The sequence below is a fragment of the Populus alba genome, chromosome 1 (assembly GCF_005239225.2).
Source record: "Populus alba chromosome 1, ASM523922v2, whole genome shotgun sequence".
Classification (NCBI taxonomy): Eukaryota; Viridiplantae; Streptophyta; class Magnoliopsida; order Malpighiales; family Salicaceae; genus Populus; species Populus alba.
Window position 1 is genome coordinate 8,854,263 of NC_133284.1, and position 72,089 is coordinate 8,926,351.

At 32.1% G+C, this 72,089-nt stretch overlaps 8 protein-coding genes and 1 non-coding gene across 11 annotated transcripts in view; 7 read left to right on the plus strand and 2 right to left on the minus strand.

Moving 5' to 3' along the window:
* Positions 1-6,179: 6,179 nt before the first annotated feature.
* On the minus strand, positions 6,180-10,581 carry LOC118033775 (uncharacterized protein At5g41620). Of its 3 annotated transcripts, none has more exons than XM_035038872.2 (3): positions 9,677-10,581; positions 8,681-8,848; positions 6,180-7,954 (listed from the first exon to the last, which is right to left on the minus strand). In XM_035038872.2, exons 1-3 carry the CDS (start codon positions 9,824-9,826, stop codon positions 6,437-6,439), a joined length of 1,836 nt encoding a protein of 611 aa, XP_034894763.1. In that variant the 5' UTR covers positions 9,827-10,581; the 3' UTR covers positions 6,180-6,436. The 3 variants fall into 3 exon arrangements, with proteins under 3 accessions (XP_034894763.1, XP_034894764.1, XP_034894766.1); XM_035038873.2 differs by having other exon boundaries at positions 8,681-8,806; positions 9,677-10,580; XM_035038875.2 differs by having other exon boundaries at positions 8,681-8,802; positions 9,677-9,806.
* Positions 10,582-21,691: 11,110 nt separating this feature from the next.
* On the plus strand, positions 21,692-25,292 carry LOC118033773 (cation/H(+) antiporter 18). Its single transcript, XM_035038868.2, has 4 exons — positions 21,692-21,741; positions 21,828-22,097; positions 22,873-23,874; positions 23,973-25,292. Exons 2-4 carry the CDS (start codon positions 21,897-21,899, stop codon positions 25,182-25,184), a joined length of 2,415 nt encoding a protein of 804 aa, XP_034894759.1. The 5' UTR covers positions 21,692-21,741; positions 21,828-21,896; the 3' UTR covers positions 25,185-25,292.
* Positions 25,293-27,153: 1,861 nt separating this feature from the next.
* Positions 27,154-27,843, plus strand: LOC118033774 (dirigent protein 5). The gene has a single exon (XM_035038871.2). It carries the CDS (start codon positions 27,226-27,228, stop codon positions 27,769-27,771), a length of 546 nt encoding a protein of 181 aa, XP_034894762.1. The 5' UTR covers positions 27,154-27,225; the 3' UTR covers positions 27,772-27,843.
* Positions 27,844-39,474: 11,631 nt separating this feature from the next.
* Positions 39,475-40,253, plus strand: LOC118033772 (disease resistance response protein 206). Its single transcript, XM_035038867.2, has one exon. The coding sequence runs from the start codon at positions 39,595-39,597 to the stop codon at positions 40,144-40,146; it is 552 nt and encodes a 183-aa protein (XP_034894758.1). The 5' UTR covers positions 39,475-39,594; the 3' UTR covers positions 40,147-40,253.
* A 2,244-nt stretch (positions 40,254-42,497) lies between these two features.
* LOC118033771 (dirigent protein) lies at positions 42,498-43,283 on the plus strand. Its single transcript, XM_035038866.2, has one exon. It carries the CDS (start codon positions 42,549-42,551, stop codon positions 43,107-43,109), a length of 561 nt encoding a protein of 186 aa, XP_034894757.1. The 5' UTR covers positions 42,498-42,548; the 3' UTR covers positions 43,110-43,283.
* Positions 43,284-53,472: 10,189 nt separating this feature from the next.
* On the plus strand, positions 53,473-57,716 carry LOC118033768 (uncharacterized). The gene is made up of 3 exons (XM_035038864.2): positions 53,473-53,690; positions 54,457-54,519; positions 55,029-57,716. The coding sequence occupies exon 3, from the start codon at positions 55,319-55,321 to the stop codon at positions 57,389-57,391; it is 2,073 nt and encodes a 690-aa protein (XP_034894755.1). The 5' UTR covers positions 53,473-53,690; positions 54,457-54,519; positions 55,029-55,318; the 3' UTR covers positions 57,392-57,716.
* A 4,081-nt stretch (positions 57,717-61,797) lies between these two features.
* On the minus strand, positions 61,798-65,307 carry LOC118033767 (aluminum-activated malate transporter 9). The gene is made up of 6 exons (XM_035038863.2): positions 64,750-65,307; positions 64,422-64,562; positions 64,059-64,328; positions 63,778-63,917; positions 63,536-63,682; positions 61,798-62,591 (listed from the first exon to the last, which is right to left on the minus strand). The coding sequence occupies exons 1-6, from the start codon at positions 65,045-65,047 to the stop codon at positions 61,962-61,964; spliced, it is 1,626 nt and encodes a 541-aa protein (XP_034894754.1). The 5' UTR covers positions 65,048-65,307; the 3' UTR covers positions 61,798-61,961.
* Positions 65,308-69,018: 3,711 nt separating this feature from the next.
* Positions 69,019-69,090, plus strand: TRNAG-UCC (transfer RNA glycine (anticodon UCC)). Its single transcript has one exon. It is a non-coding gene; the product is annotated as a tRNA-Gly (tRNA).
* Positions 69,091-72,078: 2,988 nt separating this feature from the next.
* Positions 72,079-72,089, plus strand: part of LOC118033766 (calcium-dependent protein kinase 1) — a 5,314-nt gene continuing 5,303 nt past the window's right edge. Inside the window, exon 1 of the mRNA XM_035038862.2 lies at positions 72,079-72,089. This exon is cut by the window's right edge and continues 448 nt beyond it. The gene's annotated coding sequence lies outside the window, so the exon portion shown is untranslated.

Genomic DNA, 72,089 nt, shown 5'->3' on the forward strand with positions numbered 1-72,089 from the left:
AGCAATTACGTTTAAGTTATATATGTGTTTATGTGTTTATATAAAGATGGGAGGACTTTTCCTTTTTACTTTCTTTTTTATTATTTTTGCTTAATTTGGTACATCCATAACTTAATTATGTGGGGAAATTGTTTAATAAAGCTAATTAAATATATTTATAAGATAATAAAAACATGAATACAAAATATTAAATAGAAGATTAGTATAAAGTACTTATAAAATTGTAGAATTTCAGATAAAAATAAGAAAGAAAAGTTATTATCAAAGATTGCACCTGTGTTTTTAAAGCTAAATTGTATCAATATGTATCAACGGTCTTAATGGAGCTTGCCTTTTAATTTCATACATCCAATCAAGGCCTACAAGAAAACTAGCTTAGTTTTTTCCTATAAAACAATGAAACCTAGAGCAGAAAGGAGAGCATCAGAGCAAAAAGCAGAGAGAGAGAGAGCAACGATTTCCTATTTGTTTTTATCTTTTCTACTTATTTCCAACTACTAGGAATAAAGTCCCTCCACCCTTATTTACATAGGCGGCCAGGGATGCAAAATTAATCATAATTAATTGAATTTAAAAAATCAACGAACATGGAAGACTTAATGAAACAGAATTAACTCTAAGATTTATTGGAATTAATTCAAGACAATTCATTGAGTTGTAGCAATAATGAACATGAGAAGATTCAATGGAACATAATTAATTCAAGATTAATTATAATTAATTTCTAGAAATTCATTGAATGACAAAAAAAATGAATCTAAAATGATTCAATATAACATAATTAATTCAAGATTAATAAGAATTAATTCATGACAATTCATTGAATTTGAAAACTCAATGAATACAATAAGATAGAAAAAAAAAAGATCAATGAATAAAAATTGACTTATCAATATACAAAAACATAAAGAATTGTATAGAGAAATTGAGAGTAAAGTCATATCCACTAATGAATTTTAAATCTTTAGAGTTTGATATCTAATTTGCATCACTATAACCTTTTAGTATTATTAGATATGCTATAACTCATAGTCCAAGGCATGAATTAAATATTTGACTATCTTATTTATTATTTTTTAATTATCCATACCTGGATTATTAGTAGATTTACTCAGCTTGCTAACAAAGTATTTAATATTTGGTCTTATGCAATTTATTATATAAAGCAAGCTTTTAATTATTTGAAACTATTTCAATTGGTGTATTCATTCACCATTGTTTTTAGATAGATATGTACTTATGTCCATTGATGTTTTGATAGTACAATTGTAATCTTTAATTATTATTTTTTTTTGAGATTTTTCTTAACATGATAAGATTGGAACAATATTGATTCATCATATATTCTAGCAATTTTAATTTCTAATATGACATCTACAACACTTATATCTTTCATGTAAAACTTATTAGTTAATATTCTCCTAGTAGACTTGTTCATATATTTATTGCAGTTCAAATTTAGCAAGTCATTTATATAGAGACATACAATAACACAACTTTTATCTATGTTTTTCGCATAAACACATTTATAAATCTTATTGATTTTAAACTTGTTTAACATAATCTTGTTAAACTTTTCATGTAAAGCTTAGAGATTTTATTTTCTTCCTATTTAATAACAAACCCTATTGGGTTATTCCATGTAGACCTTTCCATCAAGATCACTATTTAAGAAAGCTATTTTTATATTCACATGATATATCTCAAGCTTATTAATAGTTGTGATTATTATTAATGTTCGCATGAAAGTTATTCATAGCACATGTGAATAAGTGTAAAAATAGTTCAAACTTTTTTTGTTTTTTTAAATCATTTGACAACGAGTCTTGCTTTATATTTATCAATAATTCCATAAGCTTTTATGTTCCTATTAAAAATCCATTTATGACATAATGGTTTACTTTCAGATATATGTATACTTTTAAGTAATAAATCTAATTTCACAATTGATTGTTTTATACATAAAAAGCTTCAAACACAATACATTACCTTAGAATAGCTTAAAGGTTCATTTTCTAATAACAAAGGTAGAAAACAAGTACCAAATATTTTAGTTATTTTTCACTTTTACTCCTTTTGAGCTCAATTTCATTATCTTCTATTTGATGATGAGTATTTGAGTTTGCTTTATGCATCCTTTGAAGAAAATTGATTTCTTATTCTTCTTTAAAAGAAAACACATATTTATATAATGTAACATCCCTTGATTTTACTATTGTATTAGAATAAATATCTTTAATACTTGATATATAAACAAGAAATCAGTTTTCACCATTATGGTAAGAATATCCAATGAAAACAAAATCCATAATATTAGGTGTCTTGACCCTTTTAGAACAAAATTGCCACTTTTACAAGAAACTTTTATATTCTAAAGTATTTGTAAAAATATCGTTTACCTTTTCATAACTCATATATTGTCTTTTCTAACCTATAATTTTTAAAGTTCTTCCAAACTAATCAAAATGGCATTCATTATTTTTTTTTAGAGTTTGGTTCTTATATTTAACAATGTTATTTTGTTGAAATGAATAAGAAGCAATAATCTGATGGATGATACCACTTTTTTAAAATAGAATACACCAAAAGGTTCTTCATATTCTCCACCCCAATCACTTCTTGTTACCTTTATTTTTTTGTTAAATTGATTTTCAACTTTATTCTTGTAATGTTTAAATATTTAAGGAGTCTTATATTTCTCCTTAGCAAATAAATAGAACAATATATTATGTAATTATCTATAAAAATAATATAATACTTTTTATAACCTCTAGTTTGCATAAACTTTAAATCACCTATATCAAAGTAAATTAAATCTAGAGGATCACTACTTATTATAACTGATTAAAAAAAGATTGTAAATTTTGCTTCAACATAAAATTCACACTTATAACTTTTTCTAAAAAATCATAGTTGTTAATACTTCAAGATTAGTTAATTTTTATATATAATTATAATTCACTTATCATAACATGTTATGTCACCTATCACAAGCCTTAAACAGGCTAGAAGAATCTTGAAAAGATTGACTTGAGAAATTCTTCTTTTCTTAAAGTTTCCTTGTGAAAACCTATTTTTGCAATTTTTGGCTTGATTTTAAGTCTCTGAATTTCTTAGCAACAACTTTTTCCTTCATAATAAGCTTTTTTGTTTTCATTGTAGGACTTTGTCATTTGTTCAATTATATTTTCTTTAAAGGCCATTAAAAAAGACCTGGATTTTCTCTTAGACAACTTATTATCCTTTTTTGTCCTTAATATTAGAATGGTGTCTTTTAATTGCTATTTTTTATGGTTGTACTTAAGGTAATTTTTAAAGTCTTTCTAAAATGGTAGCAATTTTTCAATAATAGCAGCCCTTATTAAGATCAATTGAATTTTTGAGCTTGAATTATAATAGTCCTTGAATTGGCAATTTTAAAATCCAAAGATAAAATATACTTACATTAGCATTTCCAAAAGATATGGTAAAATTGACATTTAATTTAAAAGTATTTATAAGAAATTTCACTAATATTTTAATAATATTTGGCATAAATATTGGGATGAGAATCATATTATGCTCTTAAAAGAATATGATCGTTGTGTTCATTAATTAAATTTAAACCATTAAATTAAAATCAAATTATTAAAATTAAATGTTTCATAAAAAAATAAAAACAACTTAACTCTTTTTTTATCAATAAAATTGTGATTATATGTAACAATGACAATAGTTAAATGCCATTAAAAACCATTTTTATAATGGCATTTTTTTTCTTTTAAAAAACTGCTACTACAAGTCCTTTTCATGGGGAATATAATTGCTAGTTGAGTTATAAACTCCTGACACCAAGAATAATCTTTGTTAATGTAATGAACTCTGAAGATTGGAATCCTTCCATGGGCTTTAAGAATATAATCATTTTTATTAAATTTAAATTAAATTGTTAAAAAAAAATTAATTTTTTTATTGTTTTATTTCTCTCACCTAATCTAAATCATTAAATAATCAATTTAAATTAAATAGAAGTGTTTATATTTCCTGATAAACAAAAAATTAATCAAATATAAGTTTTTGTCGAAAAATCATTTCAATCCAATACTTTAAGTTGTTTTTATAATATAATTTATATTATTCTCTAACACATCTTCTCAAATAAAAGTCTTTTAAATTTAAAACTTGCACAGACTCACATTACATTATGTTTAATTTTTTATTAAATAAAAAAAAGATGATGAGATTCAAACTTTTAGCTGCTTAGTCCTTGAAGTATTGTTATAATATTAAAAAATAATCTCAACTCAATAATTTAAATTATTAAATAAAATTTATATTATTTTCTAATAATTTTATTAACAAATAAAAAACCTCCTTTATCATGCGCCTCAAATCATAACCATAACTCTATACTCGACCAACTCCATGTGAAAACCTTAATTTAAAACTTGGCTAAAGAATCTCGATATGCTCTTCATTATTTCAGTTATTTGAGCACGGGTTTTCAGTATTAATCATCACACGAGTTAAACAAGAAGATATTAACAAAAATGAAAATGTTATTTATAAAAAAAAGGAGGACTCCTTTTTATGATTGTTTATCTATTACAGAATCTTGGAATAAGAAAAACTGATATTAAAAAAATGAAAATCAGAAGACAAGGCACGTGCATAGTGCAGAGCTTCCTTCCTTGAACATATAGCTGGTTTGGGATTTGACATTTTTCAGAAGGGAAATTCTGCAACTCATGGTAGTGCACAGCACATTAAATTTCACCATAAAAAAGAATAAAGAGGGCAATGAGCGAGCCTGGATTAAAATTCAACCCTTTGAATTCATCAAGGACCGAGACGAACACTTCAGGTGGTCCTGAAATTACTTAGTATTTGCAATTACAGTCTCATACGGCACAAAATGACTTCACTGTAGGTCCAGCTGCCCCACACCATTTCTATTCCCCGCACACCAGTTCTTGAAACCAATTCTATGATTATAAAAATAAACAATCAAACATAAATTATGATGCCCATGATCTTAGAATGTCATCATTTTCACATTCAAATGAGTCTTTAAAGAAGAAAACGTATCTGGATCCATAGCAAGTCCTTTGATGGGTTAAAATCCTAGATATGAATTGACGAAGAAAATAGTGTTTTTTTTCTAACCCTTTGGGTTCTCTTACACAAATTTTGATGAAATAAAATGTATTGTTATGGATAGAGAGGAAAACAGTTTTCCTCAATAAACTTCTTATTTTTTGCACCTTCATTAAATGTGCAATTATTGAAAATAAAATCACTTCTCTAAATTGACTATTAGTGTTTCAACATTAATATTCTATTAAACCGTGCCACATCTTACATTCTCTCATTTGGCTCACATGACATCATCTTTCTTCATGGTTTAATAAACATACAAACATAATGAGCATAGAATAACACTAAAACTTCACATACATTGATCGCATTATATATCATCATAAAGTAATAATCTTATATTTTCACACTCAACTCACATTACATAATCATATTCAACATAGTTCTTTTCATGCACCATAATATTAATCTTTACTTAACATGACTAGTAAATAAAAAGCACATAATCATGTGTATCAGATAGAAAAAAGGAAATATCATAAAGATCTTTGTAAATGAGCTCAAAGTGTCAAGTGTCAAGTACATAATCATTATAAAGCCATGACATGGTACGAGTAATGATGTACCATAATACCCATTCTTATTCACTTGTTAAACGCGGAATTCCATATGACACCATACTTAACTTTCCCGGTGCGGGAACTTGGAATGGGAAGTTTGGCCATCAACGGTTGGCATGCTTCCCACAAGCCACAGTTGATGAGTAGGCTTGTATTTTTCAACAATCACAGATTGCCAAGGCCAATAGATTAACTATTTTTGGCATGCAGCCAATATGAGGCCATACAGTTTGAATAAATACGTTTAACGCAAGTAGATAAAGAAAATTGTTCTAAACAAGTTAGGTCAAAATCTTACCTTGTTTGAAAGATCGAATATTAGCTGAGCGTTAAGCCCTAAACCCAATCTTGGACTACGAGGTAACAGTAGATTATATTAGTCCCTGATGCTGGTTCAGAAAAATGCACCTACTGAATTGAAGATGTTGGCCGACAACAAGATAACCCTTGTGGATGGGTGGAAACTGAGATTTCAGCCTAAACTTACTCAAAATTGTAATGCTTCTTAAACAAAGAACTATCTTCCATCTAGCTATAAAACAGTGTATCACTCGTATACAGATTTGAATTGCAAATTACAATAAGATGAATATAGAACTATGTTTAGAGATAAAGCAGCAACGTTAATGATGGCCAATATTCACAAAGCACAAGTTCCTGATCCTGAAGGTTTGAGTAGCCAATTCCCTTACTTCCAACAGGAACTCGTAAACAATTCAACTGATAGTTTTCACCATAGCCTATGAAGAACCTTTGAAGATTCTTAAACGAGAGCGTGGCCCCTTTGACCGCGCTTCAAGAAGCTTCGCTTTCAAAGTATTCTCCTTCATGTTTGGAGGCGGTTTTGTAGAAGACTCAGATATGTCAAGATCCGGGGAAGTAAGTTTTGACATCCACTGTCGAACCGGACTAGCATACCTCCTTGGTGGGTAACTGCAAGAAGCCTCACCAGCATCGTTCTCAAGGTGCAGATTAACTGCTTCTGATGATGAGATATGACTTCTTATCAAGTTATCAATCACATAATTCGAGTTTGACCCATGAATTTCATCAACTTTGCTCTTTCTTTCAAGACTGCCACCTTCAGTGGCATCGCAGTTTTCAGACCTCCGGGAAATGCTCACTTCAGTAGGGTTTCCTTCACCTGTTTTTACCCCTTCCAGTTCCATCACCTCGGATTTCTTATTTCCATTACATGGCATAGCCTGAGCCTTGTGCTCTTCGAATTTAACTTGCAAGTTGGATGGATTTTGGCACCTGGACCTTTCACGAGATGCAAGCTTTTTCTTTGTTCGGGTGGATTTTTCCATTTCATCAGTATGACCAGCAACAGCTTCATCTCCATGTAAGTGAAAGTCATCATTGCCTGGTCTGTTATGCTTAAAACAGTGTGAATCACTGCCCGTTGAATCCTGTTCATCACCCACATCTTGTGGAGCACTTACAGTCTCATTCAGAGGGACGGATTCCATTGAATTCCGCCGTTCCCTTGGCAATACGTTATTGCTGCTCTTAGAATTACCCATTCGTTTAGTTTTAAGGAATGTCTCTATTTCGAAACCCAATTTGTCCGCTATTGAGTTGTTTTCAGAAAAACCATGCTGTGTTTCTTCTAGCCTCATCTGCATCCGCTCATCAAGCCATGATTCAGATATGTGGAGAATCAAACGATCACCATCAGCCCTTCCAACCCAATCCCTGTCAGATTTTTTATTCAGGGTATGCACTTCCTGTTCGTAGTCTTTTATTCCCTTGGCAAACTCGTCACAGAGGTCTTCCAACAACTTTCTAGATTTTCTCTCTCTTTCCATCTCTTTCAAAGCATTAGAAAAGGAGGATTTCACTTCAGAAAGCTCCCGGGCTAATTTCCTGTGTAGGCTCTCCGATCGTTTTCTTAACTTCCTCTCATCTTCCAGCTCATCCCTGAGAGACTGGATAGCAGCATGCAAACGTTCCTGCTCCTTACTCTTCTGAACTAGTTTATCTTCAGCAATTTGCTTCATTAAATCATCTATCTCATGCCGATCTGCTTGCTGATACCGAAGTAGTTCTTTAATCCTGATACGGGCATGGTCTAGCTCAATCTTCAATGCTTTTATCAATGACACATTAGAAACATGCTGTTCTTCAAGGCTCCATATTCGATTCAATACTTTTAGTAATTCTGTGGATGTTTTGAGACTATAATGTGACTCACCAATCCTTCCTTTGAAGTCCAACGAGCTGGAAGGAGTGACTGCAGGGTTATAAGGTGCCACCTGTATAAGAAAGACATGTCAATTTATGAGGAAGGCATAACGAGGCTAATTGTTTCTCTGGAAGGAAGCATATTGGCAAAAAAAGAAAACATATGCAGAAAAAGAATGAAAGTTGAAGAAATAGCAGGTGCTACGGTCAACCATATATACTGGTAAACCTGTTTGTAAACAATTATATGTAGAAAAAGCAACAGACTGGAATATTAGAGGATCACAATAGAAATTGAAATTTTAAAGCTCTGGTAGTGCCAGCTCCTCCATCCCCCTTCCCGGCCTCTTTCCAGGAGATCAGGGAATAAAAGACACAGCAAAAACTAAGGAATTCAAAATTTTAAGAAAATGGAACTGTGATGTTATCATTCATATAACTCACCAGATAAAAATCTATCATTGTGAATAATATCACATCAATCAAAGAGAGGGGGACAGGTTGAAACTATATATTTGCCCATATACTCTAGTTAATCGATGCAAGGAGGAACTAAAATCAGGGGGCTCAAACAAAAAACTTCATGCAAATTGAGGAATGTGGTATAATGCCCTAGCAGCTTCTGTAGGATTAACCATGGACTCATGGTTAGATAATCAGTCTTCCTTTTGCTACTCAAAACAACTTTTACTGCACTACTGAATCAAGAAAACCAAAATTTGTTTCATAACAGAATCACAGTTTATACAAGCTCTGTGTATTCTGCAGGCAGTTAGTGAAAATACATCGACGCTTACCTCCATAGAACTACCATAACTTGCTGGAGATACAGGTTGTAGAGCATGGTTACTTCTTTCAATTGATCGATGATGCTGAATCAGAGATGCAGCAATATGTCTCCTTAAACTGCCTGCACTTTCTGGCTGGTTAAGAAATGACATCAAGATTAGCAGCAGAAACGAGCACTGCATTGTTACATATTCAAGATTAGGATCAAGTTAATGCACATCAGGTGGGACAGTTGAAAACATCAATTAACTAACAAACCTGTTAGTTTGCAAAGATGGTCATTGTTGGCAAGTTTGGAGTCGCACTAAATATTGTGCACATTAAGGATTCATGAAATATTTAGAGCTCTCAAAAAGGCTTTCCAGTTTTTTTTTTTGTTTAAAGTATTGAATGACTAAAGTTGGATTAGCTAAGATGAATATCCAAATAACAAGAGTGGAATTGTTCACCAAGACATTGCCAATTCATAAATAACCACAATTGACAGTTATTCTGCAGAAAATATAACAATTGAAGAGTACAACAAACGGTCAAAAAACTATAGGAAACAAAGAGTAGCATTGCATCAAAAACAACCGAAGCAATGATAAAAAATATCTTAACAAATACATTAGATATTCTCCCCCATATAAACCAATCTGTACGAAAAAAAATCTAACTTTACATAGAAAAGATGCAAACTTTGAATAGTCAAAAGACACTAAAAATAATTATTTTCATCAATCAAAACAGGGACTAACAATCTATGCTCTTTGACAAAAAAATTCAACTAACAGAAGGAGCTCCATAAACTAAACCTTATCAACCATCCAGTAACAAGAGAACAAATAATTAATCAATACACAATTTCCCAAAACATAACCTTTCTTCCATTATAAATACAATTAAGTATAACACCAGTTGGAATCAAATATAACACCCCGAAATTCAACAACCAATCAGCATCATCAAAGAAAAGAAGAAGCTACCGCATATACAGACATATTATAAGCATATGTACATACCTGATCAGGAGAACTAGGAGAAGGGTCAGCCAAGAAATGAGAGAGGTCAAGTCCCTTTTCCTTGAAAAAATGTTGCCGCTTTTCGTGGCGGCGCAACCTAGAATCACCACCACCACCCCCACCATTAGTAAGATGCACACCCTTGTGCATTTTAGAGACTCAAGGCAAGTAATGTTGAAATTCCCAGAGAGCAGCAGCAAGCTTTCTAGCAGAAACAACAACAGTACAATTGCTATTGTTAAAAAGTAAAAGAGGGGGCTCTTCATGCTCCTCTTGATGACTATTGGTAGTGGTGTTGTCAATGATGCTAACATGCGCAGTAGGTAAAGGTTTCCAAAGTCTTACTGGAGTGCAAGAAAAAGGGCCCACTCTTTTCCCTACCAAGACACCTCTCTTCAACTTTTCCCTCAATCTTTCCTCCTTTTCTGCTGCCCCTTCTCCACTTTTCCTTTTCATTCTTTTTATTATTATTATTATTCTCTCTTGGTGGCGTCTTGGTTTTTTTAGCTCATTCTTTTAGTTTTTTTTTTTTTTTTTTTTTTTTTTTTGCGATGGGATTTTCTTTGGTGGTCAGTTTATAAGGTTGGATGGAGCGAGAATTTTGTTGTTTTTATGTTGTTGTTTCGGAGTTGCAGTGAGTTTTTTTTTGTGTGTGTGTGATCTGCATGGATAAAAAGAGGACAAAAAGGGTGGTGATCATGGAAAGAGAGAGAAGGGGGGCAAATTGTTGGATTCGCTGGGGATGAGTTTTAGATTGGGTCACCCGCCAATTTCTGACTGTTGTTCCTCCTAGGAAAGGGGTAATTTCTTTCCTTTATTTTTGGAATTGAATTTCTTTTTAAAAAAAACTTTAATAATTTTCAGTTTCAATAATCAGGGTATCATGGAGTTGGGTTTTGTGTATCGAGCGACGTTTCAAACAAGACATTATTAATACCTGGTACTGATGGATGGCTTCTGTTCATAAAGAACAGGATTAAGAATACTTACTAGGTCACCTCTCTCACTGAAATTTGTTGTCAAGATTGGTTCTCGACTGTGCTCTCTATCCAAAACATTTCATAACTTGATTTTTTTGAAATAATTTTTTATTTAATTAAATGTTAAAAAATAAATGATAACAAAATGTCAGGATATTTTTAGAATGTCAATCCAGTGACAGTATACTTCACAAAACATTGTAGATAACAACTGAGTTTTTTTTTTTTTTTTTTAATTTAGTATGTTCATTGGGATTTTTTAATATTATTGATATTAATTAAAAAATCAAATTATTTCAAATACCAAATGATTGAAACAAAAAAACCAATATGAGACTGCGAATTAACCCATGAAGCCAAGCTTTACAATTTGTGATTTTGAGGGTAATATAGCATAATAATGTGCTTTGAAGAGTGAAATATTTTTTTTATAAAAAAAAATCTGGACTCAAGTTAAGTGTTATTTCGCACTATTTTCGTAGCTTTAATAAAACTAAACTTGGGTTAATTTTTTAATTCTCAATCCATGAAACTGCAGATATAGATTCGATTAAAAAGTTTAATTTTCAATCAATTTAATATTAAAATATAAAATTGAAACAAAAAAGTTCTCAAACTAAAAAACTAACCAAAGTTTTTTTTTAAAAATGCAGTAAAAATAAATGGCATTAAATCTGAAAGAAGACAAAAATGGAGGGTGAAATTGAAAGAAAAAAAATAAAAAATATATCTCAAATAAAAAAAAAACATAAATCAAAAGAATGGAGACGGTATCTAAAAAGGTAAAAAAATAATTGAGGATGAAATTGAAAAAAATTCAATTTTAGAAATTAATTAAACTAAAGCAATAGGAATTAAAAAAAAAATAAGGGATGAAATCAAAAGAAAACAAACTTGAAGGGATGATATACAAATTTAGAGGATCAGGTATGGATTTATAGGTGGAAAAGAAAAGAAGAATAGAAAAGGAAGTTAGCGCCTCACTGAAAATCTAGCCACAACATGTGCCTAACAAAGAGAAGAAGGAGGCCAAGATTAATCGAATTACATGGCAGAACAAATTTTTTGACCACTAGAATGCAATGAAGTGATTAGTGCATGCAACACATGCAGCGGTAGCTTTTTTATTGTTTTTTTTTTTATGAAAATACCATTTTGCCTCTATAATCAAATAGTTATTAAGAAAAAAACCTTCATGAATTGACGAATAAGCCCTTGTAGCAAAGCTATTGAAAAAATAATTCTAAGGGCAAGGTAGTCACTATTCTATAGCAAAAAAAATATAAAATATCAAAAAAAGCCCTTATAACATAGCTAAGTGTGCTTTTTTTGACGATAAAGTACTTTCATAATTCCAAAAATAGAGAAAAGACCAACATATCTCCGACACAATTATATAATAAAAAATAAACCAAGCAAAAAGACCATTTTATCCTTAGGAAACAATATTACATGATTTTTTTGAATAACAAAACCATCAATTCATTGTTACAATCCATAGTAAATCAAGACATGTGTAAAGTATTTTTCCCAAATATTTTAGGTTTTTTTAATATTTTATTAATTATTTTTTGCATTCTATTTTAAAGAAAGAGATGGGCATAAGTAGAAAGATAAATTAAAATTTATTATCCACTAAAAATAACAATGATAAAAATATCTCAACATAAATTTTATATCCCGTACTTTCATTATCTATTTTTTTTTAAATAAACCTAGAAAAAAAATCGATAAGATAATAGTAGTTGCTCCGTGCTTACCATGAAGATGGTGGAATTGGAACATCACTTCCCCTAGCTTGATTGTATTTGTATCCTTTGTGTGTTGGACACTAGGACCTTTCTATGATTATGTAGTATATATATTATTTTTGATGTTGTATTTGCTTTTTTGATAGAATTCATCACTAATAACAAAAAATACATCAACAAAAATATAAATTTATTAATTTTGATCTTGTATTTTTTTATTTTAAAGAATTATACCATACAACAAATAAAACAAAAACAAAAACACCCGTAGTATTGCATATCTATGGATCCTGCTGCTCTCTAGAAAATTACTATGAAGTACCTCGAATCATGAAAAGGAACATCTAAAAAAATAAAGCAGAAGTAGGAGATGAATAAAATATTCTTCAAGTCCCATTTCCGTTGGCAGGCAATGAGTAGAAACACAGGGGGCAGTGCTGCTTTATCATACTGTTTAACCTTTTGATTTCGAACATGCTGTGATTAATGCGAATAATAGTTAAATTTGAGTAGATATTGAATAGGTAGTGGTTAGTTTTAAAAGAATGATAATTAACTCAATATCCACTGCAATAAAGAAATAATTTGGCCATCACAATAAAGTTTTTAACTAGTTTTTATTTGAGATATAAATATTAACAATTAACTTATTATTATTATCATACTTTTAAAATCCAACTCGGCTAGACAGGTCGATCTGGAAATCAAATAATCTGAGACTAAAACCATGCTAAATTAAAAAAAAAAAAAAAATTTAATATGGTGTGATTCGGTAACCCAATAAAACCTAATTGCAAATTTAGTTGTAACCTATTTATTATTATTTTTTTGTTTTTTTATAAAAATAAATGTTATTTTAATTTATAAAAAAAATAAAACTGACCTGGATGATTAAGAAAAAACCTATAACCGAAACCTGGAACCAAATCGACTGCCAAGCCAGATTTGAAAACTCTACTTACATTGTCTTCATATCCAAATACATGCAAATATTGTTGAACCAAAATCCATTTAATAAGAATGGATATCCACAAGTCTATGGAAATTGAGATTCCTGATAGATCTCCAAATTCCTCCTATCATTTGATTGGTGGTTTCCACGTGTGTTTCCTCTGTCGGATACATCAATCAACAATTAATGAATTTTAGGCATGTGAATTTCGAAGTACTTATATAATCCTGAAATATATATATATATAGGTGAAAACTAGTTTACTCGCTATTGTTATGTTGCGGTTACCTCAAAATATTTTTAAGTGTGAAATAAAAAAGTTTAAAGTAATAAAAAATTATTTGATATTATTATTAAAAAATTATTTGATATTATTATTAAATCTAACTCATTTAATTAATTTTTAAATCTTTTACTTTAACTCATTGTCCAATCCTTGTTTAAAATTAATTCACTTGAGAGTTATATTAAAAAGACTCATTTAACTTAACAGGTCCTAAAATAATCCAGATGATTAGTAAAAATATGGTTTCGCTTTAAAAAAATTTAAAATGATGTTTTTTTTTTTTATATATATATTTAAACTACAAAATATTAGATCAGTCTAGACTTCATAACTTAACCTGTCAAACCTACAACCTGAATCATGGACTCTATAAAGTTCAACAACTTTATTTTTTTTAAAAAAAATATTTTTACTTAATGATATGATAAAATAAAAATAAACACTCAAAAAAATAAGCACCAATCAAATACCGAGATATTTATTTGGGATTGAGATAACCTTATAAAAACCAAATCAAAATAAATTATAAAGACCGACTCAAAATCAATCAAATGATGAAATTAAAAAATAAAAAATAAAAAAGGATTCAATTTTTAAAAAATAAATAATTAGAAAATGAAATTAAAAAAAAAGGGGTGGACCCAGCTGATCAACTTTGAAATCTTTCAATCTGACTCCTTACCTGTCATGAGTTTAGAATGAACTCGCGTATTGATTGTCTTGAAGTAACCCTGTTGAGTTGATGGGTACAGAGACATTTTAGACAATTGGTAGAGACATTTTAGACAATTGGTAAAGAGTGTGTTTTGACTTAAGAAAAAACTCAAGATGACATCTTTTGTTTTCATATCAAGATGAAGATATGCTGGATGGACATAGACTTTACTACTTAATTCATCAAATCCATGATTCGGATTATAAACTCTATTAGTTTAACAAAAAAATTTAACTATTTTATATTTAATGAGATGATAATAAAAATAGACTTTCAAAAAATTAAACATTGACTAAATATGAAGATGTTTGTTTAAGATTGTAATAATTTAATAGAAAACAAATAAAAAATAATTATGAAAAACAATGTAAAATCAAAGAAATATTAAAAAATAAAATTGAAAAAAAAAGAAAGTCCTTCAAATTTTTGTTTGAGACTGCAATAATTTAATAGAAAGGAAACAAAAATAAATTAAAAAAATAATATAAAATGAAAGAAATATTAAAGAATAAATTTTTTAAAAATAAATAAATAAAAGGACAGATGACTCCGAACAGTGAAGGGTTTTATACCAGTTGTGTTTTTGGTAAAAGAAGATAATGAAGCTACTTATAGAGTTTCGGGCCGAAGTAGAGAGTAGTGCCCAAGTTCCGGGCCCAGCACTTTTCAAGTAAATTAAAAAACAACAGAGTTGACAGTCACAAAAACTGTCCAGGCCTAATCTGGGTTGGGCTCAGGAATGAGGCTTGATGGTTTGGGCTCTGGAATTAGCAGAAGACATTTTTTTGTTCTTTTCGAAGACCATGCTATTTTTAACCAACAAGCTTTACCGATTTCTTTTACCCCATATATTCGGGGGAGCATATTGTAAATAACTTCAAAATCAAGGGTATTTCACGCCTGTGTCTACTGGATTATACACCCCGCAGATCGTCCAGGAGTCATCATCACCTTCCTTCTTCGAAAAACAAATAGCTGTTCTCTTGCCTTTTATTTTTCCATGAATAACTTGTTTTCTTTTTCACCGCCGAAAATGGCATATCTAAAGACCAGCCACCTCAAGCTCCTAAACACCATAATTCGAGCTCGGTCTGTTATTTACCGAGCCACAGCTTTGATCAAGTTAGGATCAACTGGGCCTAGTGCAAGGAAATACACACTAAGCTCGGCGCAGTCCATTTTCAATTAGTTGGACTCGGATATTGCTGTAGTTTTTGTAGCTGTAACTTAAAAAAAATATTTTATAATAAATATTTTTGATTGAGATTGATTTAATATGTATATAACTTTGGTTAAAACTATGGTTGAAATTGAGTTCTAATAAAAAGTAGCTTAATGTGTTTGGTTAAACATGCTTTTTAAATTGAAGTTATAAAATAATTAAACAAAATATATATTAATATTGATGGTTTTTAATTTAAATAATGTAGATTTAACTACCACTATTACATCATTAAATAAATAATATTTTATATTAAATATTTTTAATTGTTTCATTAACTTATCTATAATTTTATCATGTATGAAATTCATTCGATAAGAACTATAATTTTTATGGTTTTTTTTTAGTTTGCAATAAAATCAGGTAAAATATCATCAGAAAAAAAAATTAGAATTGTGATTAAATTCTACAAATGCTATGTCATCATGTCATTTCTTTCAATTTATGCGGTGTTATTGAATAATATTAAATACTAGTTTTTGAGTAAAACACAATTAAAAAAAATTAAAATTTTTTTGGCCATACACAGTTCAATGAACAGTGAAGTCACAGTTACATGGACAGTGACCTATGAATTAATTTACATAGCACTGTTCACATAAACAGTGCCAAAAATTCACTTGGCAATGTTCAGATGATGTTGATGGTTGCTAAAGAAATATTAAAAACTCTTATTTGAGGTAAAGGAAGGAAGCAAACAACAAATTGGGTAGGCCCTTGAGTTTTATCTTTCCCTCGGCAACAACAGGTAAAAGTGAAAATAATTAATTTTTTGCTCCATCAAAACCAGTAGTACAAACTCAATTTTTAGTGGGACCTATCTTCAAAATCTGTATTTCAAATGTTAACCAGATGATTATAAATTATGGTTGGAACAAAACACATTTCCAACCACAATACTGAATGGTTTGATGGGATGTGTGCGTGTTTATGTGCGTGCGTGTATATATTGAAAAATATAAATTTTTGAATTTGAAAAGAACAAGAGTCATAAAAAAATCCATATAAGAGAAAAACACATTTGAGATTTAAGTTTTTTTATAATCAAATCTCATTGTGATTATAAAAAAAATATCATTTCAAATTAATTATATTAATTGTATTTGTGAAACAATTGTTTAGCTGTGAAGGCAAGCAAAAAATGAAAAGGAGTGACCACTTTTTCCTGTCAAAGAATACTGTGCTCCAGAAGATCAAATAGTGTAATTTTTTTAAAGTATTTTTTATTTATAAATATATTAAAATAATATATATATTTTTTATTTTTTAAAAATTATTTTTAATATCAGTACACCATAATGATTTAAAAATAAAAAAAATATTAATTTAAAATAAAAAATTTTAAATTTTTTTAAAATACAAAAACAAACAATTAATTAATTACTTAATTAACCAATTGTATGCTAAAGCACGAACAAGATCTGATTTGTTGCTTCGATGGACACAAAGTAATGCTAGGAATCTTTAAATATAAAAAGAACATCTGGAAGAGTTCTCATCCTTACAAGTGTCATGTGCAGAGCCGTACTTAGTGTTTAGACAAAAGGGTGTGAATGAGAAGCGTGGTAAAGTTGTTTGTCATCTAGTTGGATTTTCCTAGGAGAATCATGGTTAGTACGAGGGTTATTTTAACTAGCGGACAAGTATACTTTTCAATTCATTATTTTGGGTTTAAAATTTTTGTTATTTAAAAGTTTTTTTTTTAGAATATTTATTTATTTATTTTAAAATATATTAATATTCTATGTTAACATCCTTACGTTTAATTCTAATTGAGTTGACCTTCTTTAAAAATACCCCTTATTTTTTTTTATAAAATCAATTCCAACATTAACTATATATTTTAAGCGAAAGTGGCTCAACGTTTGAAGTCAAATTGACATAATTGTATATTTTAAAGTCAAACTGACATAATTGTTATGCTTGATTATTTAACTTCAATAATGCCTAAACACTTGTTAACAGTAACTACTAGTATTAAGTTAGCATTTGGTTTTACAAATATTTATTTCTAATCATATAAGTAAATAAAAATAGTTATAAAAATAAAATTATTAAATTCAATGAAGTTCATGATTTAAGTGGCGAGTTTAAAGGGTTAATTTAAATTAATCTGATTTGATTAAATGTGTCGTCGTTTCAATATTTTTTTAAAAAAATATATCATTTTAAAAATACTTTTAAAATTAAATCATATTTTTATTAGCTATTTGAGTTTTTTTTAATATGCTAAGTTAACCTAATTATGTCGGGACAGTTCCTATATATTTTAATATGAAGTTCGATCTAGGCAAGGTGTAACAGCCCGGCCCAACATGCTGAATATTGTCCGCTTTGGCCTTACCGCCCTCACGGTTTTGTTCCTGGTGATGTGAGCCCACTTCTGAACCTGACGCTCCAAAACGCGTTCAACATGTTAGCACCAGCACTACTAATAAGACCAGTAACACGTCCCTCACCCGCCGATGTGGAATCTTACACAAGGAGTATGGTAGATAAATTTTAGGTTTAATATATTGAGTTGGATTTAATAATACTTACAAATAATTTTTTTTTAATCTAGATATTATTTTCTTACATGTAAATCTTTTTTGGTTCCATTATAACATAGCTAGGGAAATTATCTAGTTAGTGCTAGCACAAAGCTGCGAAACACTATACATCAAACCTTAAAATGGCATGCTCCATTTTTTACAAGATGCCATCCTTCCCCTCAGATTCTTTAGAAAGCAAAAGTTTGTTCTTTAAAAAAAAATTAAAAAAAAATAATTTCATTTTCTAATGATATGCCGTTTCATCCCAGGAGCCCTAGTCATAATGACTGGATACTCATCTAGGTGTTAAGCGTATTGGCATTTGTCCCATGAAAAAAATTTGATCCAGTACATTAAGATATCCAGATTTGTTGGCATAAGTGAGTTTGTTGAGTCGGCAACTAGAGTATTGGATGACACGGGACCGATTATTTTTTTAAAATAAATAAAAATATTTAGATAATAATAAAGTTAATCCATGTTAATTTGATCAACACACAATTTTAAATATAAAAATTACGATAACAATATAAAAAAATAAGTGAAAAAAATAATATAACTCATGATAGTTTAATGTCAAATGATAAAAATAAATAAAAAATTAATTGAAAAAAATTAAAGAAAAAAATTCAAGTCAATATGGGTTAACCCTACTAATCTGTCAGGCATGAAATGATGTTTATATTAAAAAATTAAATTAAAAAAAAATCAAAGTTAAATTAATAAAAAATAAATTAAAAAAATTCAAGGCAATATATGCTAATTTGACTAACTTGCATATGAAATAACTTCATATAAAAGAAAGCGAGAAAATACATCAAACTCAAAGGCCAATAATTTAATAACAAATGATAAAAAAATTAAAAAATTAATTAAAAAAACTTTGAGTCAACCCGAGTTTACTAAACTAACCTGATTTTTATAAAACCAATTCCAACAATCCCCCACATTAATAAAAAAAATTATCTAACTAGTACAAAAACTCAAAAATTTTGAAAAGAGATACTGATTTAGTATATCATTATATTAGAAGAGGTCGTTTTTTGATACTTATGGGTTGAGTTTAACATTATTTATACCGAGTTTAAACCTAAAATTACAATTTATATCCCACTCGAAACCCAATAAATATAAAGTTTAGATACCAAAACCCAAACTTAATTAAGTTTTGGGTATCCATAGCACAATTATGACCCGACCCTACCATAAACTCAAACAATATAATTTTACAATCAAAATTTGAAAATAAAAATTTAGAAAATTTTGGTGGTAATTAGCCTAGTTGAAAACACTATTTGTAGATTTGTGGGGAAGAAAGATAATAAACATAAATAGAATTTTCGTAGCATTAAATCAAGATAGAGATGCTTCCATGTGTTTTATTCATTAGAAAGTGATTCCAACTAGATTAATTGAAGATACAAGAATTATTTGTCTCTCTAAATGTAAATTTTGTAAGTTATAATTACAACATCTAGAACTTACAGAAGTTGTTCAAAACAAGTTTTGCAAGCAACTTAAAATGTACCATGCCTGGAGAAGAGATTCGAGGGTTTAACTAGGACAAAACACAAGAAAGATGATATGCAAAAGTGTGAGCTGCAGAAATTAGAAATTAGAGCTTTAAATGGAATAACAAGAGCCTTAAGTGTCTATTATTCATATCACAAGCTTCTAGATAGGCTGCTGCTGCCGCTGCCGCTACCGGCTCTAGTGGGAGACAGTGTGATAAGAAAGGATCCTATGGATATGGATATGATGTGGAAATAGATCGATTTTATATCACTTTTCAATTTGAATTAGTAAAAGTAGTATCTTCTCGTATAATATGAATTCTAAACATTCATGATCTGAATGTAAATAAATCAAAATATATCCCTTGGTTTATTAGTGAATTATCTCTTAGGAATTATAAAAAATATTCCATTAAAAATAATTTTGTTATTGCTTTAACAAGTGTAGCTTAACTGATTAGGTTTTATGTTTACTTTCTAGAGATCACCAGTTTGAGTTTCACAAATTTTAAGGCTACTGGAAGATAACATAGTTGTTAACTTCAAGACTCGTGGAATTAGTTAAGGTATGCACAAACTAATCTAAACACCTATGTTAATAATAATAAAAAGAGTGATAAGAAAGGATTTTAATGTTGTTTATTGATTGAAATATATTTTTTAAATTCATACCATTAAAAATAAAAACCTAATAATATATGTATATGTAATCTATTTTACATTTTCGATTTAAATATTTTATTGCTATCATTTTTTTTTAAATTACAAATTATATAATATATGATTAAAAAATCCTATTAAAAAGGGATTGAATTGAAAAGAAATAAGGATGTAAATAATATATAATTCAAATAATACACTACTATAATTTTTTAAATAATTTAGTGACCTTGATAAGGATTCATTTCTTATAAGAAATATTTTCTTTTACTTGTTTCTGATATTAGATGTGAATAAAAGATATTCAATAAAAATATCTTAAATTAAAAATTATAAAATAAGTATTTAACTGATTTAGTTAAAAATAATATAAAAGAAATATATTATTAGAAATTCTGGTTTAAAATTTTTTATTTAAATTTTTTTTTTTATTTTCTCTCTAGAAAACAATTATGATATTTCTAATTCACATCTATCAAATATTTTAATTGTACTGGTTAGCTTATTAGAATTTATAATTGTAAGCTAAAAAGGGGATGTACTTTAATTTTTCTATTGGTGATAATTGGATAATATGGAAATACATGTACATATAATCTATCATATTATAGATTTATTCTATATAGGTCATTAGTTCGAGTCTCACAAACCTCAAAGTCATTAGAGTCTCACAAACCCGTGGAAATAGTTGAAGTACGTGCAAGCTAACCCGGACACTCACGTTAATACAAAAAACCTCAATGAGACAAATTCTTAATTAAAATTCTAAATTATTTTGAATTTATATTAAATTTTAAAATTTTAAACAATATACACATTGGCTATACAAATGAATATTAAAATATACACATTAAGTTTTTATATATCAAATATACAAGTGTTATATTTGTAGCTTAAGAAGTACATGCTTCATTTTTATTATCATATATTAATGTTTAATTTTTATTATTATGCCACTAGATAAATAAAAAAGTTTCCATGGCGCTATCCTGTTTTTAAATTTGAAAGGTTTATTCCATTAATGTTTAGATAATTGTATAAACAACATCAGATATTTCATATTTTGATATTGAAAATTTTAATTACATGATAAATACATGGATATTGGTATTGATGTAAATAATTAAAAAAAAAAATAAAAAAAAAAAAAATCCTTAAAAAGAATCCCAAACAGTTTTGTATAAAAACATTAAAATTTTATTTGTTTTTGTATTTTAAAAATGTTTTTTTTTTATTTTTTTATTTCAAATTAATATATATATATATATATATATATATTAATATTTTAATATTTTTAAATTATAGTATTAATGTTAAAAATAATTTTTTAAAAATAAAAAATATTATTTTAATATATTTTAAAATAAAAATAACTTTTAAAACTGCCTCTAAAGAGACAGACTTTTTTTTAATTATAGCCAGACTTTCAACTTCTTGCAGAATTTCAACCGGTAATCTTGCCTCTCTTGCAATACCTTCTTCTTTCTTTTCATTCCAATAGATGCATAAATAATAAATGATGGGTTTTTTTCTTTAGTGTTTTTTTGTGCAGTGAGTGGAGCAAAGATTATAAAGATTTTGTGAGAGTGTTTTTTGGTGGGGTGATATGGTTTCGTCAAATGCTACATCAGGACATGCATGTCCATCTATGAAGCCTACATCAAATGGGTTATTTCAGGGTGATAATCCTCTTGATTTTGCACTCCCTTTAGCCATTTTGCAAATATGCTTGGTGGTTGTGGTAACAAGGGGTCTTGCTTTTCTGTTACGACCATTGAGACAGCCAAGGGTGATTGCAGAGATTATTGTATGTAAATTTCTCTTCTATTTATATTTGATTGAAATCTGATACATGCTGATTTGGTTTTGCTTTTGCATTTTCTGCTATTTTGTTTGTGTATGTTAAGTGTTTTTTTAGTCGTCTTTTATCCAGGATGTGAGTTGTCTTATTTTATTTTATTTTGTGTAGTTCTTCCTTTAGAATTTACTAAAATAAGGATTATAAATTTTATTTGAGAAAGATGATGCTTTATTGAAAATGACTGTGATTCTCTAGGATTTTGTCCTTCCCATACAAAAATTATCACGTCGCCTATATTTTTGGTCCTGCTGTTTGATTCTCTCCTCTGGGATTAAATTAACGGTCAAGTAGCAATAAGTTCATCTTTTGTTAATATGGAGTCGAAAGACATCAACTGGAATGTTATTCTGTTGTTCACAGTGAGATTGGCTTTGATTCTGCAAAAGATGATGGTGTTTGTGGCTCAACATCCACCTTTTGGTCTTGATTTTGACTTTTTTATTCCTCTGATTTTACCTTGTGGATATGTTTGGATCAAGCCTAAGTTTGATAATCATGATTCTGCACATTCTTTTGCTGTACAAATTCAGCAGGTTGCTTGAAAAACATATTCATTTTCAGTTTATACTAGTAAGGGGAAATGCTCATGGAATAAAAGATTTCAAGAGGCATAGTGCAATCAATACATATAGTTCATCAAATTGAAATTCTAGCAGCTAAAAATACTGTCACTAGTAGAAGCTTTGCTAAGGTTAACCTTGAAAACTTTACCTTGTGGCAGGGAGGAATTTTACTCGGGCCATCTGCTTTGGGTCGAAGCAAGGGATATTTGCAGGCTGTATTCCCAACCAATAGTCTGACGGTGTTAGATACCCTTGCAAACATTGGCCTCATTTTCTTTTTGTTTCTTGCTGGACTAGAGTTAGATCCCAAATCTCTTGGTCGAACTGGAAAAAAGGCACTAGCAATTGCCATGGCAGGAATTAGCCTCCCTTTTGCAATGGGAATTGGCACATCATTTATTCTCCGGTTAACCATATCTAAAGATGTTAATAGCACTGCATTTCTTGTTTTCATGGGGGTGGCACTTTCTATAACTGCCTTCCCTGTCTTGGCAAGAATTCTAGCTGAGCTGAAGCTCTTAACAACTGATATTGGCAGAATGGCCATGTCAGCTGCAGCAGTAAATGATGTGGCCGCATGGATTCTTCTTGCTCTTGCCATTTCTCTGTCTGGATCTAATACGTCTCCCATTATTTCATTTTGGGTTTTCTTGTCTGGGTGTATTTTTGTCATTTGTTCAATTCTAATTGTGCCCCCAATCTTCAAATGGATGACTAAGTGGTGCCAAGAAGGTGAGCCAGTTGAAGAGATGTATGTATGTGCTACATTAGCTGCTGTTCTGGCTGCTGGGTTTGTAACCGATGCTATTGGAATTCATGCTATGTTTGGTGCTTTTGTTATTGGAATCCTGGTGCCAAAGGAAGGTCCATTTGCAGGTGCTCTTGTAGAAAAAGTTGAAGATATTGTTTCTGGACTCTTCCTTCCATTGTACTTTGTCTCAAGTGGACTAAAGACCAATGTAGCGACAATTCAAGGGCTCCAATCTTGGGGCCTACTGGTTTTGGTTATTTTCACAGCATGTTTTGGGAAGATTTTTGGCACTTTTGTGGTGTCTATTTTATGCAAAGTGCCTCTCCGTGAGTCTCTTGCCATGGCATTCCTAATGAACACCAAAGGCTTGGTGGAACTCATTGTTCTCAATATTGGTAAAGATAGAAAGGTAATTAACTATTTTTGTTATTTAAATTGGTTCTGGTTATAGCTGTGTTTTTTTCAAACGACCCAATGCAAATGTCACTTGCTTGTTTGGATTTTCAGGTTTTGAATGATGAGACATTTTCCATTATGGTTTTAATGGCTCTGTTTACAACCTTCATCACTACACCTCTTGTTACAGCTGTTTACAAGCCAGCACGAAGAGTAAAGATGGCTGACTACAAGTATAGGACAGTTGAAAGGAGAAGTTCAAATACTGAACTTAGGATTTTGGCCTGTTTCCATGGCTCGAGAAACATTTCATCAATAATAAATCTTCTTGAAGTGTCACGAGGGGTTGAGAAGGCTGAAGGGCTTTGTGTATATGCAATGCACCTCATGGAGCTTTCTGAGAGGACATCAGCCATATTAATGGTCCACAAGGCAAGGAAAAATGGGTTGCCCTTTTGGAACCGGGGCCTGCGGTCTGGTTCTAACCTTGTTGTCGTGGCATTTGATGCTTTCCAGCAATTGAGCCGTGTTTCTGTCCGGCCGATGACTGCAATCTCTTCAATGGCTGACATGCATGAGGACATTTGCACCACTGCTGAGAGGAAGAGAGCTGCAATGATCATTCTTCCATTCCATAAACACCAGAGGTTGGATGGCTCACTTGAGACAACTCGAACTGACTTCCAACTGGTTAACAGGAGAGTTCTTGGGGATGCACCTTGCTCAGTTGGAATTCTAGTTGACCGAGGGTTTGGTGGAACCACTCAGGTATCTGCAAGTAACGTTTCTTATGTTATCACAGTCCTTTTCTTTGGAGGCCGTGATGATCGTGAAGCCCTTGCTTATGGAGCTCGAATGGCTGAACACCCTGGTGTCAGTTTAAAGGTTATTCGCTTCTTAGTGAAACCTGAAGCTGGAGGAGAGATATCCAGAGAGAAACCTGAAGCTGGAGGAGAGATATCCAGAGTTGATATGGATGGTAGTTCTAGCACCAGATTGGGATCATTGGATGAAGATTTCATCTCAGAGTTGAAGCAGAAAATGTCCAAGGATGACTCTGTGAAACTTGAAGAGAAATTTGTTGGAAATGCTGCAGAAACTATTGATGCAATCCATGAGGCACGCCACAGCAATCTTTTCCTGGTGGGCCGATTGCCTGGTGGTGAAATAGCCTTAGCTTTAAGGAGTAGTAGTGACAGTCCAGAACTGGGGCCTGTAGGGGGGCTGTTGGCCTCTTCTGATATCTCAACAACAGCGTCAGTTTTGGTGGTTCAACAGTACAGTAGCCAAGTGTCTTTGGATTTAGCTTTGCAGATTGGGTAAGAGTTTTTGGGAAAAGATTCAAAATATAACTATGGGATTTTATTTGTGTCTTAGTTAATGTTTAGTCAGAACGTAATGAACTGTAATAATCATTTCCCATGTTCATCACATGGCATCACTTCATATTCTTTTAATCATGCTCGGTGTGATTAAGAGTTCTTCTTTTCGGTCATTTAGCCATCCAATTTTATACTTAATGAGAAAAATTAGCCGAAAACACAAGATCATTATCTGGCTGCGTATTTTGGAAGTTCCACCAAGTAGGACCAATCCCATCGAAGCTCCAAAAAGTAGACTAATATGCCTTTCTAAAATTGACAAAACTCTATTACTACAACATGACACTTTCGCAAGAAGATTTTCGGAGAAAATATAAAAATTAATTGATAAAAATAGAATCTTATTAACTAAACATGAACAACAAGCCTACAGATTTGATTTCACTCTCATTTCTTGACCCCGTAGGATCTAAGTAGTCCTATATAAGGACAGGAAGTATAGAGGGAACCAACAAGTGCTAGCTTGAGCTCATTCATCTAGTAGCTCTGCTATTGCATGCTCGGCTTCTTTCCTCTGCAGATCATCTCTAGAAGGTGCTAACTTAACCATCTTAGCAGGCCACTTCCATTTTGGAAAAATTGCAGTTTTTGATGATCCCATTACCCTTGACAACAATCTTTATTCTCCACCAGTTGGCAGGGCTCAAGGCATGCATATCTACGATACCAAAAGCACATTCACAGCTTGGTTAGGCTTTCCTTTCGTTCTTAACAGCTCTCTGATTGGCATGGGGCCACACCAATCACCAACTGCCCCTTTAAGAATACATTGCAATCAAAATTTTATAATAGCATCTCGCATGTAAAATGTTATTTTAAAAGATTAAATTGATAAAATAGCATTTTGAATAGTATAAATATAGTATTTTTTATCATATCTATTCCAATAAAAATAAACCATTTGAAGAGCTATTTATATTGGAGTGAAAGAAACAAGTGTTTTATTATTTTTTAATAAATTTGATGTTATTTTTTTTTTCACATGGCTATATTTAATTGATTTATTTTTTTAGTGGCTTCACATTGTTGGTTTTGATTCGTTAGAGAGATATGTAGAAATAACATTTATAGAAGTGAAAAGGCATTTTAATATTTTATTTGACTTTCCCCTTAAAGTGTGCAAAATAAATAAATAAAAACTAAAATATTAGTTTTTTGTTTTTAACTTTTCATTTAACTTTTTCATGGGAGATGCTCCAAGATGAAAGCCAAAGCTTTAACAACGACTGGTTTCTTATCTTTCTTTATCTTGATTCTTTAAAGAGATATGTAGAAATAACATTTATAGGAGTGAAAAGGTATTTTAATATTTTATTTGACTTTCTCCTTAAAATGTGCAAAATAAATAAATAAAAACTAAAATATTAGTTTTTTGTTTTTAACTTTTCATTTAACTTTTTCATGGGAGATGCTCCAAGATAAAAGCCAAAGCTTTAACAACGACTGGTTTCTTATCTTTCTCTATCTTGATTCTTTAGAGAGATATGTAGAAATAATATTTATAGGAGTGAAAAGGCATTTTAATATTTTATTTGACTTTCCCCTTAAAATATGCAAAATAAATAAATAAAAATTAAAATATTAGTTTTTTGTTTTTAACTTTTCATTTAATTTTTTTATGGGAGATGCTCCAAGATGAAAGCCAAAGCTTTAACAACGACTGGTTTGTTATCTTTCTCCATCTTGATTCTTGAGCCAAAAACAATATTATAAGAGTCATAGAAATCGTTTTCTCGCAGCATCTTTTGATCGCTTACGCTCAGTAGGACCAAACACAAGTTAGCTCCAAACACTTCACTATCTAAAATAATGCGCGCGCTTCTCTCAAGAACTAATACTACAAAATCAAAAGGACAGGAGTTGTTGAGGCCATACCATCACGCGATGCCGTAAGACAATGTCTGAAGACTGGAAACGGCTATATAAGCTGAAGATATTGGTTCGATATAGCACAAGATTTGAGGACAATCTCAACTGTGACCATGAGAGTTCTTGTAATGATTTTCTTCTTCTTCATCTCCCCCCTCTTTATATCTCTATCTGTTTCTTCAGCCAAAAATTCTTTCAAGCCAAAAGAACCATGCAAACATATCGTGCTCTATTACCACGATACTCTTTTTAATGGTACAGATGCGGCTAATGCAACATCTGCTGCAGCTACCAATGCTACAAAGCTAGGAGACTTTAAATTTGGTATGCTAGTTGTTTTTGATGATCCCATGACCAAAGACAATCACCTTCTTTCTCCTCCTGTTGCAAGAGCACAAGGGTTCTATTTCTATGACATGAAGTCCACTTACACTGCTTGGTTTGCTTACACTTTGATCTTTAACTCCACTGAACATAAAGGTACTCTTAATATAATGGGTGCCGATTTGATGATGATGGAGACAAGGGATTTTTCTGTAGTTGGAGGGACAGGAGACTTTTTCATGGCTAGAGGGATTGCCACGATTCATACTGACGCTTTCCAGGGTGACTATTATTTTCGCCTCAAGATGGACATCAAGTTATATGAGTGTTATTAGGTATCATTAGTCTTTTTTTACCCTTGTGGTCAGATATGCTAGATTTGATGAATAAAATGTGATTTTGTGTAATCTTGTAGCATACTTGGAGTCTCAATATCCAAGGAAGTTTCTGTGCACCTCAGTTCAGTTTCAATTTGTGTGTTCTCCATGCTTATGAGCCAGTACGAATTAAGTTAGGAAAGGCACAAGTATATTCCCCGTCTTGATCAGTGAAAGATACATACAGATCATTTGTGTCTCATTGTACTAGCTATGCCTTCGCTGAAAATTAAATAATACTATCAATCGAGCGTCCACACACTCTCTATTGGAACTCAATTTTAACTTCTTGGTTTTTGATTTAATTTTATAGGGTTTAAAATATAAAATTAAAAGATTAGAAATTTAGTTTAATGAAAAGTGTTATTTCTCAACTTGTATGAAAACTAGAAACTACAATATATTTTTGTCATTCTATCATTATCTTCAAGATAATCCCTATCTTCAGGATAATACTTGTCATTAAGATAATAATAGTTATCCGTTTTTAAATTTGAATATTCTTAATCAAATTCAAACTTCAAAAAAGAGAATGAGTTTGATTGAAACTTTGTTTCTCACACGCGATGAGACTCTTGCACTATAAATACAGATCTCAGGGTATATACAAAAAAGAAAGAACAATCACAAAAAAAACCCTAAAAGGAGGCTTTTAAAAGAAATCATGAGAGGAGGTCATTAAGAAAAATTGAGAGAAAAAAACAGAAAACAAAGAGAACGAGAGAGAGAAAAGGAGACAAAGAAACTGAAAAACATAAAAAAAAAAAAAACACAACACAAAGGCGACTGGAAGAAGGAACAAAGGGGAGGAAAACAAAAGCAGAAGGAATAATACAAGTTTTCCCAACAATGAGTGCCTGCATCAATTTTCACCCAAGAAGTTGGCAATAACAGTCCAGCAACAGGTAAGTCATTTTGTCCCCTCCCTTTCACTTTTAATTACCCTCTTCTTGTAGCAAGCATGCATGAGTAGCTCGTGCACGCTTGTAAAGAAAAATATACTAGCCGAGTTATTGGTTTGAACCAGTAACCATGCCAAAAAGAAAAAAAAGAAAAAAAGAGTGGGCCGGGTGTGGGCTTTAGGCCCAGCTGGTCCAAATTGTGTTTGCTAAGGACGTGTTTGGCAAAACATACCCTTATGCCTTGACCATAATTTTTATGCTAATTCTAATTTGATATTTGACCAAACGAACCCCTTTTTGATAATAGAAAATTCCAAAAATATTTGGGGAATTTCGTTGATTTATTTGTGGGCCCTTCGCACTTTGTTTTTTTTTTTCTTTGGGTTTATATTTTTTGTAGATGTGCTCAATTTGTGGACTATTATTGTTAAATACAAATATGTCGTGCCATGTTTTTTTACTTCCATCTAAAAAAAGGCAAATACTAATAAATGATAAACAAGAAAAAAATGGCATAGAAAATTTCTTCTTCAAATTAATTTTTTTGCGAAATTATTCGCAGACACCAGAGTTAAGAGTATTGTTTTTTTTTTTGGATTTGCGCGATATTTACCAACGCTAGAGTTGGAAATATTCATAGGAATTGTTCACTGACGCCAGAGTCAGGAACATGAAAGGAAGAATAAAAAAGGAAAAATAGAATAAATTCTTAGTAATTTTAGACAAAACCAGCAATGCAATTTTCCTTATGTAGGACGCTTAAGAGATGATAACATATTTTCTTTTTACATAACCAGTCTTGTATTATAGAATCTCTATTGATCAATTAGGGTTTTTAACGACTATAATATTAGGTAGCGACTCCATGAATAAGACCTTTTCCTCTCAAAGAACAAGATGCCAGATATCTGTTTTTTTTCCAATTGAGTGATAATTTTTAAACGGTTGTCGCGATGTTTGGATGTGACATATACAAACCCTTTTCTGTTAATGTATACAAGAGCAAATTTGCATTTACTCATTACAATAAACCCTGAAGCAAAGAAGAAGCAAAAATATGATCCATCTATTTCAACCTTTTGTCCCTGGTCTTTTCTTAATTTCTTTAATGTGTGAAAATACCCCATTTCTAGTTCCTTAATGGAAGGAGGAATCATTTATATGAGTTGATGCCATACCGGTATAAAAGGAAATCAAATAAGATAAGAGACTCAAGGGGAGGCAACTTATCATTTTAGTTGGGAAAAGTAATATCCTAGATATGGTTTTGTTTCCTAAGATGGACGGTGAAAAGGATGATAATCAAAAATCCTGAAAAGACCTGTTAAAATTTACAGCAAAGGCTGTCTAAATAAACAAGATGCATATCACATGAGGTCATTTTGTTAGAGTTCAACATCAGCTCAAAGTTTATAGTACATAGACAAGAATTCTGATAGTGTTAAGAGTTAGAATTTTGCAGTAATAAGTCAATGTTAGGGTCAAAGTTTTATTTTTATTAGAAGATAGTAATTTCATTAATTTCTTCATTGGATCAAGTAGTTAGATGATGTTAAAAGGGAGGCAGAAGTCTTGTATGATTTGTAAGGCTATTTAAAGTCATCTTGATTATTCAGAAAATAATCAAAATTAACTTAGAAATTAAATACGACTGTTTTTCCATAAAACTTCTAGAGATTTGTCTGCCTTGTTACTATGTTCTTGGTGTAATTGTTTGATTCTTTAAGCAACAATCAAACTAGTTTGTGTCGTCAAAATAAGACCAAACATGATGAGAGATCTTCAAATTATTGAAGGAATTGAAACAAGAACCTTAACAATCAAAATTAACCTACATGGGCAACATGCATGATGTCTTACATGCAAGGCCAATATTTCTAAGAGGCAGCTAATGCCAATGAATTCACACAACCAGTCGAATACTCTAATTAAGTCTTGCGTAAATGGAAGATTAAAAGCAAACAAAACAATGTTTTCGTTGAAGACCAGAATTGAAGAAGATGTGTTGAAGCACATTCAGGATGCCATAACACCAAAAGAAACATGGGACACCCTTGTTAACCTCTTCTAAAAAAAGAACGATACCATGTTGCAAGTTCTCTAGAACGTGTCATTGTTAACGACGCCACGAGACATAATGATTTCTCAATTCTTTGATAAGGTAAAATCAACATGTCATGATATTTCTAAATTATAATCTGAAGCATCTATTAATAAAAGAATAATCTTATATGGTTACTGCACTACAAGGGTGGTCTACTTAACCATGATCACTAGTTAAGTTTGAAAATCTACTTATTGGTTAAGAAAATATGGCTAAGCAGATGACAATAGTCTTGCTAAAAGGTAAGGAAAAGCACGATACACCAACAATGTCAAGAGTAAGCAACGTCATACTCACAAGAACAGAACCCAAAATTGGTGCAGTGATGGTGAATCTAAAAAGGATAGTGAAAAGGCAACAAGTCATCAAAGAGAGCGAGACTTTCATCAAGGGGGAGCTTCGAGAATCACGATAATAATAAAATATTTGAAGGCAAATGTCATAATTTCAGGATGAGTGGTCACATGAAGAAAAAGATCGTTAGTTCAACAAAAAATCTATAAAGAGCAATGCTGCAATTTCAAGTTCAGAAAAGCAGACTAAAGATAAATGGGATGCCAAAACATCCTTTATCATAGAAGAGGAGTAATTAGCGTTTACAAAACAATTACATATCAAATCAATTATAAAAGTGATTGGATCAATAGCTACAACACCTGACAAAGTAAAAAGAAACTCGTTAGGTAGTGATAACTGACAAATCAAGATCACAATGAGCGACATCATGATAAAGACCAAGACGGGGATCCAAATGAAAAACTAGAATTTTCTTTTATTAATCACTGGGAACAAGAGGTTCCATTACAAGTTTAAAACTCATAAGCCCTTATGATTCCATAAAAAAGAAGAATGCTTTACTGACATGGAGATTATAATAGGAGAATCTGAGCCTTTCTCATTGTTTGTGGGTTGTGAACAAGATGAAGAAAAATTTTATGGCACGGGTGATTTTTTTTTATTAACATGGGTGTTTGGGCCACCTTGTGTGCACCTCGACTAATTTCACAGGCCCTAAAATTAATGACCATGTAAGCCTCCAGTGGCTATCATATGAGCAACTACATGGCTCGAATATGAAACCACAGAGAAAGCAAACCTTTTAGTCCCAAAACTCTTACCATTGGATCTCCTCCAAGATGGTTATGGCATGGGTGATTTATTCTATAATCTGAGGTTTTCGCAACATTTATCACAAAGATGTTTTACTGGGTTATATAGTAGGAATTAACAGCGAGTTTGATCTGGGTAAAGTGGATAATCTTAATTCTCCAGTATCTATAGAGAGTTGTTTGGATCATTTTGTAAAGCCAAAACTCTTATTGAATAATAATGTTTGGGAATATGAGAATTGTTCAACTGTCCTGCAAAAGGTTGGATACAAAGCTACAGTTGAAAATTTTGTCTAAAAAAGTTATCCTTTTCGAAGAAGAATATATGTTGTTAGATACCTCCCTCTGTTTTGTAAACCCAATTCTCCATCTCTTAACAAGGAAGAGGCTGCATAAGTGTTTTTGCTCATACCATGTAGATTTGAGAGCTATTTGTTGAAAATTTAGGACAATATTAGAACATTATTATAGTTTTTATTTATTCTCTTGCATGAATTATCGTTACATATGGTTTATGAGGATTGCTTCGAAATCATTTGATCACAAAAAATGGAATTGATAAGAATCTTACTGTTATGGTAACTAGAATTTTAAATTCTAAGAGTTGAAAAAGGAATATTATAAAGCTATTGAACTAGTTATCACTCACATCTGCAATTGATTTACTACTTTTTATTGTTTAACTAGAAACAAATGCATATTTTCCTTTTTTTTCTTTGAATATATAAAGAAATTAAAAGTAAATGTTATTTTTCCTTTTCTTTTGAGTGTTTGACCGTAAAATGATGCATAATTGATTACTATAGTATTTGTTTCTATCCTTGTTTTTTATCTTTGAAAAATTATATATGGTTATAGTATTTAAACTGTTTTCTTTTTAATTTTATCTTTTCACATTATATTAGTATAATTTTAAATTTTATAATTTGATTCGATTTACATTTTCTAACATGTTCATATTGGCATTAGACATTCCATTGTTAAATTAAAGTTCAATATTACAAAATAGAACTATAGTTTGCCATCTAAAAAAAGTTGAAACAACAAAGATCAAAGGTAATATTAAAAAATAGTCCTTTTTGGTTTTTTATTGTTCATTTGGCACAAAAAAACTATATTTTAATCCCCTAAGTTTTTTTAGTTTTGGTCCTTGTTATTTTAGATCTAAAAAACAAAAAATCTTGAGGCATCTATTTTATTTTTAAAATGATTGAGAAACCTATAGAAAGCAAATTAAAAAAAAAAATAATAAAATATTGTAGGATGAAACAAAAAATAAGCTTAAAAAAGAGAAAAAAGAAGAAGCCTGAGTGAACTCCGTAAACCTAGGTTAATCTCCTAAACCCATAACCTAAAAAAAAATGGACCCCCCTCCCATTTTCTTGGGCACCATAATGGTGGCAAAATTCTAGACAGTAACCTTGTAGGTAACGAGTCGCATCTGGCTTGCAAAAAAAAAAAAAGAGTAGATGACAAGTCGTCCACTTCTAAGGTAAAAATTAAAAAAATAGGTGCACCTAAGTTTTTTGATTAAGGTTGAGCTTGTAGGTGTGGCCCATTAGCATCTGTCCTTTTTTTTTTTTTTTTTTTTTTTTATCTTTCTTATCATTTTTTATCAAGAAACTCGAGTTAACTTTTGAAACTCGTACGGGTCATTAGATCCGAAGCACTCAATCTAGAAAAATCATAAAGTTCAATTCTCAATCAATTATATATTGAAGAATGAAATTGAAAATATAATTTTAATTATATAAAAAAAGATTTTAAAAAATAGAAATTAAAAGAATAAGTATCAAATTTAAAAAAAAAAATAAAAATTTTATTTAATTAAAGGGTGAAAATGAAAAAAAAATCAATTTAGTAAAAGAAAAAAAAAAGAATGAGGATCAACATAAAAAAAATAATGTTGCAATTAAAAGGTGAAATTGAAAAAAATAATAACTTTGACAAAAGTATCAAGAAAAAAAATTAGAAACTAAAATAATAAAAACCAAATTGGAAACTATGATACCTTCAATTTGAATTGAAGGATTAAACTAAAAACCACTAAGTTTTTTACAAAAAAGAAAAAAAAATGTAAAGAATAAGGACCACATTTTGAGAATGTAATGTTTGGTAAATTAAGATTGAATGATGGAATAGAAAATAAATAAAACTTTTACAAAAAGACCAAGACAAAAAATTAGAAATAAAAAGAATATGGATTGAAATTAAAATACCAACAACAAAAAAAAAAATTATAATTCTGAAGGGAGGAGAGAGAAGAATGAAAAAAAGGTTAAATGGTCAACAAGAAGATATTATATAAATCACCCTAATATTTTTAGGAGGCGCTACATATACCACTCGAAGGGCACAGACGCCTCTCACACACCTTTAGGTGTACTAAATGCACACGTCCATTTTTTTTTTATTTATTAAACAAATATGGAATTTTTCCTAAGTTGACTTTGTAATTACAAAACAAAACCCTTAAAAGTTGAGAATGCCCCTCGTCGAAAGGTTTAGAGTTTTTAATTCTAAGGGTATTTTTGTCATTTTACTATAAATTTTAGTTGTTTATTATTTTTATATTTGTGCAAATACCAAATTATCCCTCAACTTAAATTACAATAACACAAAACTATTATGAAAATACAAAAATACCCTTTGATGTTAGGTTTAAATTTTTATTCTTCCAATGATATTTTAGTTGTTTCACTATGCAATTTAGATGGAAAAAAAAATATTTATCCCTAGTTAATTTGAAAAAAAAAAACAAATGGACCATGTAAAAAGACTTTTAATGCCCTGGAAAGCTAGGTTTGACTTTTTTAGGTGGAGGAACAAAGTGATTATTATACCATTTCAATGAACAATGCGAATGGATTTGGAGCTAGAGTAATTTTTCAAGGCCAAATAGGGTTTATTTTTAATAATTATAATACTTGAATAATAACACCAAACTAAGATATTATATAAATCACCCTAATATTTTTAGGTGAGGTTTTAGTGTCATTGAGTTAATTGTAACTTGACCATGTAGTAATATTTAAGTGTTCATTTATCTATGCGGTAATGTGGCATTTCAAAATGCATTTATGATGTAGCTAGGCTATCAAAAATTAAAGGTTCTCATATGGAAATCTGAGTTGACTTTTGTTAGCTTCAAAACAAAAAAAGAATCTTATAGAAAATGAAAAAAAAATTAACAAAATGTTGGTGGATGAAGAAAAAAAGAACTTAAAAAAGGAGGAAAAAAATTAAGAAAGCTCAGATAAACCTTATAAATCTCAATTGATCTCTCAAATTCATAACCCATTAAATTATAGACTTAGACTCAATTAAAAAGCTCAACATCCTCCTAATTATGTGTAAGAGGATAAAATAAATAAATTTAATTTAAAAACAAAATTGCTTTTTAAAAAGCTAAATATAACAAAGACCGGAGAAAAAAAAAACCTGGGGCAACCCTTGCTATTTTAAAAAGATAAATAAATTTTATAGAAAGCAAATAAAAAAAGTGTTAGATGATGAAATTAAAAAAAAAACTTAAAAAAAAAAAGAAAAAAAAAACAAGCAAGTCCGATTGAACCTAACCCGGGTTAAACTTTCAAACTCGCAACCATTAAATTCTAGACCCGAACTCAACCAAGAAGCTCAACACTTGAAGATTTAAATGTTGGAGGATAAAATCAATTCATTTAATTTAGAGAAAAAATTCTTTTAAAAAAGAAAAATTTAAAAAAACAAAAAACAATTATCATAAGGTAACTTGTGTTATTTTTAAAATGATTGAGAAAATCTATAGAAAACAAATTAAAAAAGAAAAATAAAATGTTGTAGGATGAAACCAAAAGAAAATGCTTTAAAAAAAGAAAAGAAAAAAAGGAAGTATGAGTGAACTTAGTAAACTTGGATTCTCAATCATATTTTTTTAAATATTTGGTTAATTAAAATATTATATGGATCATATTAACCTTTTAAATCTATATGCCATAAAATTTTAAATTTGGACTCAACTAAAAAGCTAAATACCTAATCAATTAAATATTGTAGGATGAAATAATAAAAAAAATTAGTCTAAGGCAACAATTATTGTTCATTCATTTTTGTTCTTTTTTAAAAAAAAACTTTATTTATTAAATTACCTTGCTGCATCAATGATACCCAAAAACTACTAAATAGCCAAATACAAAAGACAAATGTGATTTTTTTATTATTTGCAAAAAGTAACCATTATACAATGAAAATATAAAAATACTATCTAACCCTATCTTTTCTTGTAATAACTAATATGGCTCGTGAAATAAACTTTTCTATCCGTGAGATCTAGCTTGATGGAAATGATATAAAAGGACAAATAAGTAGCATTGTTCTCTTTTAATTTTATATATAATATAATATAATAAAGAGTAAGTCATGCGAAGATATCACTTACCATGACCAAACAAATTGTTCAATCAACACCAACCCCAACCAATCATCCACCAGAATTGATTAGAATATACATTATGGTTGCTAAAAGAGTCACACGTGGGGCCACAGCAAGTGCGTTTTCCTTTACAATATCCACCGGAAGATGTTATTTTTTATTCAAGAATATGCGGTCATGTCTTGGACACGAGTTGGATTGAATTGGCTGAACAGACTCTAACCATAAAAACCTTTTTTTAATGTCTAAATTATTTTTAGCAGAAACCTCACCTCCATCCCTAATGTATTTCCAAATTTATGTCAAAATAATTAAATCTGTCAATTTTGTCTCTAATTTTTAGACATTTTTAATAAAATGGTGCTGATTTTACCGAATATTTTTCTCAAAATCACTAGTTGAAAAAATCGAAAATTACCATAGTTCTTAACAAAAAAATAAATAAAAATCAAGTTTCATTTAAAATCACATTGTTGCATTGCATGAAATAACAAGACATATTATGAAACCCGTTTATTTTTGTGTTTTAAAAGCATTTTTAAAAAAATTAATTTTTTTTACTTCAAATTAATATTTAATTAGTTTTTTTTTATCATTTTTATACGGTGATATCAAAAATATTTTTAAAAAATAAAAAAAATTATTTTGATATTTTTTTAAATAAAAAACACTTTAAAAAATAATCACAACTGTATTTTCAAACATATTTTTAATGGGTATGGAATGGAAGGAAGTCACTTGGGAAATATATGATACTTTAGGGGATGTAAGTGAAGATATTTTAATGCAGGCCCCAGATTAAGAATCGGTGGATAAGTAATGTTTCCCTTCTTCTTTCTTTTTTTATCAGCTAATGTTTATTGTCTAATGACTAAATAAGTAAAAGCAGGTCGTGATGATGACATTTTTTTTTCCAAGGGCCTGCCCCTTTGGGAATCGATGCGACATCAAGTATTGTGACAATTCTCAACTAGTATGATGTCTTTTATTGTTTTATTATTATTATTATGTAAGGTAGTTTTTAATTTTTTTTTAACATATTAAAATATAGTTTTTATAAATTTATTATTCTTTTCATATAAATATATATATTTTAAAATATTTAAAAATAATTTCGAATACACTCACACGGGATCACTCCAAGTCAAGAGTACGGCTTAGGAAAATCCAACACTTCCGCTCCAACCACGGCAGCCAGCCTAGACCTATGCTTCTTCTTCTTCTTCTTCTTCCTTTTTTTTCAAAGGACAGCTTCTCAGCTTTTCACCAGTGAATTTTTTACTCCTGTGGCAGGATTTGTATTTGCTATTTTCGTCGATAATAAGAGCATATATGCTATTTAGAAACATCAAATTAGTAATAAATTTTTTTAATAATATAAATATAGTTTTTTTTTATATAAAAAGTTATTTAAAAGAGTAAACTATATTTTAATATATTTAACACACAATTATTTTAACAAATCAATATAAATTAACTTGACAGATCTAAAAATAACCTTAATAATTCTCCATCAATTCAATATTAAATAATAAAATTAAAAAATATATAAAAAATCAATCCGATTCAATTCAAATGAACTCGCCAAACCTATAACACGGATTACAAAACTAGAATAATATCATAAAAAACAAATAAAAAAATATAAATTTAAAAAATCAAAGAAAAAAAACTAGTGGAAATAAAAAACCGTTGAATGAATAGTGTTTTATAAGGTTTGGTATTTTTGCAAAATATATAGAAATAATATTTTTGTAACAGAAATTATATTTTAATATTTTATTTAGCATTTTCTTGGAGCATGTAAAACAATAATTGAAAAGTCAAATTAATATTTTTTATCATTATTTTTTTCTTTACATTTAGCATATCCCTTGAAGATGTCTAAGAGTAAAAACCCCATTGAATATTTTTTGTTTCTTTATTATAAGCAATGGAAGTCTTTGATTGGTTTGTTTTATGATATTATAAACAATAAATAAACTAGCTTATCAATCCTAGAGAGAGAGATGGCTATTCTTCTACGGATTTAATTAGCTGGAGAAGGATTTTATACCACACAGATGATCTGTCCACTTTGACCTGTTCAGTAGGAGAGGAGCAGGGGAACAAGTGGAACATGTCTTTTGGCACGCTCAAAGATTCCAAGCCAAGCCCCTCTGATGCTTTTCCCTCTTTTTTTTTTTTTTTTTTACGTGTAATTTTTCAAGAACTGAAAATCACAAAACAGGCAATCCACTTTCGACTCGAGTACTCATTGAGTCCTTGAGCTTCGAGTTGGATAGCCACCCCTCTCCTTTTCAACTGAGAAAATCCTAAATTCAATACAATTTAGGATTTAGCATGTCAATTTCATCCTAGCCATAACCTTTGATTTTTTCTGTCAGGCTTATTGAATTTGTACTCTTACAGACAAATATTATCAAAGCTTTATAGTTATTTATTAAAAAACTATTCTTAATTCAACAACCCAATAACTTAAACTATTAAAAAAGATCTTGAATATAATTTATATAATTATTTAACATATCATTTCAAGTTAAAGTTTTTAAAATTAAAACTTGTATAGATCCATATTATTTTATGCTTAATTTTTATTAAAGAAATAGGGATAATAAAATTTAAATTCGTGACCGTTTGATCATTAAGACTCTGACACCATATTAAAAAATTAATTCAATTCAAACACTTTTGGATTAAATTGATGTATTATAAAATAATATAAATTATATTTTAAAATTTTATTTAATCAATTAAATTTTTAAATTGAATTCATTCTAATTATTATGACTTTGCCGTTTGCTAGTCGAATAACATAGGCGCAGAGGGAATAACGCTTTACAGCCTTTAGGTGCATTCTGGCAGCATCCATGATATACTATTTGGAAGTGAAATATAAGTCGCCAGAGGAAACATCCTTGAAAAGAAAAATTGATGAAAAGGGTGTGTAGTAGGTAGCCAGTTAACCAGTTCTGTGAAGACAAACCCAATTCAGAATAAAAAAAAAAAAAAAAAAAAAAAATCCACGGGCCATTTATCAACAAGATTTGTTGAGATTTTTTCAGCCCCTTTTTTTTTAAATTGATGATATTCCAAATTAGATAAAAAATGTGGTCATTATATAAGGAGGAGTAGAGAGCTAATTACTCACAAGTCACAAGTTCTAGCTTTAGCACTAGCTCCTTCGTCTAAATCTTGTTTTTGCTCATCTTGCTTCATTTCTCCCAAGACTATCTTCACCAGGGAAAAAAAATGAGAGCAACCTGTATTCTTCTCTGTTTCTTTACGTTTCTTCTTGTGTCTTCAGCCCATCCGGGGAAGAAGAAGCAGTACAAACCGTGCAAGGAATTAGTCCTATACTTCCATGACATCATTTACAATGGCCGGAACGCTGCCAATGCAACCTCGGCAATTGTGGCGGCGCCGGAAGGCGCCAACTTAACCATCTTAGCAAGCCAGTTCCATTTTGGCAACATTGCAGTTTTTGATGATCCCATCACCCTCGACAACAATCTTCATTCACCGCCGGTCGGTAGGGCACAAGGCATGTATATTTATGATACCAAAAACACCTTCACTTCCTGGCTAGGCTTTTCTTTTGCCCTCAATTCCACAGACCACCATGGCACCATAAACTTCATCGGAGCGGACCCAATCATGGTAAAGACTAGAGATATATCCGTGGTCGGAGGCACTGGGGATTTCTTTATGCACAGGGGAATTGCTACCATAGCCACCGACGCCTTTGAAGGCGAGGTGTACTTCAGGCTCCGAGTTGACATCAAATTCTATGAATGTTGGTAAAAAAAAAGCATCACGCATATGCATGATTTGTTCAAGACTGAGTGAGAATTCGGGTTATGCTTTTGTTGCAGTCCCTTCTCATTGAATAAGACATTATTTTGAAGATATATATCCTTGCACTATTTAATTCATTTCATTTTCACTACTTTATAGCTAGGAAGTTTTGGAGGTTCCATGCAGTTCTATTATCAACAAAATCATTAATTCCTCCGAGCTTCATTTTGAGGACCTTAATATATTAGTCCAAGCAACCTTGGAGCATAAATGAACTTTAATTTCAAACAAAATTTAATTGATAGTGACCACAATTATTCATATTCACAAAAACCAATTTAAAATCAATGATAATAAGATTATAATAACTTAATCAATATAAAACATACACACACTGCGGCATTGTGCAATGTGAATATAATAAATTGACTTATTTACAAAATCATCAAAATATGCACAAATATCTTATAATACATAGCTTATAAAATTAATCATTTTAGATCATAGTAGACCATTACTTACCTTTTGTTAGAGATTCATACATAATCACAAAGCCATACATCTTTTTTTCATATCTTTTACTGAATGAATATTGAAGTGTTGTTTATCCTTTGCAATTTTATTAACCGTTTTCAAAACATGCTTTTGGGTATGATTTGATTATTAATTTAGGATAAAAAAACAGAAATAGTAAGGACAAAAATATATTTAATTAAAAAGATAGGGATAAAAATAAAAACATAAAAATAATTTTTTTTTGTATTTATAAAACAGGTGGTATGAAGATAACATGTTTTTTGTACGTTTTGGTGATCTGCTGAGACATTTGCTAACCTTTCCCTCCTTTTTTTCCAATAACCCTGCCTGTGATGGCTGAAATACCTCCTTCCCAGGCAACCATTTTTTTACCACAAAAATACCTCAAATCTCACCCTTTAAAAATTATATATATAGGCCACATGGAGATCTGAAATGATATGGAAAAAAATCGTCACAAATTCCTCTATTTTTATTTTTTAATTATACCAATCTCACCATCAAATAAATAATAAGATATAGATATTATTAAACCCAATTTAAAATCCATCCAAATCTAATTCAATATATATATATATATATATATAATTTTATGTTATGTTAAATAATAAATAATAGTTAAATAATCAATACCCTTGTACAATTGATAAAATATAAATATTTAAATTTATTAATTGATAGGTAATATAAAAAAACCCAGCCGTTGATATCCATTTCCATCTATAACATGGAGTTATACACTGTTATAGGTAAAAAATCATTGTTAGTCCTCCCACTTTGGACTTTTGGTCATTTTCATCCTTTTACATAATTTTGGCTTAAAATGAACTCTGATCCAGTATTGAAATGTGGAGATTTTATACTCCATGTCCCCTCTCCACCATAAACATTAGGTGGACCCCACGGATGCAATTAGTCGATCCAGTATTAGAAAACCGCTATTATTGAGAGAACAACACATGTGCACCCATAATTTCTAAAATTAATTAAAAATGTCAAGAATTAAATATTAAAAATTAAAAACCTAACGAGTTTTTAATCCGTCCATTATTTATATTGCTTGTATATCAATAATTATATCCTTAAAATTTTAAACTATAACATATATTAAAACACCTAGATTGTAGCAATCCAGTATAATAGTCAATGAGTTCACCTTCAATATTAGTTTTTGTTAATATTAAATTTATTATTATTTATTAACAGGATAAACAAAAAAGAAGAGCACCGCCTCACCAATGATCATTATTATTCTGTTTTCTGATTTAACACACGGCTGCTTATTATTTCAGTTAATGAAATAAATGAAGCGAGAAATAGGCTATAGAAATCTACAAATAAATACACACAAACATACCAGAATTGGATATATGTATAATTAAATATTTCTTTAAAACGTAATATATCTATTTAGTCTCTCCTTATCAGCTCCTCTACCTGATGTGATTTACTATATATGGTGCTACGTACAGCCTAATATAATGATATATTAATGGTTTTGATCTTACATTAAAAATCTGACACCACTTAAATATTTCAAATCAAGATTAATTTCCTCATCTTTTTTCATAAATATTCCTGTAACAGTAGTTAACCGAGTCCCTTAGTGCATGTGCATCCAATCATGATCTCTATCGTAGGTTTGAAGTCAACAGATTAAGAGGAGTTGTTCGAAGAGATCGATAAAGCAGATTATTCTTGATCTGGTAGAGTTAACAACGCCAGTGCACCAACAATGTCTTCAAAGCGAAGCTTTAGTGCATACTTTATGCAAAAATCAATAACCAGGCTCTCCTATATAAGAAGACTGAGCATCTTGCCTCCTCCCATCTCCTTCAGGAACTCATATATATTCTCCGTGCTCTTAGCAAATGGAAGCTAAAAGAGTAATCTTAGCTCTCTTCCTTCTCTTCTTGCTCTCTAAATCCTCTGCTTTCCCTAGCAGAAAATCTCGAGTTCATAAACCATGCAAAAGATTAGTCTTCTACTTCCATGACATTATTTACAACGGCAAGAACTCCAAGAACGCAACCGCGGCAATCGTGGGGGCACCAGCTTGGAGCAACAAGACCATATTGGCTAACCAGAACCATTTTGGTGACTTGGTTGTTTTTGATGACCCCATTACCTTAGACAACGACCTACACTCGGCTCCGATAGGTCGTGCCCAAGGGATTTATGTGTATGACAAGAAAGAAATCTTCACTGCCTGGCTGGGTTTCTCTTTCGTTTTTAACTCTACTGAGCATAAAGGAAGCATAAACTTTGCCGGTGCTGATCCGTTGATGAACAAGACAAGGGATGTTTCAGTGATTGGTGGGACTGGAGACTTCTTCATGGCTCGAGGAATAGCCACATTGATGACTGATGCATTCGAGGGTGAAGTTTATTTCAGGCTTCGTGTTGATATTCAGTTGTACGAGTGCTGGTGACAGTTTTTGCTTCGAGTTCAGCATTTGATGTTCTCTCTTTTTAATCGGTTTTTCAGCAAAATTAAGAGGAAGGTTGATTTCCTTTGGAGTTATTGAATCCAGATTCTTGTATCACCAAGTGTTTTATAATTGAAATCAACTTTTCATGAGGTTATAATTAACTATTATGGTTAATTTGTTCTCGTATGTTTGATTATTTTTTGTTTGGAAATATAATAGTAATTGTTTTTAAAATAATAAAAAATATTAAAATAAATATTAATTTAAATTTAAAAAAAAGGTGGGAAAAGCAATGCAAAAGCCACTATGAGAGTCCGTATTTGATATCCAAACTTTCATTGTGTTTTAGAACGTGATTATAATTGTTTTTTTAAATTTTTTTCATTTAAAAAAATATTAAAAATTTATTTTTTTATTTTAAAAAAATTATTTTTAATATTAGTGTATCAAAATAATATAAAAATATATACAAAAAATATTAATTTGAAGTAAAATAAAACAAAAAAAAAAACACTTTTAAAATACAAAAAATTATATAAAATGAAAATTTTGTGCGGTTCATTCAATTAAAGGAATTAATAACATCGTACAGCAAGTTCTCTGGTGCTCCAACCTGATACATTACTATTATTATATATATATAAAAACCAATACACTATAATTAGATTTTAAATTTATTTTAAACTTGTAAATGTCAAGCTGAAACTCCCTCCCCCCTACACATAGGAGAGTTATAGGTCTTTGGGATTAAAACTAGGTCACCACCGGACCCTAACGGCCTAACCTCCCTCAGGCAGCATTATCTCTTAACGTTGTAAGAAGTGTTGTCCAGCTGGCACCATCACATCATTAACTTTCCATCCCGACCCAATCCACCAAATTATTAGGCAACCTATAACCACCCCACTACTGCTATCGAAGACGATCCCGGCACCGGAGTGCTCCACCGCAATTTGATCGTCTCTTCAATGCCCAACCTCCCACTATTTTTTGTTTTTTTTGCAGTTAGATGACGTTATCAAATCAGCTTTACGTAAAAAAAAAATCATAACAAATTTACTGATTTTGGACCACCAAAATTACAGGAGTCATGATAAATAAATAATCCATATATATATATATATATATATATATATATATAAAAGATACAACTTCTAACTTATTTAATAATTTCTTTGTAGTCATATAATCCAATGACCTAATGTGAATGTTTCTCTTGCTCTCTTCGCCAAGGTCAATCCTTTTCTCCTTCATTCCTTTCACTGTTGAGGTAGAAGAATGATTCCTTGAGAAAATGTTTTCTAAATTAAAATTATTTGTGTTTAAGATTCTTATTTAACTAATATGATAATTTAAGTTTATCTTTATCTTATAATCTCCCTCGTATTCATGTATTTAGAATTGAGTTTATTTGAATATTAATAAATAATAATTTAAAAGGTTAAATACTTGTGTGCTCCTATTTTCAATGGGTATTATCATTGATATTGTGAATTTGTGTGTGTGTGTGTTTTTTTTTTTTTTTTTTGAGATGGAACCCTTGTAAAATAATAACAATGCCTAACCCACTTATAATTACTGGTTCCATGGTGGCCCACGAAGCCCATTTTCTTTACTTTATATTGATCTGACCTTCAAGCGGAGGCTGACAATCGTTGCCTTTTCTTAAAGGAGCTTACAAGAGGTCCAGCCATTGATTTTCGTCAATCCCTCACAGACTTGACAGGCAGGTGGCGCGACCATAATCCTTGAAAGTCTTGGTGCAGGGTATATTTTATTTGGGTTCTCTGTTACAAGTTGACCTCTGTCTCTCTCAAGTTTCTGTTCTTCTCTTCGTTTTTTGTCTTTCTTTTTTTATTGCCTTCGTTGGTAGTGTGCCTTTTGATTGTTTGATTTATGTTTTCGGGTCCCTCTTACTTCTACTTTGTTTATTTGCTCATTCTGATCTTCTCTGATATCGGTTAGGTTATGCTTGTGGTTCTTGGTTTCTTTTCTGGTGCCTGTTAGGGGGTTTATTCACGTTTATTTTTCTCTCTGCTCGGTTGTTTTGTTCACCAGGTTAGTTTTCTTTCTTTGTCTGGTTAGCATCTTCATGTTTCTTTTGTTTTTGCTTATTTGGGCTGCTGCATGTTTCTTAACTCTGTATATTCTCATATGTTTTCTGAGCTAGCTTCAGGTTGCAGCTTTTCTTTGGTGCTTTTCTATCGTCTTGTTGCTTGTTGTTGCTCGCGCTTTAGGGAGTCTTTACTGGTATGGCAGGTCCTAGTAAAACATGTCTTCCTAGTAAAATAGAAGATTTAAGAAAAACGACACTCCTTTGTATTATTATCAGAATATGATTAGTGTTTAAATTCCTTCAACTGGCGACAAATATTATACGCAACCTATGAACCCTTATTAACCTATAAGCTTACTGAAGAATTGTGTTTAAATCAATATTTCCTCATAAAAAAAAAAAAAAAAGCCTTTGAACATTCGTGAAACATGATCAATTTCAAGATGAAGCTGGAATTTGGCCCAGATAATTACGTCCTTTCATCTTTACAACAAAATTTAAGTTGCATCTTTGTACTAAAAAACGGCAAGCATCCTGATATGGATGGACATAAAGAAATTATGAAGAAGAATACTGAAGGCTTACCCATAAAGGAACCATTACTCGAAAGTTGAAAGGGTAAATCCCAGCACATACACCAAGTGACTCTATGATGTTAGGGGTTACTACATCCTCATAAGCACGAAGAAATGGAGGAGGATATTTAGCTAAAACCCAAATCAAATCATATAAAAAGAAAACCCAATATTTAGATTAGAAGTGTAAAGAAACAGAGGATGAGGAATGATTTTTCCTCTCTTCTCTTTGCCACTACCAATTATTCTTCCTGTTATTGCATCCCTAACTGAATAGATAGTGCTAAAATACTCGCTATATATATAGCGAGTGTTGATCAAATGGTTAAAATGGCGAGCCATTTAGCTAGCAACAATTCTTCAAGAAAAAATTACACATACCATTTAGCCATGACCACCTCCATGATTGCCATTGAATTGACCACACCCTTGCCTCTGGGAGTTGATGAATGCCCCGTCCTCCTGTAAAGGGTTGCTGTCGGGTGGCAATATTGGCTAAGGCAGGGGACAAGGATAAAGTTTGATTATTGTGTTGAGTACATGCCTCGCACATCAGTAGCATAAAATAAACCCCTTCCAAGGTGAAAGAGGTATCATGGTGAGTGACCTTGGAAACAAGAGAGTCATACTCTGAACCAAGATCAATAAGTAAATACGTGATGATATCATCACACATAAAAAGTTGTCCAGTAATATTCAACTTGTCTATTAGACATTTGATTGTCATGAAATAATCACTTATGGTTTGACTTCCTTTCCACAGAGTAGAGAGTTGAGAGTGAACTTGTATTGCTTTAGCACGAGACTCTGATGCAAAGGCAGTGCTTAGAGCTATCCAAACTTCTGTGGAGGTGCTGTAATGAGTAATCTGTGCCAGCACCTCATCTGAAAGAGAAGAATCGATGCAGGTAAGGATAAGATTATCCTGGGTTTCCCAATTAGCAAAGGTTGGGAATTGTAGAACCATCAGAGGCAGTGATGGTTTTAGCAGGCTGTTGAATGGTGCCATCTATATAGTAGAAGACCTTCTGACCTTTGAGGTAGGGTAACATGGTGGCTTTCCATGTTGGGTAGTTCAACGTTTGAGTTTAGTGAGGTTGGTGGAGGAGGATGGGTTGAAGATGGGAAGGTTGGATTTGAAAGTAGTTGAAGTTGTGGAGTTTAAGGAGGCATACATTTTGAAGAGGATCAATTAACATGCTTAGGCAGCTCTAATACCATGTATATTATTCTACATACTTTAAGAATACAGTGTATAAGGTTTTATAGATGGATTATCTATAACCTTTTCATCTACGTAAGCTATTTAAAAATGAAAAGATGATATCACAATGTTAAACAAATCAATTAGCCCGAAATATCAGCAATTAGTTTCAGTTTTGAATTCTATCTCCAACAGTCTGAAAGCAGAGGATGAATCAGTTTCAGTAACCTGCCATTGAAATGCCTATGCACTGGTGCTGGGATTTTAGCTGCTGCCAACATCATTATCAGCACTTTCCTCTTGGTTTTTGTTGCGGAGTGGAGTGACAAATCATTTTTCTCGACAATTGGTGAGATACCATGCTGAGAATTTATAATCATCAGAAAGATTGTAACACTTGCTGGAAACAATTATGTATGAGACTTGGTTCTCTATCCTGATTTGCGTGAAACATCAAGAACTGTACTATTTAAGCAGATTTTTGGATCTGCATATCAATTTACAAATGTTTCCTTGACTGGACTGTAGAGGTGGACTTGGTCTCAGTGCGCCAGAGCTGGCCTTAAAATAACACTTAGCCACAAACTGAGGAAAAAAAAAAAATAGTCGTTGTTTGCTTGGACATTTGAGTATTGATGGCACTATCCCCACTTCGTTGATGAAAATCGTCTCCTGGATTGTGTGTTACAGCCGAAGGGACAATTACTCGGAGTAATGATGATGAGCTATTTTTCGTCCTCCCAAAAAAAAGAGAGAGGCCATATTAGTAATGTAGAGTAAATGATAAAACACCATGAAAACGAAGTTCGTTTGGTATATGATCTGTTAGAGAAAACAGGATTGGATGATTTTATTCCTGTTAGTATTCAAAATGCGTGATGCCTTTTCTTCTTCCCCGGGAAGACTGAATCTGGATTATATTATATTTGTATACCGTCTGAATTCTCAAGTGCCAGAATACATAGTAAATGGTTCCCTCTCTGCTTGTCCCCCTGTGATCCTGCAAGAATTTTCTCATGCAGCACTTGCAGCAACCTCTTCACCTCTTGGTGTCATCGGCGGATCCCTGACTGGCCATGGTGTTGCAACAGTGGTAATTATTACTACCTGAAAGAAAAATTAACCCTTTTGATCGGTCCACTCTCTCAAGAAAGAAAGAAAACAAGTCTTTACTCTACTTTGATGCACTAGCTACAATAAGCTAAATCAAAATCATAATAGCAAAGTTTTCTGTAGAATATGAAAAATGTGCTCTTGAAATTTTAAATTAACATTGCTGAGAGTATATGATTATAAATTGCTTCCAATTTGGAAAGCTTGATTGTTAAAACAAAGTCACGCGTGCCAACTATATTACTGATGCAGCGAGATTTCTAGTCCCTGCAAATTCAACTAATCTTTTGCTCTTTTCCTTTCAAATGTAAAACCAGGCCTCATCCATGTAAAATTTCATTTTGGCAGATTGATGTTTTGGGAGGTTCTTTACTTGGGACGTTCTTATCAGAAATGGTAGGTTTGAAATTTCAACTTTCGTTTATAATTTAGCAAAAGATATCCCTTCAAAATATATTTTCCTTGTCTCTGCCACATGGAATTACAGAATGTCCAAGTCAGTGCACCTTGATTTTGTATCTTCAACAATGGCAGTCACGCGTATAGTTGACCTGTATTGATGATGGGAAATGATTTGTATCTACCGCTGATCTTGTGGGTCCCACAAGGAGATCCCACTTGATCAACGGTGGGAATGAATCGAGCCACCTAGCATGCTACATCGATGACTGGCCCATAATTGTCCTCTATTCTGCATTTGTTACCATCAAAATTTGTTCGAAACCTGTCGATGCTATCAGCATCTCTAACTTCTACCATTTAATTCCTGGTCAATCATAACCAGTATTTGAAACTTTCTGAGGCCAATTAATCCAAGATGGAATCCGGTCGGTACATCTTCTTAATTGATAGAAGACATGTATGTAGTGCAATGAATGCTAGTGGAGCCATTCCCAACTACATTGATTCAGCCAGAAGATTTGATGAACTGTCTAGTCCAAGAATGTAAGGTCTGAAACATCATGGTATTTGTACCTTGAAAATATCTCTCGGTTGGACCAACATGATCTAGCAACCAATAAAGTTTTTCCCATAGACTATTCTCCAGTTGGAATATCTAAGTAATGGACCTACGCGCCGCTAACCATGCCATCTTCATCCTTTGCCATGATTTCTTCGGGGAAAATAGTAACATGCAGCAAGGAATTTTCTCATTTTCATTTCATGCATAAGGAAACTTATTCCATCGATCTCTTGCACTGGCCATTGCTTAATTATTATATTGGAGGGATTCTTTTTCTTGTCTTAATTTGCTGCTGTAACATTGGTTGAGATTGTGAGCCTAGATCAGTTAGAAACTACACTGAGTTTCTTCTAGATGTAAAACCCCAGAATCCCAGATCATAAATTTCTTGCTAAAATGTGTGTAGGAAGAATTTGTATGCAGTATAATCTGTACTGTTTATTTTTAATATTGAGTATCCCTTCTGACTATACGTGAATCTACAAAGGGAAAACCTCGATATCATCACAAATGTGTTACTTCAATGATATCCCAAACCAGCTAATTAATTTTCCCAATTTCATCCCAAATCCATTGAAAATTAGACAATACATGTTGCCTCTCCACGGCTAAATGCATGCGAAAAGGACTTGATGTTTCCTTGCATGTACGGACAACATATATGGTCATCAAAACTGATAAAATTGAGAACAATAACGTGTCATGTTGCAAAAATGAGGCTTTTGATCACTTCTATTTTATTATATTTGCTGTTCATTGACTTCTTTTTCTTGTTGGATCTCCATGGATAGGTTAAATCCAAAGTTTTGTAGCTCAAACATGCGTGGATTGTTGTCGTATTTGCTTGGATTCTCTTGCTTCCTGAGAGCTTTGCTACGTAGAAGACATGGCTTGATGGCCATAAAGTCGAAGCTGCAGAGTCAAAATAATGACCTTTCCGTGTGGAAAAATTCTCTTTCTTAACTCCTTTGTGGTGGTGGGGCAACAATTCGTACACATACAAGGGTGGAGAAAAAGAGGTCGGAAAACTTTGGCAGATGTGGCACCTCCACGCCCATCCATGAAGACTTTACAAGAGAATTGAATAAAAAAAAGTCAAGACTTAAAAGATGACAAATCCCCCTCCCTGGCCTCCCCCTTCCCATCTCCTTTTCCTTCTCCATTTTCTACTTCTGCTTCGTACATTTTGCTTACCTGTCCCATGCTTTCCCACTTTCTTCCTCCCTCGATCCCCATGATTATTTAACTAATATCATTATCAAAAACAATATTCTCATTTTATTAGACAGTACTGTGGTATCAAACTATCTCTCCACTCCCCCTCTCCGTGTGTGTGTTTCTTTGACTCTCTCGTCTTTCAAAAAGATTGTTCTCGGTCCAATCGTCGATCGATATTCCACGTCCCAAGATCTTACATACATCCCATTTGATTACTTGATGTAGAAGACAACGTGTTATTAATCATAATTGAAAGGATTACTGTCAAAGTGGCATTGAAAATACTCAACTCGTACAATATTACAAAACCTAGGAATCTTAGTGCCCTCTTGACACGCCCTCTGCGCGCTCGTGATATTCCCTTTTCCACACAAATGATTCTCGCTAAGCAGGAAATGATAAGAGATTAAAAAGAGAGATTAGTAGAGTGATTAACCATGCTAAAACTAAGAATCCGAAGATTTTTTCCTGCTTGTAGAAAATCCTAAACTTAAATATATATTATATATATATATATATAAAATTAAAAAAAAAAAAAAACCGAAACCAGCAAAGCAACGCCCCTACAACTATTAACTGTGCCCCCCCAGTTCGTTAAACGGGCAGAAAAGTTTACAGGGCACAAGATCTTGTGGGGTCTTTATGGAGATGCCCAGTGAGTGACATTAGAAATCTGACACCGACAGCCACCAGCCACAACAGTTATGGTACCAGAGATAGTTTTATTATATTGGGCTCTTGTTAGTCACATGAAAATGAACCTTGCACGTGCAACCTCAGAAGGCGAATATTTTAGGAGCATATTCTTCATCGGTAGCTTTGAGAAAGGGAGCATAATCAACCATTCTCCACTAACATTCCCTATTGTGGCAATATTAAAATGACAGCCAAAAGTGGATTGGAAGAGGGAGGGAGGGGAAATAAAATCAATTTAATCTCGAAATTACGACATGGATTTCAACACTGTGGCCAGGATACCTTGACCTTGATTTTTGTTTTGCTGCTATAAAATTTGTCAAATCCCAGTTACAAGTATGCGCAGAAGAAATCCCTTAGCACCGCAGCTTTTTTGTGCACAAGCTTTTTGCTGTTTCTGGGAAATGAGCTTCCTGTTCTGCGATTGGTGATTGCATGGATCTTATCCTTGTTAGAAAACGAGGTAGCCTTTCAAGATATTTTAGCACAGGCCACTGTGGTGAGCGAACCACATTTTGCAACAGCGAGCATCGCGCGTGGTTGAGCTGCGTCGCCTGTTTTTTTCCTTCTCCTTTAGGCCTCCCAAACACCCCCTCGGTGTCCTTCTCAGAAAATAAATAAATCTCGACTACCAAGAGCTTTTACCATGTGCCTAATCTTTCTTCGACGCGCTCGTTGTTAACATAAGAAATTGTTCTGGCGGGCGACGTGGTGACAAGCGAAAACCGCTGTCCGTGCGAAGTATGGACCCCACGAGGAGTCTCGTTTCTCGAGGGGTTCTTTTGGTTTGCTTGTGTGGGGTCCTCACTAAGCCGAGATTAAGCACCATGAACGGCTACGAGCCGCTGCCGACTTCTCGAACTAACAACCAAACTAAATAAGTTTCCTGGCCATACAAATAATTTCAATCAAGCCTCGAATCTTCAAAACTAAGCAATATAGTCCTAAAGCTAAAGACTTCCCTTGTGTTTTTTTCTTAATTGTCCAAGCATTCTCGAGCTAGATTCTACGCAACCATATCAATTCTTTGCATTCTCGAGCTATAGCTTCAAGATTTCATAATTAATAATTTTTGTTTGGTTTTATATGCTTCATCATTGATAATAGCAACGCTTATTATTTACAAACTTAATCTTATTATAAACAATGACAAATTAAATCATGCACCTTTAATGATTTTCATTATTTTTCTTTATTCATTTGTAATATTATTTAAATGCATATAATACAGCTCTTTAATAGATAAAATACTCGTAATATAAAAACTAAAAACAAACTACTAGTATATGATCTTAATGAAATTTAAATATATAAAATTAAACGATAAAAGCATCATAGTTGGATTTTGTGAATGTTGTTATTTATGAAAAAAAAAATGAATGTCCTTATTAATATTGTTGTTAATATAATTTCTTTTTTATTTCCAAGTGAATAAACTCTATTTGTTCAAAAAATTTTTAAGAGTGATCATTAAAAAACCTCCTGAATACTCATTGTTTTATTTATCTTTACTTGTTATTGTCATTAACAGGACATGTAGCGTTGATATTGTTAGCAGCATGCATTAGTAAATACTGTTTTTTTAATTATTTTAGCTAGGAAACTTGTCTGGGCTAAATTGATCAACTCGTGATAGTTTTAGACACTTAGAGACTTAAATGAAATCATATTTTTAGTTGAAGGACTTGTTTGTAGTTTTCCAGATAAATAAAATAAAACGTCATGTCTCTTTGACAGGCAGCGTGGGGCCCATTTTTTGACTGTCTGTGTATCTTATGCCACGCGCTACCTCCCTTGACTGACTTTAACTAGCCCCCCCCCCCCCTTTGCTTTGGTCACTGTCTACATTATATCATTGCCAACATTTCATCTTGCATTATGAAAGTAATTTTATTATGTTCCTCTCTTATACCGTGCTTGGTAGTTGCCCTATTCAAAAATATTTTTTATTTAAAAATATATTAAAATATTTTTTATATTTATACTTTATTTATAATATTATAAAAACTAAAATAACATCAATTTAATTTTTTTAAAATCAAAAATATTTTTGAAATGCATCTAGGCATTATAAGAATTTTCATCCGGCTCCAATATTAAAATTCTTTTCCTAATAAATCTTAAATAAATTATGTAAATTAAAGTACTTTTTATAAAAGAATTCATGAATACAAAGAAAAAATGTAACTTCCTTTCTTATAATAATGTAAATGCACCCCACTTAATATAAAAAAAATATAATTACTCGTTAATATAAGAAAATAAATGTGTTAAATCCCATGTGACAAGATAAAAGTAATAAATACCAAAAAGAAATGCGGGGAAAAAATCTGTCTCCACCAATTAATATCCTTCAATACTAATTACTAAATTAAACTTTCCAAATAAATGATGTGGTCTCCCTTCTTCTCTCTTCTTTTCTTTATTAAAACAAAAAGGAAAATAATTAATTACATCTAGCATTTAATAAGAATAAATCAAAACCTTAAAATAAAATGGAACGTGGGCTGTAATGACTTTAGCACGTGTACCTCACCACCTCCGACGTCTCCTTCTTTTCTTCTATTCATCTTTTCCACCTATCCCTCTCTTCATTTTTTCGCGTCTCTCGCCTCGCTATTTCCTCTCACTCTCCGCCTCCTCTTTTTTATCCCTCTCGCTGCCGTTGCTTCTAAGATCCCTAAGCACTCCCCGTCGTTTGGTCCGTCCGCGTAATCTCCACACCTGATTCCGTCGATTCCAATCAAATCTCGAGGTACTTATAGTTAACATCTTGAATTTGGATTTTGTTTTTCGAATCGGAATTCTTGTGATTCACTTCCTGTCTGGTTGCTGAGAAACTGAAGGAGAGCGTGAAGAATTAGAGGGCTTTTTGTGTTTCTTAATTAGTTGGGCTGAGAAGTTCTTGCTTCAGATAGTCAAATAGTTGAGCTTTATCGGTTTTGGCTTTATTTTTTAGTTTTTTTGGATTTTTTTAAGCAGTCAAACGGGGTAGAATTTTGATTTCTTTTATCATGTCCCATGTTATTTTAGTGTGTTTAGCAAAGCTGCTTAAAACTTGCAGTAATTTTTTGTCTTTTATTGGTTTGCTTGATTAGCAATCAAGGAAGACTGATAAGCCTTTTTTGGCTTAAACTGCTAAAGCCCTTTCTGTGTTTCATTCTTAGCTTTATAGATCTCAATTCGAATATTTGATTTTTGTTATGTTTTCCTCCGTTTATTTGATTAATTTTTGTTTTTTTTTTAATTGAAATTCTGGATAGATAATCAGTGAGTATGCTCCATTTGAATTATGGCAAGAACCAATGTGTCTGATTTCGTTTTGTGAAAGATGTTTGGATTCTTTTTTTTTAATGGATTATATTTGAACTGATATGATGTTTCCGTAATAATTGATGTTTCTTTCTCTTCTTATTCTCAAGAATGATTATTAAGTTTTGACCTGCTGTCAACTTTGCAGCTTTTTTATACTTGTTCATTGTTGATTATCTTATCGAATTCTGCTTTTTTTTTCCTCGTAGATCTGCTGGTGGCACCTGGTTGTTGCGTTTGGTCTCTGCTTATCTTCTGGGGTGTTAAGAGAGGTTTGCTTAAATTTTTGAAGTGTACTGTCCCATTTGGTTAGCATTTCAGAAAAAAAAAAATGTTCTGTTTGAGATCAAATTCATTGCTTTTACTGAGTAATTTTTATGTATTGACTGAATAATTTATAATAGTTACAGCACTAGAATTGTCTTCTTATGTTATTTTTCTCACCATAAGAGTCCCTGATATATTCCTAGCCTGATGGATGTAAAGACTCTTGATTGAATTTGGGAGTATTTGCATTCATGAGCTCTGATGTTGATTCTTATTACCTTCTTAGTGCTGTATTTCACGATGTCTGCAAAAGTACTTCCAAAGCAACTTGTTTTGCTTTAGTTTCTTTCTTTTTTCTTTTCACTTTTGTTTTGTTTTAGTGGGAGTTAATTGTTGCAAGCTTCAATAGATACAAACATTTACTTAATCTCATGAGATGATGTTGAATCTGGTTGCATTTACTTTTTGGTAATGCTTTGATGTATTTTTTCTAATCATAGGACTTGTGAAACAGGAAGGTGGACTAGCATACTGTTATGAAGGAATCTAGTGTGTCCAGATTCATCCTCTTCTGTTCCAACTAATCAGCCTACTTCTGGGTTAAACTACTTAATAAGAAAATGGACCGTTGTGATACATCTGGATTCGTTAGTGGGGGTGGGATGTACCCTTTCAGAGATATCTAACCCTAGTTCTGTAGCTAATTTTTTCGACATCTAACCAAGTTTTGTAGTTTATTTTTCTTGACCCCAGAAGTCAGGTGAACTGTTCATTAAGATTGATCTTAGGTTTGGAAATCACTTTATGTTTAGCCATTGCTTCATGGACAACAGACTCTGGAACCTTGGTTTTGCTCCTGATTGCCCTTCAAATGCATCCAAGATTTCGGGCAGTTCAATGCCCGTTGGAATTGGAGTAGCTGGCGCCAAATTCAGTGCAGATACTGTCTTGCGCCTTGATTCCCTAGGATCTTTGGTTCCCTATGGGTCTCCCTCTAAGGGTATTAAGCGGAAGCGGAATTTGATTGATGGATCCATGGGCCTAAATGTTGGTTCTTCACTATCCCTTGGGCTTCGCCGCTCTTCAAGTTCTTCAGACAGTAAGGGGAGTTCAGCAACTGCTTGCACAGCAATGTCTTCTGCCAAAGAAACTGATGAAGAGTCCTCAATGGATCTTGAATTGGACTTCTCTCTCCATCTTGGCAACGAGAAGATGTCGAGCCCAAAGAAGCCTGCTGGTTCAAATATCAAAGGAATGGAATTGCAGCCCAGGGTTGACTTGGAGTTGAGTCTCTCCACTGGTCCTTCTGAATCTGATATTACTAGCATCCATCCACACTCTAGTTCACTTGAATTTGGCATGGATATGCCGCTGGCAATGGGTGGAGCATCAAATGTGGATGAACGATTGACATCATATAGTTGGAAATCAGGGAGTACATTGCTTCCATTGCAGATTTCCCAGAACAAAGAGGCTAGCTTCTTCAACCAGATTCCAAGAACTAGAGATCCTACTTCCAGTTTTCCAGACCACTCATCTAGTGTGATAACACCAAAAAGTTCAGTCACCTGCACTTCTGGGATAACACAGCAGCAACAGCCATATCAACGCAGTGCTAGCTCAAAGCTATGTCAGGTTGAAGGATGTGGGAAGGGTGCCAGAGGTGCTTCTGGCCGTTGTATTTCACATGGTGGAGGCCGGAGGTGTCAGAAAGCAGGCTGTCACAAGGGAGCCGAGGGCCGAACAGTGTACTGCAAGGCCCATGGGGGTGGACGCCGCTGTGAATTCCTTGGTTGCACAAAAAGTGCCGAAGGTCGCACAGATTTCTGTATTGCCCATGGTGGGGGGCGGAGATGCAGTCGTGAGGGTTGTGCTCGAGCTGCCAGAGGAAAATCTGGTTTGTGCATCCGACATGGTGGGGGTAAGAGATGCCAGAAAGAAAATTGCACAAAGAGTGCTGAAGGTCTATCTGGTCTCTGCATTTCTCATGGAGGTGGTCGGCGATGCCAATTTTTAGGATGCACAAAAGGTGCACAAGGGAGCACCATGTTATGTAAGGCACATGGTGGGGGGAAACGCTGCACTGCTCCAGGATGCACCAAGGGTGCTGAAGGGAGCACTCCTTTTTGTAAAGGCCACGGAGGAGGAAAAAGGTGTGCCTTCCAAGGTGGGGTTTGTAGTAAGAGTGTACACGGAGGGACCAACTTCTGTGTGGCACATGGGGGTGGAAAGAGGTGTGCTGTACCTGAGTGCACAAAGAGTGCAAGAGGACGTACAGATTTTTGTGTCCGTCATGGTGGTGGAAAAAGGTGCAAGGTTGAAGGATGTGGTAAAAGTGCTCAAGGCAGCACCGATTTCTGCAAGGCACATGGTGGAGGGAAGAGATGCTCTTGGGGTCATCCTGGGTCAGAATATGGTAAACTACCTTCTGGTCCTTGTACCTCATTTGCAAGGGGTAAGACAGGTCTCTGTGCGCTTCACAGCGGTTTGGTGCAGGACAAGAGGGTTCATGGTGGTTTCACCCTGGGACCTATGGTCCAGGACCCTAAAATTAGTCAGTCTGAGAAGACGAAAGAAGTTGTCACTGTCGAGGACATGACTGTCGATATTGTGAAGATGGGTACTAGAGCCAGGGATTCATCGGGCAGAACTGCTTCTGATTTGAAACATTTTGGAGTCTCAAATGCTCATCTCTCTGCCAGTGAAGCAGGTCTCTCATCAAGGCCAGTTTTTGTATCAGAAGGCAGGGTGCATGGAGGCAGTTTGATGGCAATGCTTGCTGGTGGTTCTGGTGTTGGCTCATGCAGCAACCAAATTGTAGCTGGAGATCCACCAGAGCCAAGAAAATCATATATTACAACTCAGAACTGGATGTAAGACTTCTTTCACCTGTGTTTATTTGTTCTTAGCTAGTGAAAGACTTTCTAGCTATTTGGGTCCTTCGGATTTATTTGGTCTGTTGGTGTTTAGACCTTGTTCTCATTCATTTGTCAAGATGGAGAGGACATGCAAGATCCTTGACACCGTTGTGTGGGAAAACCAAGTAGGTTAGTCAGCATTAAGTCAGGTCTGGTGTTCTTTTCTTGTAAATATTTCTCTCTTCAGCAGGTTGTGGTGTACTCAGGTTGTAGCCTGTAAGGTCGGTCAGTTTGTCAAACATTCTGGTTATAATAAATCCTTTAAGCAGTATCATGTTCGTTAAGGTTTTGAATCTTATATCTGGTTAGAACTGCTTTGCTGTTGAGCCTGTTTTTCAGAGTGCATGCCTTGCTATGATTCAAGAGCTGTTTGTGGATGCCCAACAAGCTGCGTTGTATACTTGTTGGATATCCAAAGAGGCTATGGACGAGTGGATTTTATTGTGATGTTACCTGCATATCAAATCCTGTAGGAGCACTAATTTGCTTCTCGTGGTGAGAATGTGAGGAAACTAATTGCAGGTGCTTACTCGTGGGCTGAGTGACGCCATGATTTTCAAATTGAATTCGTAAAGTAATTGGAGGACTAGATCAAAAGGTCAAACAAATTAAAAAATGTAACTGCTGAGAAAAAGTACTTTGAATTGATATATATATATATATATATATATATATATATATATATATATATATATATATAGGACAAGGCCAAGCGGCTGGACTCCCTACCACTAGGGCTAATACCCCACGTCGCTGAAGGTTTTTTCCAGCTAGTTGAGAAATTTTCTAGACAAAGTTCAACCTAAACCCGATCTTGTCCTAGTCTAACTAACATATCAAACATGCTATTCTATGCATTTTTATGGGTTCCCATTAGCCAACTTTTCATAAACACAATCCACACATAGTTTTTTCTACACTTTTTATTCCCATACTTTTTAACGCAAATCTAGTATTTATTTTCTAGTAAAATAATCGCACATCGTCGCCAATAACATGCATGGCAAATCAACCAAGGGTTGTTATATCTAGCTAAATCAATTTTTTCATCAATGACACTATCTTTTACAAGAAGAAATTTCAATGCATGGTTTATAAATACACCTGGGCAAGCAAAGCTAGAAGAAAAGCTAGAGGATCGATATAACACAACCACATAATAATTTCTAGCAAGAAAAGCCAACAAAAAACCTAGCTAAAGGCCATGAAAGTCGGGCAAAGTCTTGGAATGCCATGCCAAATATGCACTCCCTGACCTCACCTAATTTTTCTCTTGTTAAATATTTTTTTTCTCTATATACACATACTAACTTAAGCGTTAAATAGTTATTTGTTTCTTAGGGGACTTATTTTTATAGGAATCGCATATTAGCATGGTTTCTCTAGCTAAGGAAATTATTTTTGTGGGAAGTATTTTTCACAGCCTCATCAATGGCATTATTTGTGGAAAACAAGAAGAAAAAAGGTAGTACTCCATTACATACACCAAGTACACGGAGATAACTTTATTTGCATAAAGGAACAAGACAAAACATTTAATGTTAGGGAGGCACAATACTCAAACTCTTTAAATGAGTCAGCACTTCTCAACAGATCCTAGCCATAAGTCACTCCTAAACAGATCTTAGCAACAAGTGTGGATATCTCCATCAATATTTTTCTCTTGAGTCTAATCTTGTTCACATGCTCTTCATCATGAAAAAATAAAAACCCAAAAACAATGTTCACAAGAATGCACAGGTTCCTAAACACCATTCCCAAAGTATAGAAGAATCTCTACTTTAATGTTACACACTCACCTCAGGATTGTATCACTATAAAGGTCAACCTATATAACTATTATGGCCTTACAAATCCTAGGAAGCACATACAAAATATCAAAAGTATTCTAGAGTATGTGATAACAAAGAATGATGCTATGTATAAGATTTTTCCATAACTTTTCATGGATTTGCTAAGGTGTGATATCATAGTCTTGATCCTAGCTCCATCCTAGGTCTTCACGATTTCTATGAAACTCATCTCTCGTTCCAACACCAATATTCCAGTTAAAAAAAGTACAACTAAATCTTTGCTACTATACAATGAAAGAGTCAAAGTACTAGGGCATATCTTTATCGAGGAAATTCTAAGCATAAAAAATATGCTTGAACCTATTGTCACCAAATCCCTGATCAGTGGAGTTTATAACTACTTATTATGGGAACGCCTGTACTTTTTCCATGATAAAACACTTCCTAAAATGAACCAAGTGATGGAGAACTATGTTCGAATAGAGGAAGCTAGTGTGACTAGGAAGGGTCACCATCGTTTCCAAATAACAAAATCTCTATAATATCACTAGTCTCGTACCAAGGAAAACATTCATGATTGCTTGATATTTCTTAGATTTCTAACCACACCTCTCACCACCACACGAGCTAATGTGTTGATCACTATAAAGGGAAAAGATTTAATGCAATACCCACCTCCAATGAAAAATGGTTTAAACATAAGGAATCCCAATAAATTTTGTTTCTTTCATCATTATCATAGACACAATACTTAAAAGTGTCAAGCGCTCAAAAAAGAGAAAGAAAGATTAATCTTTAGATGATACATTCAATAATTTATGAAGAAGGAGATACAACCTAAACAAATAGGAAAAAAGTCCTCATGATACACTGCTTGGGATAATATAAATTTTAGAAATTATATTTCCATTGTCTCTCTCTTTTTTTTTCAAATAAAAAATAGTAGTACTTTTCATGCATCTAACAAAATATCTCCATGAAAATCTCCATATCTCCATAAAATCTTCATGGAAAAGTTTTTTTGTCTTCAAGTTCTCTAAGTCTCCATGATCATTTATCTTAAAAAAAGAAAAAAAAAAAAATAAGGATCCTTCTCAAGGTGTCAATGACCACTTGTCTAAAAAAAAATATAGATTCTTCTTGACTACTCGTAAACATTCTCCTCTAAAAATGTGTTTGTATACACCTTCATAATCCAACTCACTTATTACTAGACTATTTCTCTTTTAGAAACAAAAATTATTCTCTTTCTTGCAAAAACTTAGCAAAGAATTACATGAAGAAACTTCATACAATAAGAATTAATAAAAGTCAAAGGTGCCCTCATACATACCTAGTTATAATAATATTATCATGCAATCATAGCCTAAAAAGGTAATATATATACAAAAAGTATTTTTTCCTTTTAAAGTAATATATGTTTAAAATACTTGGTGGCAAATGATTATGCAAGAAAAAATTAAAAAAAATATTTCCATTCACTTGGGCAAGCCCAAATGGCTAGACTTCCATTTACTTAGGGTAATATCCATGTGGATGGAATCTTTCTAGCCAGTTAGGCATAGCCTAAATGATTGTAAATTTTCTAGCCAAAATACAACCCAAACCTAGTGTTGCCTTAGTTTGATCAATCTACCAAATACTCTCCAGTATATTTTTATGGGTTTCTATGAATCGTCCACACAAACTTTTCATGTACTCTATACACATATGGTTTTTCCTATGCTTTGTTTTGTGCTTTTTATGTAAACTAAGTACCTATTTTTTGGATAATAATCATATATCATCACCACTATTTTTTACTAGTAGCTTGCACAACAATGTAAAGCACATCAATCAAGAGTTGTCTTTACTAGTCAAACCAATTTCCCCGCTAATGATATGATATCTTCAACATGAAGAAATTTCAAGACCTAATTCATAAATACAGTCATGCAAGCAAAGAAAGAAAAAAGGCCAGAAGATCACCATAACACAACCACATAGTAATTTTTAACAACCAAAAAAGCCAGCCAAATGCCATGAAAGCTAAGCAAAACCCTAGGAAACCATGCCAAATATGCACTCCTTTACCTTACCTATTTTTTCTCTTGCTATTGTTGAGAACCTAAGATGAACACTCATGAAAAACTAGTAAATATAAGTTTATTAGAATGGTAAATGCTTGAAGAATCTTCTTGTATTAAAACAGAACAACTTTGGCCAATAAATAGCCTCACAAAACGAAGCTCAAATTGAAATGTGCAGCCCACACTTTTTAATCCTAGAAATGTGGTATATGACTAAGTCAGAATCATATCAAATGACTTATTCCTAAAACAATAGGTCTTATTAACAATAACCGAAACAATCCTGCAATCAAGGACAACTAAAACTTACAGCTAGAAAATCTTAACAGCTATATATGTTTTTCTTGCTTATCAACCTAGTTTCACCAACCAAGAAAATTATTTTTTATGTGAAGTTTTTTTCAAGATCTCATCGACATCAACCCAAAACCCCTCTTTCGTTTTCTGTTGTAAAACCAGTAATGCTATTCATGCTTTAGATTCTTATAAGCTGAAACAAGAAATGAAAAAACTTAAAAAACTGTTTTTTTATTGTTATTTCAGGTGATTACAAGTTATAACAACATCTATTAGAGCCCATAATATTTTTCACTCTCTAATTTATAATTTTCTTTTTGGTAGTATAACTTGCACATTAGGAATGTATCGAAATCTGTATATTTTCCAGCTATACACCCTCATGATTGAATTTGGCCATCTTTGAAAGCTCATCAACTGCTTCAACCAAGTGATCGAGCCTAGCAACAAACTCAATGAGTAAGGAAGTAAAATTGGCAAGTGACAATGCTGCGGTGCTCTCCAATGCTTTCATTCTTGGCAGTAAGTCCATACTGAGACCTCCTTCTTCTTCAAAAGCATCCACTTCCCTTGATGGCCATGAATGGAGTCTTCTTGACTGTTTCCTCATCATCTCATGGTAGGACTCTGTCTGTTGTGGAGGAGTCCCTGAAGGCATGTTTTCGTTTATTTGACTCAAGTTATTTTCTGTACTGTTACTGTCAAACTCGGTTAATGGATTCGAGAGGTCGTACTGGGTGGTTGAAAATGTGACGGGGAGCTTGGTAAGTGGTTTGGAAGAGTTGTCAGGAGGATCAAAATTAGATGTGAGGAGATAAGAGTGCATGTCTATGGCTCGTTGCAGGCGCTCCGTTGCGCTATGAACCTTCTTTAGTAGTGAGGTTTTTGGGCTTCGCTTCATGTTACTAATGTCTTTTCCCAAGCTCCTAACGAGCTCTGCAGCATGTGTTGCTGCTTCCTGAATCTCTGAGTAGAATGTGAACCGGAGGTTGTGAGGTGCCTACAGATAGAAAATAACATCAAAATTAATAATGTTTGCGATATACAATCAGAAAGTAGTTATAGTTTATTAAGTTCTCACTCTATCAGATTTATGTCGAATCGTGTTTCTGAAACCATCTACAGGTTCTACGTCCGACTATATCTAGATGGTCGATTGGCTTAGCGAAAGAAAGGTGGAGAAAAGAACTTCTGCGGGTTGAAGCTTACGTACCAAGTATGAAGTTTCCCATTGAATCGGAAAATCCGAGTTAATCTGCCTTATAGCCAGTGGACTAACAATTTTTTTTTTTTGTACGCATATATAGATGAATACATAGTTTCTATTGTAGACCATATTGTTGTTTTAAAAATTGTTCTTTAGCTGTGCCTTTTCACTTGTATTATCAGTATTTTGGTTACAGATTTCCCAGTTCTGAGATATTTTGGGAGCTCCCACCTATGCATGATGTTTCTTAAATAGTATTCCTATAAATGTGGATCCAGTATAAAATACGAAGACATAGGTCATGCTTACTGTGGATTGAACTACTACTAATCAAGTCACGGGAATCTTTGTATACTTGTTATTATGGGAACAATTCAATTGATATGTGACAAAGAACAAAGAATAAATGGAGATTTATCATTTGTGTGTTATCTCTCAGCGAGTCAATATTCTTATGCCATCCCCTTAATGGAAGCCAATCGAAAGAACAAATACTTCGTATAATTTTGGTTCGAGTCCGATTTGCCTTTCCAAGTGTTCTCTTGTCTTAGATAAATCTAGCTAAGGTAGGCTTTGTTGGTTGCAGGCATATTTGTACACAGTTAGCATCTGATTCTGCTAAAGAAGAATATGAATATCCCGTCTGATAATTTATGCACACCTTAATAAGCAACATTGAAGTTGCACACTGGATGCACACGCATAGATAAAATCAGAGAAAAGTGAAAGGAAAATACCTGAATCTCAGAGTGTAAAACACCATGAAGTGCCATGACCTCATAAGCACAATATCGTAGAACTGCCCCAACTTTAACGTACTCCGACCATGGATAGAAGAAGTGTCCAAACTTGCCATGCGGTGGCTCCCATTTCGCCGAGTTGGCCTTTCAAACAAAGCCAGCAAAAACAATGATCATTGTTAATATTTGCAGTTCAAAATAAGCTAGCCTTGACAGTAAAAGTTTTAACACATATTTACCAAGGATTCAAGTTTTGCAGAGGAATTTAAGGTGCTTTTGCATCTCCTGTAATTTGGCTCATCTGGAAATTCATCCATCACAGTCTTGGAGAACTCTGGATGATCTAGCCCTTCGTCTTCTAAATATTTCTTCACGCATTCTAGAATTCCGGAAAAGAGTACTGGCATTAGTTCCTATCTATATATTATGTGTTCCTCTTAATATATAAACTAATGTGTTGGTGGTAATTTGATAATATATCCATACGCTAAAAATGAAACCTGCAGACCGATTGTCTTACCTTCGAGAGAGTCGGCTACCGAGTTAAAGCTGTTGACAAGTTCCTTGTGCAACTGCTCCCCGGCCCATATAGGAAAAACAAACACATTCACTAGGACTGCTACAAACCCTCCAATGGCAATAGAGTACAGTCGGTCCATTGCTGTTGTTATTGGATTCCCCATCCGATAACCAGATACTATGATCAAGCAGTAGGTAAAGAGTATGACCCTGAACCCATATTCATATGGCACAAGTGATGGCCATAATTTCATGAACGATGTAATAGACCCTACAAATAATATTGCATATGAATGTTATTTAGCATATACTAATTTAATCTCCTTCTGTTGTTCCTAGCATTTCAAAAATTTAGAAGCTTTACCAATCAGAAAGATGCTAATGCCAATTATAATAGGCTCGGCAACCCGGCCCGACTGTATAGCTAACTGAGCAACTGCAATAGCCAATACTCCTGCAAGCAAGCTTCCAAGAGCTCGGTTGAATCCTCGATTAAAAGTTGCACCTTGAGAAAACAACAGCCATAAAGCTTGCAGCTGTTAAGGTAACTTTCTTTTTAATTTTTGCAACTCATTTTTTTAATCTTAATTTCCGGTATAGCACGCAAACAATGGCTTTTCATTTACATACGAGCATGCAAAAAACAAAACCCATAAACATGTGTCTGCAGATAACTGTAATCATACACTTACCAACTGTGTATTCGAACATGATAGCCACGGTGAGGATGGACCAGATGATATTGGTACCGAATATATCATAAGGTGCTCGGAATAGTATAAGCAAGGACACTAGAAGAACAGCTAGGCCAACTTTTAAAGCGAATTTAACTCTGTTGCTATCTTCTTTGGCAAATTCCCATACACTCCAAATCCAGGCCTTACAGGAGGAAAATGCTCCAATGCTGCCTTCTTTGCTGGTACCAGGCAGCTTGGATTTGGTAGCCTCTGGTGGAATGTTGATCTCGAAGCTGCCCTTTTTGCCATTCATTCTCCAGTCAATTATAAACTCTTCCAAGTCTTTCTGCCTGGTTTGCTTTGAATTTTCCGTATTGTTAACTTGAGTTCCTGTTATATTTTCCAAGAAAAAGACTTGAAACTAAGTGAAAAGTTTGAAGCAAAGTAGGGTTCGGATGAGAATGACGAGCTCATAAGAATTGCAGGACTTGATGTTGCTAGATGTGGGATGTTCATGAGAAGGAGAGAGCAATTTAAAGAGTCGGGGGGTGCAAGCTAAGTCGGGGTGCAACTAGGGAAGAAAGTATGTCTAGTCATGATATGATATATAAAGAAAAAGAATAATACAGCAATAATAGAAGAGAAGATGAAAACTTAGGATAAAGATGCTTAACCTCAATAATGCTGCATGGATGAGGAATTAGAATCTAAAAACTGCATGGTAATGCAATTTCAGTCGCCACACACATTTTCTCATTCATAATATCTCACCGTGGGAGATTTTGACGTGGTGATGGTGACAGAGTAGATCGGTAATGGTGACGGCAACAGTGACTGTAATATTGAAAAAGACCAGCCAAGGATTTATTATGTTATACAGAGTATAAAACTGTATTTGGCATCCAAATATATACACATTTTGCATCATGCCATATTATTATTATTATTATTTATTTGTTTTGTTATCTGGTTTGCTTTTTCATTAATATTAATTTACTTTTTTCAGCATATGTCGAAAATTTCGAACTTTCTACTGATAGGAACATGTGCACTTCTTGTGAATCGCTCTTCACGGTTATCAATCCAGTCCATCAGCCAAAACTAGTAGGATTGTTAAAACCTGAACCACTCAGATCAGTATTTGTATAAATGATACACAAAAGATTAGCGTATGGCTCTGCCACAAACGGAAATCAGCAAATCATCAAAAAGGTTAAAAACAAATAGTAGAAAAATAAAAACGGCACCGGAATTTGTTAGGTGACGATTTCTGGTCATTTGGTTACTGCAATTCTCGCCAATTTGTTAAAGGCTCCATGAAGTTACCATAAAAGCAACACGATAGAGAGGTTAGAACAAGCTGCTGGAACTCCTTATGTGAAGATGCCTTTTTACTTTCTTCATGTGGGAATATTCCCTTGACAGAGACAGCTAAGCTCCGATATTTGTTTTCAATGTTCAAGTTGTTCAATTTCAGTTCCTTTTTACTTTAAAAATAATATAAATCATATTTTAACACCTCACCTAACAACTTAAATTATTATATTGAGATAATTCTTTAACATAAAAAGATATGTTAGAAAATAATATAAATTATATTTTAGAATCTTATCTAACAGATAATTAAGCTATTAAGTTAAGATGATTCATTGATATGGTATCAGAGCTTTAATAACCTAGTTGTCACACATTCGAATCTTATTATCCTTATTTATTTGATAAAAATTAAACACAATATAATATAAATTTATACAAATTTCAAGCTTAAAGAACTTTCATTTGAAGAGATGTGTTAAAGAATAATATAAATTATATTCTAAGACCTCACCTAATAGCTTAAAGCTATTGGGTTGAGATGGTTCTTTAACATTATCTTCTTCCGTTGCTCTAAAAATAATTTCTAAGGTATAAGTTTATTACGTCAGGAATTTAGTGGTTTATGCTATTCTTCTTCTTCTATCACTATCCTTATTGAAGTATTAAAGGTATTAATTTTGGAAATGAAAAACGAATAGATTCTTTGAGTTTTCATTGCACTGGATTGTTGATGGCTTGCCAAGCGATATTCACCCTACATCGCAGTGAGGAACAAATGAATGGGTAACAAAAACCTCTGCACTTTTTTCTACTTTTTTCCCTCTTGAAATCCTTAGAAATTCTTAGCTTAGCTGAAAATAATTCTAACTATCAATACCAGGCTTTGCTATTCTTTAGGAACAATTTGCCCAAAACTTTAGCTATGAGAACATAATTTCAGGCTGGGGAATATATTCCAGGGATAAAGTTAAGAAAATTGTTTTGTTTTCTGGTCTTGAGAAAATCAATGAGAAGAATACTGTGAAGATTACAAGTTCTGAGAACCTTTTGACCAAGAGTCATGCAACTAGTCAAGAAAATGTTTTTAACTCAATGATTATCTAACTAGCAGAAGCCGCCCTCACTCGGTTGTTTGAGTCCTGAATAATATATACTAGCAATTCAAGCTCCATCTATTGTCACACAGTGGATGATGCATTGCATACAAGACGGGGAAAAATGTTAGAAGAATAATCTCGATTCTGCCACCATAAGGATTTAATGGCTTCTATTGTCTCTTAACAGATCTGGATTGCATATGGTGACAAGAATCTATACATGCAACAGATGATAATAGAGGTCCGATTAGTATTTCTCGATTTTCTTCCTCAAGCTTCTCGAGCAATGTTAAGGCCCTGCACGATTTTCAGAATGTTTGCTCTTATATATGGGGTTCATAGTTGATAGAACCTGCAGCTTTAAATGGCTAGCTACTGGTGACTTTATATCCTTTCAGCAAAAACAACTCTAGCTAATATCTTGCTGTTTCCTACTCGTTGAAAATCTGAGTTCACTAATGCAATCCTTCTCTCACTCTCTCCATCTCCCAGAGTACATTCTCCATTTCGGAGAACATGGATGTTCTACGTGGAAATCTTGTCAGGATCGGCCTGTAAAACACTCTGTCTGCCACAAGAATTTGTTCCGTTGTTACAATCTCCTGCATGCATCTTAACCTCTCAATTGATCACCATCACCTACATTGAGTATATCTATAGTCATCTGTCTCATTCAATTCTCTTTGTATCTTCATCTCTCACTTCATTTCCGCAAACACAGATGCCTTGTATCGAAAAGAAATTCGCATTCATCACGCTCAGTCGGAGTTCCATGAGTGATATCTCTAGTGCTTTGTATCTTTAGTTTGATGTGTTCATTTGAGGTTGAAAATTAAGATCATTTCTATACAATATTGACAAGAAGCGTATCATGGTTAAGGAATTCAAAAGGAGAATTCAACGATCATTATTCTGCAGGAATAAAAACCAAGATTGCTTTCATATTATCTGCCAATGCTGGATAATAATACCGCCACTAAAATAATAACATCCCATTGAAATTCACTGCTATACCCTTTATAGCTTCTGCTGTTAAAATGGCATATATTTGTTTTATTTCTTTCTTGGCTTCTTTACTTTTAACTTTTTGACCTTTAAGCATTGAAACGGAAATATTTGATAGGAATCCGAAAACTTTCTGGTACTAACATGTGTGTGTGGTCATGGTGTGCAAGAGCCTAACATTCAAGTCTCAACTATACATACATACATACATCCATACATACATACAGCCATACCCAACAAATTATAAATGGAATTGGATGCCTAAGTGATTGAAAGCTAACTAGCAAGAAACCAATACTATTCCATGATCCCAAAAAAATACAAGGACCTGTGGAGATGCAAATGGACCACCTCCTTGAATTCTCTTCACCACAATCATAGAGGATATTAGAACATGTGAATTTATTTCTGTGATTCTATAACATTTGTCCGATTTCAATTGGGCTATCAAGTGTCTAACATTAATTTCAAACTCCTTTGCAAATGGGGAACCAGAAAAGGAAAGAATAGGTCCGGTTATTAGCTGTTTTAGGACATCGACAAACCAGACCATGGACAATATGCCTCGTTATATATATATATATATATATATATATAGACATACACACACACACACTTGCGCGCGCGCGCACTTGCCAATTAAATTGGTATTTTGAAATGTAGTAACCATGAAGGAATGAATGAGTTTCTAGGCAAGAATCAAATTATAAAGACAGTGAAAATTAGAAACTAAAAACGTGAATTTCTGAGGAACTACGGACTGCATATTCCAAAGTCATGCCTTGAATTATTGCCATCAACTGTTTATCTGCATGAGACAAAGTACTAGAAAAAATAATATTTTAAACCTATTTATTCGTGAAAGGCGTTTGTAGTCCAACGGTTAGGATAATTGCCTTCCAAGCAATAGACCCGGGTTCGACTCCCGGCAAACGCAAGTTTTTCTTTCTATAGCTTATAGACTTTTAAATAAACTAGTTTTCACGTCTATTATTCATCCATTTTGTAGTATTCCCGCTATGTTTTTCGCTCAATTTTCTTTTTTCAATTGCAATCTACGATAAAACAACTGACAACCGGTCAAAAATTGTTAAATTGGGTCTTTCACTGTAGGTGAATAAAATTGGATCAGTACAAATTTCTTAAGATGAATAAAATTAATAAAAAGAAACCATTTAAGAGATGACCGGTGTTAAAAGGTTTTTTTTTTTTTATGATTTTGGATTCTAACCTTGTGGTTGCTTATATGATAGTTATTAAAAGCTTATATAATCGTTAATTTCAAGGCCAGTAAAATTAGTCAAAACGCATGTAAGCTGACCCGAATACCTATATTAATTATATAAAAAAAAAATAATAATAATAAAGAGATCAAAGCACATAGAAATATCATGTACAATCTAAAATTTGGAGTGAAAGATTATTTTAGTCCTTCTATACTCTTTTTCTTTAAAATTCCTATTTGTTGTGAATTTAATTTTGATGCAAAAAAAAAATTATTATTTTTCAATCCCTAAGTTTAAAAGAAAAAAAATGAAAATTGATAGATTTTAGTGAGAACAAAAATAAGAGTCATCGGTTTTCATTTAATATTACCACTAAAAAATTTAATTTTGTTGTTGACGAGTTTTATTTAGAAGAGTTTAATAATTATTATTTTAAATTTTAATGTTGTCTAGAAAATAAATTGAGATAAAAAAGAAACTTTTTATAATGTTTGATTTTATGTTTTTATAATATTTTTCAGGTTAATAAATTACTTTTTCAGAGTAATAAGTAATACTTTACAACGTGTGGGGAAAGCACTGTAGTTTTCCTCACATGTTATTGTGGATTGCTATTGTGCCTATCTTTTTTTTTTTTTGTGTTTTTCTAAAAACAAGAATTCCCAATTTTTTTTTTATTCTATTAGTTTTTGTATTTGTTGATTTTATTTTTTTTAATATTGAACTAGTTATAAATTTAGCTTTGTATTTTTTTTTTAAATACTGTGAATTTCTAAAATATTTCCTCACTTAATTTTTTTTTATTATGATTTTTTCAAAATTATTTTTCGATTTTATTTTTTTTATTTTTTTTCTCCATTTTTTTTCACAAAATTATCTTTGTCGATTTTATTTTTTTAATATTAAGCTGGTTAAGAATTTAACTTTATATTTTTTTTCTTTAAAACATTATGAATTGTTACAAAGTTTCCATACATAATTTTTTTTTATATACTTTTTGTTAAAAAACTTTATCGATTTTATTTTTTTAATATTGAGTTAGTTGAGAATTACAATTGTAATTTTTCTCATAAAATATTATAGATTGCTACAGTATTTTTCTACATGGTTTTTTTTTTATGATATTGTTCAAAATTGTATTTGTTAATTTATTTTTTTAATATGGAGTTTGCTGAGAATTTAGCTTTGTAAATTTTTTTTTAAACATTGTAGATTACTACAGTATTTCCTTACATAGTTTTGTTTTGTTTTTTTTATTATTTTAAATTATTTTTGTTGATTTTATTTTTTAATATCAAACTGGTTGAAAATTACAACTATAATATATTATGAAAGTACTATAGCTTTTTTCATAAATTAATGTGGATTGCTACAATGTTTTTCTCACGTGATTTTTTTTGTTATAATTTTAAAAAAAATTATATTTATTAATTATATTTTTTTAATATTTATTTATAATTGTATGACCCTCAAATATATTTATTTCATAAACATATATTACCACGCTGATATACCATCTAATAGTATGTGATAATGCGTCGGCTGATATTTTTTTTTGGAAAAACAATAAAGGTAGATGGATAAAACAAAGAAAAAAGTTACGGATGCTAGGCGAATGGGTCTAGACTTGCATACCCACACGCCTAGACTATTTTAGATAGATAGCACTTTTGGTAGGCTCATCCACCCAGCATTTTTTTATCTTTTTTTTCTTTATTTAAATTTAAATTAATTTAAATAGATTAATTAAGAATATGTTTAGAATGTTTTGCCAAAAGTTCTTCAATTTTAATTGCAATACATTAAAATAAATAAATTAAAAATATTTTTAGAATATTATTTGATAAAATATCATTTGATTTTTGCTTGATTTTCAAATAATATTATATTGTATTTTTACCTATATATTTTTTCCTATATTTAAAAAAAAATGAGCTCAATAATTAGACCAGGGGTTTCAACTTGAGAAGTATTTTTTATCATTATTTTTAATCATTCAAATTTCTTTAAGTATGTCTTATGATTGCTTTTAATTTTTATAAAATAAATCACTCAAAATAAAAAATTATATTATTTTTGCTAAAGTTAAAAATATTGATAAGAAAAGGATGAATTATACTAGTAAATTATTTTGTTTTGATGAAATTCAAATTATTATTATTTTTTTAATATTATTATTATATAATTAAATAAAAATAAAGCGTTTCTTTGCAGTGCAAAATTAAATATCTTATTTGATATTTGTTTCTCAACTTAATTTTTAATTAAAAATAACAGTTCATATATCAAATTTTAACTTCATAATTAAAAAAATATTTGTTACTATAAAACAAGTTAACAAGATTTATATATTTTTTTATATTTAAAAAATGATATGAGGATAACATATCACGAAACAATTATTTAGGTTAAATTTTTTTTTATCCAAGTATTATATTTGCATTGTATAATCCCGCCAATTAGAAAAAATTCTCTAATTAATTAAAATCAAGAATAGCTAATTTAGGTCATTAATTTAATTAAGTACATTAAATACTCATGTTTTTGAGATTCACAATGTGAATCATATAATTGTTTCCAAATGTAAGCTTTCAACTGGATGGCCAGCTGAAACCAGATACGATTTACCATACGCTTGTCACACAATAAACCACCCCAAGCAAGCCCATTTCAGTAATTCACTACCTCTCCCCCACCCTCAACAAGACAA

Coding starts and splice junctions, on each gene's coding strand:
- LOC118033774 (XM_035038871.2), top strand. CDS start 27,226: ATGAGAGTTCTTGTAATGATTTTCTTCTTCTTCATCTCCCCCCTCTTT.
- LOC118033771 (XM_035038866.2), top strand. CDS start 42,549: ATGGAAGCTAAAAGAGTAATCTTAGCTCTCTTCCTTCTCTTCTTGCTC.
- LOC118033775 (XM_035038872.2), bottom strand. CDS start 9,826: ATGCACAAGGGTGTGCATCTTACTAATGGTGGGGGTGGTGGTGGTGAT. Junction 8,849..9,676: donor CTCCTAGTTCTCCTGATCAG/GTATGTACATAT, acceptor GTAACAATGCAG/TGCTCGTTTCTGCTGCTAAT. Junction 7,955..8,680: donor GTTATGGTAGTTCTATGGAG/GTAAGCGTCGAT, acceptor TTTCTTATACAG/GTGGCACCTTATAACCCTGC.
- LOC118033767 (XM_035038863.2), bottom strand. CDS start 65,047: ATGAATGGCAAAAAGGGCAGCTTCGAGATCAACATTCCACCAGAGGCT. Junction 64,563..64,749: donor CATGTTCGAATACACAGTTG/GTAAGTGTATGA, acceptor TGTTTTCTCAAG/GTGCAACTTTTAATCGAGGA. Junction 64,329..64,421: donor CATTAGCATCTTTCTGATTG/GTAAAGCTTCTA, acceptor TATTATTTGTAG/GGTCTATTACATCGTTCATG.
- LOC118033772 (XM_035038867.2), top strand. CDS start 39,595: ATGAGAGCAACCTGTATTCTTCTCTGTTTCTTTACGTTTCTTCTTGTG.
- LOC118033768 (XM_035038864.2), top strand. CDS start 55,319: ATGTTTAGCCATTGCTTCATGGACAACAGACTCTGGAACCTTGGTTTT.
- LOC118033773 (XM_035038868.2), top strand. CDS start 21,897: ATGGTTTCGTCAAATGCTACATCAGGACATGCATGTCCATCTATGAAG. Junction 22,098..22,872: donor GGGTGATTGCAGAGATTATT/GTATGTAAATTT, acceptor ACCTTGTGGCAG/GGAGGAATTTTACTCGGGCC. Junction 23,875..23,972: donor ATATTGGTAAAGATAGAAAG/GTAATTAACTAT, acceptor TTGGATTTTCAG/GTTTTGAATGATGAGACATT.